The sequence below is a fragment of the Macaca mulatta genome, chromosome 3 (assembly GCF_049350105.2).
Source record: "Macaca mulatta isolate MMU2019108-1 chromosome 3, T2T-MMU8v2.0, whole genome shotgun sequence".
NCBI classification, from domain to species: Eukaryota; Metazoa; Chordata; class Mammalia; order Primates; family Cercopithecidae; genus Macaca; species Macaca mulatta.
Window position 1 is genome coordinate 183,565,368 of NC_133408.1, and position 71,917 is coordinate 183,637,284.

Genomic DNA, 71,917 nt, shown 5'->3' on the forward strand with positions numbered 1-71,917 from the left:
TTTAGAGCCAAGCCCCTATCAAGCTGGGGAAATTGTGAAGGGCCTTTTACAAAGAATCAAACAGGCTGCTTTAGAAAACTACTCCACATGCCTTCTGTTTAATGCTTGCAGTCTGATTATGTTGTAGTTGCTTGGTGCTGCGGTGTGCCCTATCCTGGCTGCATTTCTTCACTCCCTTCCCTGCTCACATAGATCCACAGCCCCAGTCGACTGTATCCATGAAAGAACTGAATGGAACAGGATGACTGACAACCCACACCAAAGGTCAAGAGATGTGAAGATAGAAGCGAGAAGTTAGAATGACGTGAGGAAGAGGTCACAAGCTCAGGAATGCAGGCAGCCACTAAAAGCTGAAAAAGGCAAGGAAATGAGTTTTCCTCTGAAGCTGCCAGAAGGAACAAGCCCAGCCAATGCCTTGACCCTAGCCCAGTAAAATTGATTTTGAACTTCTGACTTCCAGAACTGTGAGATAATAAATTTATGTTGTTTTAAGTCACAAATGGATGGCAATTCGCTATAGCAGCAATGAGAAACTAACACAGATTATAACCTCTTTTCTTACTCCCATCCCAGGTTGCCCTGGGGTTAATTCGTGATTAAAGATCCTCCAGCTTTGTTCTCTATACTTTCTCTTGTCTTCTCGAGTCTGATCTCCTTCTTGCTCTCCAAGTGCTTCCAGGTTGCATCACTGCACATCAACAGAGCAGTTAGACCTGTCTCTCTCCCCTGCTCTAACCCATGAGGAGTCAGAAGGAGTCTAGTGGGGGTCAGGCAGGGGAGGGACGTGAGGAAGCTAGGAAGGTTAGAGAAGAGAGAAGAAGCCAACATCCCCCACTTTAAGCTTTTGGGTTTGGGAGTCAGAAGAAGCTTTATCTTAAAACAAGGTTTAGAGTTTTGATTTTACCTTGGGCTGGATATTTTCAAGACTGCAATGAGAATGTTTTGGGGACTTAAAGTGAGTGAAAATGTTTTGATTTTCTGGAAGGAACGAGAACATTTATGCTAGCTGTTATGATTTAGTCCAAGGCAAGGGGAAGGACTAGCCCCATGGTGCAGGTTTGAGGGTATGGAGATGAGAAAGAACACAGCTCTTTTCTGATTACACTTTGTGAATTCATCTTGTTCAATAAACCAGCTCCCCTTAGTTTCTACAATAGATTTGAGGTCTTGTGGTCTGGGACCGGGGAATTCCATCCTGGCTGTGACATATTCCCAAGATTTTCAAATCTTTTCCAGTGTCAGATGCACTCTGTGTAGTGGAGGTTGTTTCATGTACTTAACCCACCAAGACTCCTCTGGAGGCAGCATAGCCTGGTGGCTAAAGGTATAGGTTCTAGACCCTGAATGGGCAAGTCTGAATCTTGGTTCCTACCTTGTGCATTTGCAGCAAATGGGCAAGTTAAAGTCTCTACTGCCTCAGTTTCTTCTGATGTAAAATGGAGAGGATGGTAATACCTGACTCACGGGCTTTTGTGAAGATTAAATGAGATGATCCATGCGGAGCACTTAGCACAGTGTCCAGTTCATGATAAGCCCTCAATAAATAGTAGGTATTTTTCTGTCGAAATGCTTTGAAGAGTTTAGAAGAAAGGTGCTAGTCAAGCCAATGCTAGAAACAGAGATTAATTTTTATTTCCTCACACATTTACTTCTATCCTGCTGTGCCTTGTAAACTGAACATTTTCACATTTTTCTCCTTTGCAAAATACAAACTGTTCCAACAGTTCTCTGCCTCAGACCTGAAGTGTTTTATGCCATCCTTGGGAGGTTGTGAGAGATATTTTGGAAGCACCTTTTTAGAAGCTCTGTTAGTTGAAACTGTTCCTCAAGCTTTGCAATAAATGCAGAAAGTTTCAGTGCTGTCTCACATCCTGGAAGCCGACTGTAGCCTGCAGAGGGCTACTGGGTTAAGCCCAAAGGTGACGATAGAGTCCAGTTCAGGAAGCCGTCTTCTGGCCAGGTAGGGTGGGCATGGGCACACTGGAGCCAGAGGGAGGCCAAAAGAGGGTAGTGAGTGCAGGGGCTGGAAGTGATGAGCCAAGAGTAAATTGAGGTCCGGAAGCTGTTCAGAGGCACAGGAGCTGTTTTTCATCTTGCCTTTGTTCCTGTTGATAGTGAACGTACAGCAACTGTCTTGAAGATGGAGTGGGAGAGTGAGGGGTGCTGACTGAGAAACTGCCTTACAGACCTCCTTCCTCTCTCCATCTACCTCCAAGTCAAATGGAAAGGAATCCAGTGAAATTCTCCCGGCTCCCGTCGTAAAGATGACTGTCCAGCTCTTGTCTTGCTAGGAGAGTGTTCCACTTCTCCTCTTTCCACGAAAAGAAAAATATTTATGTTTGTACAGTGCTTAATTTCAAGAAATTTCATAGATATTATTTCATTTGAGGAAGGAGAATATTGGGGCTGGGTGAGGCCACAGCAGCCCAGCCCAATTTCAAGTATTTCCCAAATGGAGCCAGAGGTCTGACTCTAAGCTTTATATATGATACTGGTTGGATTTTAGAGTTTCTTAGTTTTTCGAGTTGTGGTAGGAGAAGCACTGTAATCATTATTAATATAGCCACCATGAAACATAGATTTAAAATTCCACTCTGCTAGTTTGAGGTAGCATTAAGATCAGTAGAATGATTTTGAAGGCTCCTGCTTATTAAAGAAATGTTTGAAGAAAAAGCAGCCTGGGTGCGGTGGCTCACACCTGTGATCCCAGCACTTTGGGAGGCTGAGGCGGGTGGATCACCTGAGGTCAGGAGTTTGAGACCAGCCTGGCCAACGTGGTGAAATCCCCTCTCTACTAAAAATACAAAAATTAGCCAGGTGTGATGGTACACACTTGTAGTCCTAGCTGCTTGGGAGCCTGAAGCAGGAAGATCACTTGAATCCAGGAGGAAGAGGTTGCAGTGAGCTGAGATCATACCACTGTACCCCAGCCTGGTTGACAGAGTAGACTCCATCTCAAAAAAGAGGAAGAAGAAGAAGAAGAAGAAAGAAGAAGAAGAAGAAGGAGAAAGAAGAAGAAGAAATCTATTTCAAACATCTTTTAAAAAACCAATTTTAAGATACCTAGATTGTCTAAACATTTATTCTAAAGTTCTATCTATGAAAAACAATGTAGATTTTATAAAAGATTACTAAATCTAACCTATTATAAAAACAGTTAAGTTTATAATAAATATCAAGTTATATTTTTTAGGATCTATATGTGCTTTTTATGATTGGGACACTTGCATTAAGAATAGTACTGCTTATACAGATTTTGTTAAAGAATTAGACTTATTTCACTACTTTATTTCAAAGACTGATAATACTTTTATTTTGGTGTCTTTTTGGCCATATGGAGGATTAATTTAATGGTAATTTTTAGTCAGAAAACCAACCTTCTATCATATCGTCCTTATAGGAAAATATAGTGAACTATATCATGTTGTACTCTTTGATAATATAGTTTTCCAGGAATATTCTGGGTAAAATGGTTTAGATAATTTGGGAGTAAATTTCTTTTGCTGACGCTTTTAATTTCGACTACCCATGCAGCAAAATATTTTGCCAAAGACAAATAAGTTTCAAGTCTAACAGCGACATTAGGTAAAGCTGAAAATAGGCCTATATTTTGCGAACATAATCACATTGTGACTGAACCTCCTTAGACTTCCTTCTCTAGCCTTGTGGCCAGGATATAATTGCATCCTTCATGGGCCATAAGTCCCAGTGCAATGACAGGTAATTGATTTTGGTGTGGAGGTTGAGGGGTGGGAGAGGGAGGGCTCCTCCCTCACCACATTGCAAGCCTTCCTAAAAAAATCACCCAAATGTCTTTGATGTCCTGAAATCCCTTTCCCCATTACAGCCGACTCCTTCCCAGTAACTCAGGCTTCCTCAGTCAGATGCCCATGCATGATTCTGCTTCTGAATAGGGTCATGTGATGAGACAGGCATCTTATGGAGAGAAAGATGTGAGGGAGCACTCAGCTTCTCAGGGCTGAGGGTCTGGTATCCGACTCCCCAGCATGATATATGGTTGGTCACTAGCAGCAGAACTGTGGTGTCTTCACTGGAGCAGTCCCGCTATGTGCTGTGCATTGGTTCCTGGCTTCATCCTTGCCCAACTCCATTGCCCTCCTACAGATTCTGTGGGTCTTTCCCTAATAAATGACTTTTCTCTGTTTAAATAACTGGGAGGGGATGTAAGTTTTAAAGCTGCCACCAAAATTCTCACTGGTCTACCCTGTTAACCTCAACTTCACTTCTAAGCCAGTTCTTAGCCTTTCCAAATACTTTACTAGTCTTCCCATCTCAGAATTTCCTTATGTACAGGAAAGAGAGCCAGAGGGCAGTTCAGCAAAACAAGATCACAACCTCCTCAGCATCCCCAATTTATCCAGGGACAACAACAGTAGCAAAGATACAAGATCTTGGAGAGAAACCTGCCCAGAACCTACACAAGCAGAGGTAGAAAAGGTAGACTGGAAACCTGGTTTCTCCTTTTCCTGCTGTTCCAACCAGCAAGCCCCTTGCCCAGCCCCTACAAAATATACACCCATTTTTCTTCCAAGATGTGTCCTTTCAAGGTATGGGGCCTGCAGCGTAAAGCTAGTAATTTTTTTTGCCTAGAACAGCTCCGGGACTTCCGCACTGATCCTGCCTACCAGAAAATATCTGCCATTAATAATGCCCTACTAATAATAGCTAACAGTGCCAGGCACTGTTCTAAGCATATTTTGTATATTAGCTGTGATTATCATAACCCTGTGAGGCTGGTGCTAATGTCAACTCCAGCTTATGCACTAAAGACTCAGAGGCCCGGAGAAGTAAGAGGAACTTGTCCAAGGTCACAGTCAGGAACTTGAGGGGTCAGAATCCAGATCCAGGTAGCCTGGCTCAATACCCCTGTGCTACAGCACTGCCACTTTTCTCTGCCTCTACAGGTGCTGTGCTCCAGCAATGTTCAGGTGAAGCACTTCACTTTTCCTTTCGTGATGTGTGCTTTAATTATAATGAGACAAGATGGATTAAATTCACTTTCATGATTGTTTCCTAGAAGGCAGCAACTGCTTTAGGGAGTGGCTGAGGGCTGGAGATAACACGGACCTCCATGGTGAGTCAGTAAGACCCATCAATCAGGCGCAGCCCGGGGAGGAGGCAGACACTGCAGGGAAGATGGCCACCAGGAGCAGCTGAAGGAGCCAACTGCTGGATTAAGGGAGATTGTATGGCCTCCCCTCCCATTGTAAGATGAAGGAGGTACAATGTCAGGAGGATCATAGAAATCTTAATCTCCACTCTGTGGGACTGGTACTTCAGAAGCTCTAGGCAAATACTTAAGTCATTAATAGGCTTAATATAAAAGCTTAGCTATTACCTACAACTCAAATATCTTGGAGAAATGTTGCCCCGCAAAGGGTTACACAATATTACTTCTCTAAGTGAGCTTTAGCTTAGATGTGGGAAATGGTCTTATATGCAGAGAAATTTCATTAAAGTTTTAATAAGTATTTTTCCACATTTATTTCACCTTTTCTTTTTTCCTTCTGGATAGTGGTGTTCTGGTTCCCTCCCTACAGCCCCCTTTTAACTGTCCACTTGTCCAGTTACCCACCTTCTGTAGGAAGTATTCATTGACTGGGAACTGCAAACTCGGTGATTTAGCCACTTCCCCTCAGTTGAAAGTTGCTATGTCAAGAAAAAGAACCTGTGCAATTAGAATAATTGGAACTTTTCTTCCTTAAAGATGTTCATATACCTGGGTTCTAAGCATGGGAGATAGTAGTGGTAAGTAATGTATGAGCTTTTTGAGGAGGTAGGTGAAGGTGAGATCTGGAACTCAAGAAGGAGGGTTAAATTTAAGCAGAAGGAGGGTAACCTCTTCCACTGTGAAGGACTGGAGTAATGATTAGAGGGCAGTGGCTCTCAACCTTGACTACACCTTAGAATCACCTAAAGTGAGTTGTTGAAAACCCCAATGCCTGACTTACACCAAGACCAAGTGATACAATTAGGCTTCGTGTCCCCACCCAAATCTCATCTCGAATTTTAATCCCCCAAATCCGTATAACCTCCCCAAGGGAGAGACCAGATGGAGGTAATTGAACCATAGGGGCGGTTTCCCCCATGTTGTTCTCGTGATAGTGAGTGTGTTCTCACAAGATCTGATGGTTTCATAAGGGACTCTTTCCTCTTCTCTTGGCACTTCTTCCTGCCGCCTTATGAAGAAAGTGCCTGCTTCCCCTTCACCTTCCACCACGATTGCAAGTTTCCTGAGGCCTCTCCAGCCATGCTGGACTGTGAGTCAACTAAACCTCTTTTTTTTTTTTTTTGCATATTACCCAGTCTTGGGCAGTTGTTTATAGCAGTATGAAAATGGAATAATATACCAAGCAAATCAGAATCTCTGGTATCAGAGCAGACATTCATATTTTTAAAGGTCTCTGGGTGATTCCAGTGTGCAGCCAAGGGAGAAGCCCACTGATGTAGCAGTATAGCAGGGCAGCAGAAGATAAGGCCCATCTGAGTTTGGATCCTACAGAATTACAGTGGTCCTGTTATAAAGAGTAATGAGATTTGTCTTCAGTAGTATTAAGCACTCACAGATTTGTATTAGAGATGTCAGAAAATAGGATTGAGGTTTATAAATGTGGTGTGTAGAACACAGACAATGGAGTTGAGAGTGTTGGCTCAACTAATTAAATGTTAGTCCAAGAGATCTTGATTTTGAAGCAAAGTGAAGGAGCTTCCTTTTGGTGGCAGACAGGTGGACAGAACCTGTAGGCCAAAGGATTGAAGCTGTTGATGAAGGTGACAAGGGATGGTCTGGGAGCAAATAAATAAAAAACTCTTCTTTCAAAGGCAGCTGTTTCTGTGTCTGTCACTTTACCCTACCTGATTAAAACAAATCTGGGTACAAATCTTGAAACAGTATTAAACATTTCAGCATTTAAAATGAAAGACAATGTTATTTCCCATTCCAGCAGTTGATTACACATGATTTGAATGGGTTCTCTGTGTTCTTTCAACAGTGTATGGGGCCTTGCAGTCATTATATGATCTCTGGCTAGACAGCATTTCTGTATGTATGTTTTGTTGTTTGGTCAGTAGATCTTTGCACATGCACTGCTGAGGTTTGTACGGGTGAATTCAGTACTTTCTGGGTTGGAGTAGGCATCTTTAAAGCCATCTTTGGCTCCAGTCATACTATTCTAGAAATCATAGTATCATTTTGGCACTGTTGATTACTCCATCTTTGAAATTCCCTTTCTTGGTTTCCATGACACCACAATATGTTGGATTTTCTTCTACTTCTCTGATTGCTCTTTTAAAAAAACTCCATTGGGCATTCCTTTTCCTCTGCCTATCCTGTATTTTTATTTGAAAAGCATTTATTGAATAACTGATACATACACGTATGTAACGAACGTTTTCAATGAAAAATGTAGGTTTTTCCCACCTCTATTCCCCAGTCGCTAGACTTTTACTTTGGCAGAAATATGTGTGTCTGTATCTGTGTGTGTATATGCACACGTAGAAAACACATAGGAAATATCCAGACACATACATGTACATACAATTACACATATATGCAATATATATAATATATATGTAATATGTGTATGTATACTATATGTAATATATATGTGTATAATATATATGTAACATATATATGTGCATATATATGTTTGTTTGAGATGGAGTTTCACTCGTTTCCCAGGCTGGAGTGCAATGGCGTGATCTTGGCTCACCGCAACCTCCACCTGCCAGGTTCAAGCGATTCTCCTGCCTCAGCCTCCCAAGTAGCTGGGATTACATGCATGTGCCCCCTTTCCCGGCTAATTTCATATTTTTAGTAGAGACAGGGTTTCTCCATGTTGGTGAGGCTGGTCTTGAACTCCTGACCTCAGGTGATCAGCCCGTCTTGGCCTCCCAAAGTGCTGGGATTACAGGCGTGAGCCACCGTGCCCAGCTACAATTAAATATTTTTGCTCATAAATGCTAGCATACCATAAACCTCGATTTATTTACTCATTCATTCAACAATTTATTAAGCATCTATTCCATGCCAGACACTGATAGGAACTGGGAATACCATGGTGAGTGAAGCAGATGGTCTTTCACAGAGTTTATGTTGGAAGGAATGGGCAATAAAACAGTATAAAGGCAAGTAAGATAATTTCCAATAATGACAGATGATTAGAAATTAAAGCGTGATAATGGGAGGAGAGGGTGGAGAGGAAATATTACATGGGGTGGTCAACGAATGCCTCTTTGAGGAGTCAGTATTTAAGTTGAGACAGCATCTGAATGACAAAAAGCCAGGTTGGGAAGATCTATGGGAAGAGCATTCCAGGAGTGGAAATAACGAGGGAAAAGGTGAGATGTGCCAGAAGAAAAGAATAGAATCAAGGATGACTCCTTAATACATATAATCACATGCTTTGCTTTTTTCATTTAACAACTTATATGAGACCTGGTTCCACACCTGCCATAGATAAAACTGTTGCATTCTTTTCAGCAGCTGCATAGAATTCCATCACAGGGATAAACCAAAATGCATTTAATTGGTCATGTATTGATTGATATTTAAGAAATTACTAGATTTTTGATAATCCAAGTAATGCTGACATGAATATTTTTGAACGTTCATATTTTCCCACAAGCAAATACATTTGTAGGGTCAAATCCTGGAAATAAAATAATTGAAACAAATAATACATGCCATCTATTTTAATTAATATCGTCCACTTTCCCTGTATAGAAATTGTATAAATTTATACTCTCATTAATAACATGCAAGAGGGTCTGTTTCACCCTCCTGCTCTATGTTAGTCATCTTTCAGTGTTGTTAATTTGACAACTTCATAATTTTATTTTGCATTTCTCTTATGAATGAGATTGAAACCTTTCCACTACGGGCTATTTATATTTCCTTTCTTATAAACAGTCCGTTCATAACTTTGCCATTTTTTGGAGTTTTTTACCTTTTTCGTATTAATTGGCAAGAGCTCTTTATGTATTAATGAAATGAGCCTCTTTTATTCATTGCATGTGAATTTCCAAGTTTCTCTTTTCTCTTTTCTGTTTGCTTAAAGTGGCGTCCCATGGAGAAAGCTTTGGATTATTTTTTACGTAATAAATTTCATGTTTTGTGTTATGCTTAGAAATTCAGTTCATTTTTTTCCCCCTTTTTTTAGTGTTAATGCCCCTCAGGGTCTTATGTTGAAGCTACTCTTCTAACTGCACTTACTCATTCTGGGAGATCTTAGCCATGCAAATCTCAAATATGCTGGTGACTTCTACCAGCTATGGCAGTTTTTAACATGCTGGTGACTTCTACCAGCTATGGCAGTTTTTAACATGCTGGTGACTTCTACCAGCTATGGCAGTTTTTAACATGCTAGTGACTTCTACCAGCTATGCCAATCTCTAACATGCTGGTGACTTCTGACGGCCACGTCAGTCTCTAACATGAGCATTTCTCTACCCAGATTCTCCTGATGCACATCACATAGACTGCTGACTGTGCTACCCTTTGTCAACATGATCAACAGCGAACATATCACCTCCACCTTGTCCTTCCTTCACACTGGTTGCTTTCCTTGTGCTCTCCATCTCAGTGAGCCCAATCTGTCATCTTTTCCAGGACAGAAACCGATCTGTCATCCCTTGCAAGACTTGCAAGATCTGGTTTCCATTTGTTCCTCTAGCACAACTTCTTAATATTTGCAACACACACAACATCTCTCCCAACTTTCTGGGACTACCAATAAGAACCATCACTACCAATAAGAACCAATCATATTGACTAGTTTCCATGTTCTCTTTTGCCTTGGGGCACTTGCACATACTGTTCCCCTGCCTGGACTCTCCTCTTTCAGCTTTCTTTGTCTGGCTCTAGTTATTCCTCCTTACTTTAGATCTTACACCTTACTTATTCCATAAGCTTTTCCTGATGCTTCCACTACCCAAGTTTTGCCTAGTTTTTCCTGCATAATCTTCTATTTCCTGCCTTCATAGTACTTATTTCACAGCAATGCAATTGCCTGTTTATTTGCCTGAATCTCCTAGATTTTCAAACTCCATATAAACCTCACTTTCATTTCTTCAATAATTTGCATAGGTGCTAGGAATACAGTGGCATCTTGATCACTGTTGAATTCTTAACTGTTTAGGTCTTGGCATGGAATTCAATCAACATGTATTTATTGCAAATATGGATGAATAAATAAATTCTGGAATTTTCCTAGTGTAACTCACATTTGTACTTAAGTTTTGTGCCAATTTGTGTTCTTTGACATACTAGCATATGTTAGTGTAACATTGTTTAGAAACAGTTACGTCAAGTGAATTTATTTGCTCATTAATTTTTTACAAGACAGTGTGGATTGTTATTTTTTCTCTTAGTGTGTCTTTATTAATGACAAGGTTTCCTTCAAGCTAGTGGGGGATTAAAATACTTTGTGTAATGCTATTCTTTCTTTCTTTTTTTTTTTTTTTGAGAGGGAGTTTCGCTCTTGTTGCCTGGGCTGGAGTGTGCAGTGGCACAATCTCAGCTCACCGCAACCTCCCTCTCCTGGATTCAAGCGATCCTTGTGCCTCAGCCTCCCTGAGTAGCTGGGATTACAGGCGCCCACCACCATGCCTAGCTAATTTTTGTATTTTTAGTAGAGATGCAGTTTCATTATGTTGGTCAGGCTGGTCTCAAACTCCTGACCTCGGGCGATCCACCCACCTTGGCCTCCCAAAGTGCTGGGATTACAGGCGTGAGCCACCGTGCCTGGCCAGTGTAATGCTATTCTTATACCACATATAGCCCTCAAGCCACTCCTCTAAAGCTCGCTCTAGTTCCCCTTCACATAAGTCCAGAGCTATTGGTGAGAAGACTGTTTTCAGGAAAGTGGGATTCAGACCTGTATCCTGGTGATAAGAAGTCTCTGATTCATTGACAGGTATCCAAAGAATAATAATTTTTAAAAATATATAAAAGTAATATACTTTGAAAATAATTATGCAAAATTTGAAAAATTTGCACTAAAGAAAATAAAAATTACCCATAGTCTTATCACATAGAGATGGAAATTATAAACGTTTTGGTGCTTTTAAAAATCCAGTCTTCTATATATTTGTGTATATGTGTACATACATATACTTGTTTTTTGGGGGTCATTAGTTCTACCTCTTGAAGATTTTATTCAGCAGTACATCATGGATATTTTATCGGTGAAAAATACATCATGAGAAACCTTTTCTGCATATATTTTAAGTGTTCCATTATATTTATGTATTATCCCAATATTGAACCTGTACATTGCTTTGCATTTTTAACTAATATTAGGATACTGCAATTAATGTCCTGATATAGTTAGGCTGTGTCCCCACCCAAATCTCATCTTGCACTGTAGCTCCCATAATTCCCGTGTGTTGTGAGGGGGACCAAGTGGGAGATAATTGAATCATGGGGTCAGTTTCCCCCATACTGTTGTCATGGTAGTGAATAAGTCTCATGAGTTCTGATGGTTTTATAAGGGGTTTTCCCTTTCACTCGGCTCTCATTCTCCTTGCCTGTCGCCATGTAAGTTGTGACTTTGCTCCTCATTCACCTTCCGCCATGACTCTGAGTCCTCCCCAGCCATGCGGAACTGTGAATTAATTAAACTTCTTTCCTTTATAAATTACCCAGTCTTGGGTATGACTTTATTAGCAGCATGAGAACAGACTAATACATGCCCCTTACAAAAATATTTATTCATATCTCTGATTATTTTCTCAGTATAACCTTCAAGAAATGGAATTAGTGGATCTGAGAGGACAATACTTAGTAAGGACCATGATTTAAAAGAAGAAATGGAGCTCCTCAAAGACTGTCTTATACTGGCCATCTAAGAGTGCTCTTCACATCCTAACTTTGCTGACACTGAAAACTGTTTGAGGAATTCTTTGTAAGTTTGATAGGAACCAAATTATATTTTATTGTCTGAATTTTTTGTTACTAATGAAGTTGAAACAAAAAATATTTTATAAAGTCATCCTGTAAATTGTTTGTTCATCTCTCTTACCAATTTTTAAAATTGTGATGTTCATGTTTTTCTTTTCTTTTGTTTGGTAAGAATAATTACATTAGCCATTTTATTGTTATATTTGTTGGAATTAGATCTCTAGTTTGTCACTTGCATATATATATATATATATAATTTTTGTGTTTTTAGTAGAGATGGGGTTTCATTATTTTGGTCAGGCTGGTCTCGAACTCCTGACCTCAGGCGATCCACATATATATATATGTGTGTGTGTGTGTGTATGTGTATATATATATATATATAAGTGGACACTACAAGACCTTGATTTTTTATATATGTGTGTATATATATACACACACACACACATATACACACACACACATACACACACACACATATATATACACACACACACATACATACACACACACATCATATATCTGTTTTTTTTGGGGGGATAGGGTGTTACTATGTTGCGCAGGCCGGCCTTAAATCTTGGCCTCATGCAGTTACCTTATACAGCCTCCTGAGTAGCTGGAATTACAGGCATATGCCGTCATGTCTGGAAACACATCCTTTTTTTTTTTTTTTTTTTTTTTTTCCTGAGATGGAGTCTTGCTCTATTACCTAGGCTGGAGTGCAATGGCATGATCTTGGCTCACTGCAACCTCCAACTTCTGGGTTTAAGCAATTCTCCTGCCTCAGCCTTCCAAATAGCTGGTATTACAGGCACCCACCACCACCTCCAGCTAATTTTTGTAGTTTTAGTAGAGACTGGTTTCATAATATTGGCTAGGCTGGTCTTGAACCCCTGATCTCATGATCTTCCTGCCTCGGACTCCCAAAGTGTTGGGATTACAGGCGTCAGCCAACATGCCTGGCCAACATATACTTTTTAATAAACACAAGAATTAAATTTTTCTGCAATCAAACCCATGAGACTTTTTTTTTTTTTCTGTAACTCCTTTTGCCTTTGTGCTTAGATCATCTCTTCTCAATTCGGAGACAAGTTATATTTTTATTTTTAATATATATTTTCAAAATTTTAAAAATGGTTTTGTATTTTACATTTAAATGTTTGATGCACATGACATTTACTTTGATGCATATCTTAAGGTGAATGCTCAAGTTTATTCTAAGCCATGATTTTGTCCTTCCCACTTGGTTTGCGCTAATGTCTTCACCACATCCTGCCTCATTCCTCCTTTCCCTTCTGCATCCCAGACACATCCGGCTAAGAACCTTGCATTCTCATCTGCGGACTTTTGCCACAATTCTTTACCAGCCCCATCATCTTTACTCTGTCTTCCAGTGCTATTAGTTCACCTTCCTAGTGTATCACTCTGTTAGTATTATGCTTCTTTCCCCCAAACCAAGAGAAAGAAAGCCAAAATGCAATTCAAGGTCCCCTGCGTATCTTCCCAAAGTCACTGTCCATTAGTGTTACCATATCAGTTACCTGAGAAAAGCATCAGTCATTCTAATAGGAAGTTTATATGCTCATTACCTCTACAAAGCATCTTTCACGTCACGTCCCAAAAAAGTGGCTCCTTGTGGGAGAGAGTGTCTAGAAAAGCCTGTGGCCCAGACCTTCTACCATCTGACTTTCTGCATTCACAGACAGTAATTACCCGGAGTCAAATTAGTGAATAGGCCTTTCAGTTGACTTCCAGATGATTTAAGTCAAGGCAAATCAACCACTGTCTCCAAGTCATTTCAGATAACCTAGCCTCATCCAGCAAACCATCCCCATTAATGCCACCTGTGTCAATTCCCCATTTGACATTCCTCATGCATTCAGTTGGCACTAGATTATTGACACTTATTTCCTCTTGTACCCTTTTCAGTGATCCTATGTATCCTTGCATGTTCCATCTTAAGAGATCAGAGAGCAGGAAGGAACCTTACAGATCATGGAGTCTTCCCCTCATTTTACAGTTGAGGTCACAGGCTGGAGAGGCAAAGGAAGGAACGGCCCAAGGGCATGGACCTCAGCAACTCTCAAGTGTCCTGGAGTCTCCTTTCCTGTACTCCCTCTCCTGCTAGCCTTCCTCTGGGCTCTGGCTGGGACCTCTTTTCTTGTCCCTGTATACAATTTCCCAGGTGATATTGCCCACCTTTAAGGTCTCAGCAGCCAACTATAATTCCAAATCTATCCCCCTCTTTAATCTCTCTCCTGAGTTCTGGATGGGTGTGTCTGCCTCCTCAAGCAGCATCTTCACTGCTTTGTCTTAGCAGCATTTCAACTGGACATGTTCAAAACAGAACCCTGCCACCACCCCTTTCTCCCCACTTGCTCCTGCTCCTGTATTCTCAGCAACGGCACCACCATCCACCAAATAACTTAGATTAGAAGTGATCCTTAACTCCTCTTTCTTCCTCACCCCCATTCCAATCAAGGGCCTGTAGCGTTCACTTCCAGCACATCTCTGGACTCTTTCCATGTGGCTTGATCCCCTGTGCTGACACCCTGGTCCAGGTTCCACCACCTCTCTCGGACTATGCCAACAGTTTCCTAAACAGGTCTTCACCTCTCCGGTCCATGGGCCACCCTGCAGCCTCAGTGACCATGCAATGGAGGCAGGCCATCACAGCCCTCCCTGAATACAGATTCCTCAGCTGTTTCCAAGGTCCCTCCCAACATGCCCCAGCCCCTGAGAAGCACTTTTGCTTGGAGCATTCTGCCTCCTTCTCTCACCTGGTTAACCCCTACTTATCTTACAGTTCTCCGCATAGCTGTCTTTCTCCCTAAAATACTTCCCCTGACTCCCCTCAGCCTCAAAAAGGCTAGCAGGGGTAACGTGTCTTATGAGCCAGTCCACCCATCTCTGGTTTACTCCTCACATCTGGCCTTCTCACCTATGGGTCTAGGAGCCTCATGAGGCCAGGAGCTGTGCCATCTTTATCACCACCAGCCCCGCACCTTGCACGGGCTCCAGTACACAGGAAGAAACTCAGCAAGTATTTAGGGAGCCACTAAACCCAGGTCTCGGGCTCTAGGCCACAATGTCTTGGCAATTCAAGGGAAGAGTGGAGGATGGGGCAACAGCTGGGAGGCTGTCCTTGTGACATTTCCGAACTCTTTCCTGAATGCAGTCCTTGAGTCCCGTTGGTGACTTTCCCCATGCAGACCCCTCATGATGGAGAAAACTACAGAGCGGAGCCGCCCCCTCTGCCTGGTCCGGGCCTGTATTCAGAGCTCGCCAAGATCCCCGCTTGGGGCTTGGCCTGGCCGCTGGCGCCCCAGCACCCTGTGCAGGGCGGCGGTGATCTCGCGGTTGCGCAGGCTGTAGATGAGCGGGTACAGCAGCGGCGTGACGTTGGTGTAGACCAGCGCCAGGGTGCGGTCCAGGCGCGGGGAGTAGCTGGCTCTGGGCCGCACGTACATGAAGGTGGCGCAGCCGTAGTGCAGGAAGGTGACTGTCAGATGCGAGGCGCAGGTGGAGGCGGCCTTGCCCCGGCCTTCAGGGCAGCGCAGGCGGCGCAGGGCAGCGGCGATGGCGCCGTAGGAGGCCAGGATGAGCACCGAGGGCAGCAGCAGCAGCACCAGGCAGGCGCCCAGCAGGGGCAGCTCGTCGGCGTAGCTCCGCGTGCAGGCCAGGTGCAGCAGCGCCGTGATGTCGCAGAAGAAGTGCACCAGCAGGCGGGAGCCACAGAAAGGCAGGTGGAAGACGGCCACCGTGAGCCCCACGGACACCGCCAGTCCCCCGAGGCAGCAGGCCAGAGCCAGTCGCGCGCACAGCCCGGGGGTCACCACCGCCGCGTAGCGCAGCGGGTGGCAGATGGCCACGTAGCGGTCATAGGCCATGGCGGCCAGCAGGAAGCACTCGGCCCCGCCCAGAGCCACAAACATCTGCATCTGAAAGGCGCAGCCCAGGAAGGAGATGGGGCTGCCCCTGCGGTGGCCCGGAGGCGTGCTCAGGTCGACCAGGGAGCGGGGCACGACCACCAGCGTGTAGCAGAGCTCGATGGCTGACAGCTGGCACAGGAAGAGCAGCATGGGCTGCCGGCTGGGCATCGAGGCCACGGCCACCAGAATGAGTAGGTTCCCGCCCAGGGTGGCCAGGTGCACCCCCAGCAGCAAAAGGAAGAGCACGGGTCTCAGGTGCGGGAACTCGGAGAAGCCTTGAAGGATAAAGCCGCAGGGCACGGTGGCATTGCTGGGGCTGTCCATGCACGAGCCCGCCCACAGGCACCTGCGGGAGAGAGTCACAGGAGGGGAGAGCTTGTTGGGTACGCATGCTCTGGCCCTGCGTGTGGAGGAGGAGTCGGGTGGAAGGTAGAGGCTGGACCAGGAATGGTGGCTGCAGAGAGGTCGCAACAGTTCGTGGGTCCATTCCCAGTCCACCACTCCCACTCCTTCTCACAAGGAAGTCTTAGTGACTTGTTCAGAAAAATAGTGCAGTTTTTGCTGCCTCCTGGACAAGAATTCCTATAGCTGCTTTCTCAATGTGCTCTTTCAAAAGAAACCTGGATTTTAGCCGGACAAGAATTCCTATAGCTGCTTTCTCAACGTGCTCTTTCAAAAGAAGCCTGCATTTTAGCTCCTTTCCTTGCAATCATCACTCCTGACCTCTACTTACAAAGAATTCATGTGCCTCTATAGTCCAGTTATTATTTTGTGGGTCCTATAGGGCTGTGAGTATTGTGTCTGCTGCAGCCTGAGACATTTCCTTCCCCATGGCAGGAAATGTCTTTAGTTTCCGTTTCTGTCTCCTCCCGCCTTCCCTATTCTGTCATTTCTCAGTTGCCTTCTGTGGTGTATCATAGAATCACAAAAACATAATGCAGGTGAGGGCCTTAGGGATCGTCTCATGTAGCTTCATAATTTTAAGGAGGAAAATAAAGTTCGGGTTGGGGGGAAAGGGGATTGTTGAAGGACGGATTGCTCACAGGAAGTTAGGAACAGAATCTGCATTCTGAGGCTGAATCCAGAACTTTCTATGACCCAGGTCCTGGAAAAAGGTCACTCAGGTCAAGGCAATCCATATTTATTTAGTTTTAAGTAGAGACCCAGATCTGTGCCAGGCTCTGGGGCAGGCACTAAGGCAGCAGAACACACTTTGTGAGAAGACTTCCCTGGGTGCATCAGGAGCGACATGTCCCTAACATTTTTATTAATGCTTTGTCAACATGAGAAAAGGTGATGTGTATTTGTTCTAACTTGACTTTCAGTTAGCAGTACATTCCAAATTTGCCATCGGAACACAGTTTCATTCTAAGCATTATACGGTGACTCATTTGCAAGTAACATTTGGAAAACAGTGACAGTGTGCAGGTCAGCTGCATTTCTCATAATCTTCCGGGATGGAAGAACCAGGAGGTAGAAAGAGATTTGAGGTCATGCAAGCTGGAGGAGGAGGTTTAATTTTTCCAATAGATACTAATGAGCTATCTCTTTTATTAATTTTTAATTTTAAGTGTAAGCTCAACTATTTGCTCTTAAAATCACTGCTAATCAATGTTGGAAGTGGAATTTCTTCATAGTTGTTATATCCTAGAGTAAAAGAGCAATAAAGCTGGGTCAAAGGGCAACAGGAAAATCAGATGAAAGAACTGGAAGGAATGCAAAGAGTTGGGCTTTTGCTATCTAATACTTTTTTTCTTTCTTTTTGAGACAAAAAAACAAAAACCAGTCTCAGACTGTTGCCCAGGCTGGAGTGCAATGGCACTATGATGGTTCACTGCAGCCTTGAACCCCCGGGCTAAAGAAATCCTCCCACTCTGGTGTCCTGAGTAGCTGGGACTACAGGCACACACCACCATACCGAGCTAACATGATGGGGTTTCGCCCTGTTGCCCATACTGGTCTCAAACTACTGAGCTCAAGCAATCCATCTGCCTTGGCCTCCTAAAGTGCTGGGATTACAGATGTGAGCCACTATGCCCTGCAAAATACCTTTTTTTGAGAGGAGAATTCTAAGGGTTTTTATTTCTCTGTGTCACCCTGTGCTCTTCCTCATGGTATCTGAGGGCAGGACTTTCAAATGGATGTTTTCCATTTGAAAGAAGAAGTCTTCCACTAGAAAGAAGACTTTCTAAGGAAAGAGCAGGGTTGGGTTTTGGGTAGGTCTGAGGGAGGTGGATTCATTTCCCATCTGTTTTAGATCATTCACTTTTCCGTTTTTGGCCACCCTTCATGCTACTGAGCAAATGTAACAAACCTGTGTTACGTGCCTCCTCTTCGCCGATTGTTGTTTGCTATGAACACGAGAGAGAGGCCTGGCTGTCTTAGAGGATTCCTAAAGTGCCAACACAGCTCTCTTCTCTCCGCCTCTGCTCTGTCCTCTACTTCTTCCTCTCCATCTCCTTAGAGAAGTGTGATGGGTGCAGGGGAGTGCATAAGAAAAGAAACAGAAACATCGCAGTTCTTCCTCCATGTTCATACCACACAGAAATGTAGATGACAAGCAAGGCCCGTTGATGGCACCAATACCTAGCAGCTCAAGGTACATCATGTTTTAAAAACACTCATGTGGAAGTTAAAACAAGTTGATCTCAGAAGTAAAAAGCAGAAAAGAGGATAGTAGAGGCTGGGAATGGTAGGGGGAAGGGGGCTAGGGACAGATCCTTTGTTAAAGGATACAAAATTACTGCTAGATAGAATTTCTTATGTTCTATAGCATTGGAGGATGACTGTGATTAACAATTTTATATAGTTTCAAATAGTTGGAAGGAGGATATTGAAGGTTTGCAATGCAAAGAAATGATACATGCTTGAGATGATGGATATACAATATCACTATACATTATACGTTTCAAAACGTCACTAAGTTCTCCATAAATATGTGTAATTATTATTTGTTAGCTACACGATAAAATTTAAAAAATCAAGGTGCTGTGAAGCAAGTCAAAGTGGCTAATTAAATGGAAAAGAGACTAAGGGGTGTTTTTGCTCTTAGAGTTTTTAGGAGGAATTGTCACAAATTCTAGGAATGCATGTTCAAGAATCTTTTCTCTGGGAGAGGGAGCGAGAACAGATACTTTCAAAGCTTCAGTGATTCAAATCCAACTCTACCCTTGCAGGAGAAGCTACAGAGAGAGAAGGAAACACCACAAGGCCTGCCTAAGCCACCTTCCTCCCCCAGGGAGAGGACAGATGTTCTCACTCTTCTGAGTGACGAATAACATCAGCCATAACAGCTAACATTTAAGAGAGTGCCAGGCAATGCTCACAAGGACTTTGCAAATTTAATTTACTTATTCTTAGTGACAGCGCAATAAGGTAAGTGGACTCTCTGCATACCCACGTTATAGATGAGGAAATTGAGGCCTAAGGAAATGAAACATCATGTAGCTAATTAACGGTAGAGCCAGATTTATACCCAAGCAATCTAGTCCCCAATAGTCCATAGTCTTATCCATATATCGTCGCCCTTATTTATACTTTTTCCAAAACTTCCTTCCCTCATGAGATATATCTTACCCTTTTTTTCATATCTCCCACCTTCTGCAGAAGAGAAATTACCCACAGTCTGTAGGCATTTCTGTCCTCAGATTTCCCTTTGTTGACATTTTTCTTGAGGACATGTAGATGTGAGCAGCAATGCAGATAATCTAAGATAGCAAATCTAAAAATAATTTCTCCTTAGCTTTGACATTCATTGCTGCTATTGTTATTGTTCCGGCAGATTCACTTTTTTAATTGGATAAGACTCCATGGAGCACCCACAGAGTCATGGCTGGCTGGTTGCCCAGGACATCTGGATGTGGCTGAGAGCCTCGCTGGGCTGGAGACGCAGATCTGGGATTTGATTTTTTGCTGTATAGAATAATTAAAATGATCTGCAATCATGATGTTTTTAATCGACCATTTCAACAGTTAGTGGAAACACCCCTAATGGGTGGATGTGAGATGGGAGATGTGACACCGGTCAGTCAGCCCCTTTCAGGTTTTGAGGATTCCATAGAATGCTGAACTGGAATGGAGCTTAAAGGTCAAACATTCTAGGCCTTCATGTGAGGTCCAGAGATGTCACTAATCAGACTTGGATCTCACCATGGTCTTTTAGCAGCAAAACTGGATTAGAGCCTGGTTCTCATACTTCTGGCTGAATGGTTCTATTTCTGTAAGAATTGTCTTCCAGAGTAGACCTGAGCTTACTGATCTGGTATTGTAGTTTACAAAAGCACCAAAGGAGGGGTCACAGCAGAATTTTATCATTGTCCTATAATATTTTAGGATAAAATTGTATCATTTCCCTGATCTTGTAAGAAGTTAAACTTAGAAGATTATGAATATGCCTGGATTTCTTAGCCTCATTTAATAACTCTTCATGGGCTTCGGGTCTATGAATTTACATAAGTTATTCTGGAACCCATTTTTATCCAGTGCTTCCTTTTAGGAATAACACACTATACATTCATTTATTTATTTTTTTATTTTGTTTAGCCTTAGTCCTTAGTGAAGTAAAAGGAGTCTCCATAGTTTATATTTCTACTTTGTTGTTTATAGTTTATATTTCTGCTTTGTTGTTTTCTGAATGCTTGATTTGGGGAAGGGGCAAGGTAATAAACTCTTCCAAAGCCTCAGACTCCTCACTGATTCAATGGGGGGTAACAAAAGAGAGGCTTGATGATGATTCCATGGAAATAACATGTACACATTTCTGGTACAGACCTGATACATAGTAGGTGCACAAAAACACTGAAAGCATTTGTGCTTTTATCGTTTATTACTTGACAGGCTTAGGTCATATTTTCTCTGAGTATTCATCCTCCCACTGTGGAACTCTCTGTAAGTGTGCTGTTTCAGGGGATTTCCTAGTGACTTTTCTCTTTCTGAGGTGCAAGAAACAAAGTGAGTGTATTCTGGGTGTAGGAACCTTATGGGGAGATGAGTAGACATAGATGTAGGGAAGTCTGTCTGTCTGACTATCTGTCTGTCTATCTTCTATCTATCCCCCTATTTCTATTCTTTCCACTTTTTTATCCTCTTACACTTCCTGCTGTCTTTCTGAGACTGTACAGGCTATGGAAGAAGACATCACTAGATTAAAATCCTGGCTTAATCACTTACGTGCCACATTGAATTTCGTTGATGTACTCAATTTCCCTGATCCTCAGTCTCTATATCTAAATGGAGATAATGACGCCTAATTCACAGCATTGCTGTGAGAATCAGGCATATTATAAAGATAGCCCATTACACAGTGCCAGGCACAAAGAAGCTAACAAAGGTGGTTTCTAATCATTTCATGTGACAACTCTCACTTCTACAATGTCATGTCAGTTTTTGTGTTCCCTTTGCATAGTAGCTGACAACTGCAATTACTGTAATGCCTCCTTTCCCTACACCATACAGGCCTTTTCCTTGGTTTATGACAGATAACCTGAAAATCATTAATTTACATATATTTGCATTATATATGTTATATTCAAATTTGTTTTATAAAATAAAATATTTTGAAATAAAACTCATTTACTTTTTTTTTTTTTTTTTTGCTGTCATGCAAACTTCCACATATTTTAGTGTTTTTTTTTTCCTCATCAATTTGGTAATTCCTTTACTGAAAGGAGCTAAATGTCATCTCTGGATTTATCGATTTCTTTGTGTTGTCCCTCCCCAACCTTTTATAATCTCAGCCTCCATCCCTGGGATATGTGTTATTTGCCTGCATGGTGTTTCTGTCTTGTGAGCCAGTTCCTTTTACATGATAAAGCCGCCTACTGAATCTGTGATGACTAAATTTGGTATGAGATCTTGTCAAGGTCTTTTGAAAGTCTAAATAAAAGAGACCCTCTGTTAGTTTCTTGTTAGCTTCTTTCTCTCTCAAAAGCATTTAACAATTAACGGATTCAATAGGGAATGTTTCCCTTACACAAACATTCTTGCTTTTCCCCCTTTATGGTGTTTTCTGAAGTGTTTAGTGATTCTGCATGTTATACAAATGAGATATCCTGGGTAGTTGTGGCATCGGCCCTGGAGCCCTTCTTTAACATGATGGTTATATGGTCAGTCTTTTAGTCTGCTAGTTCTGGGTCAATATGCGACCTTTGTTTTTGCCTTTTGACCAACATGTTCCCCTCAAGCTTCCGGACAAGCCATAATTACCAGTCCCGACAATATGTGTACCTGTGTTTAGACCTCCTGAATAGTTGCCACTGTTAGTTTTCTTTTCTGCAAAGTCGATGGTGGGATCAGGGCTTGGAGGAAAGCATCATTTCAGGCTCCTTGTTCTCTTTCATTTTCATCTGGAGAAGAGCTTTGATCCAGGAAAATCTAGGAGTCCTGCTGATATTAGAGCTGACTTTGATACTTAAAAAAAAAAATTCCCTACTTCAATGAGGCAGCACCCGTTTTAACTAATGTCTGTCACTCAGGCTTCTGCCAGAGGACGAGGGATAAGCTTCAAAAATGAGGACTTTAATGTTCCACATCAAAATTATCTGGTGGAGACACTGTCCCAGTTCTGGTGCTGTGAAGGTCAACTTCATCACACACAAATGTATGATATTGTACTTTCACATTCTGAAAACGACCCTAGGGCTGAGGATTAGTTACTTTATCTACTTGAAAAATATTAGCGTTTAATAGGGAAGCCAGTTTGTTTTCAAAATTTGTTTCTAAAAATAACTATCATTTTCCATGAAGTTGGTTTTAGTCAGCTTGAACATACTTAAAACTTCTGAACATCATTTCATGCTACAAAACAGCAAGAGATCTCCCTCAAAAACCCAGCAAGACCCTCCTTCTAAAAGATGTTTTTCTGTTTCTTGCTGGCCATGGACTGAGAGCTGGAATGAAGTACCAGGGCAAGGGAGCTGCTTGGATGAGGAAACCAAGGCTATCTCAGCACTGCCAAGATGTTTTCATGATTCATCAAAATGTAAAAGAAAACACGGTTAGAGAAACACTGTTGATCTCCCAGGCAAGCCACTTTCCAGGAGTGTGGCTGATTATTTTCAAATGCTGCATCAGAAAGTTGCAGGCCCCTTGGAAAATCTGTCACCCCTGAGAGTGATGCGAGTGATTTTGTGATTTTGGCTTCGGGAGTTCTTTACAATGGGATCATTTCCCTGCCATCCAATTGCCTGCCTTAGGGTTTCCAGAATGGATCCCTGTGGTTGCTGATAAAGAGCACTAAGTGACTAAATGATTCAGGAGGCCCGAGGCTGGGCTTTGAGGGGGGCCCAGTCTCTTCAGTGGGGAGTCTTTTCAGTGGTGGACCCTGTTATTGATGTGGTCTGGGGCCTGGGGATTTTGTTCTTTGACCAAGGAATGTTGAGGTAATACATGGAGCCTTTCCTTCCTAGGCTTTGTCTGAGGTCAAATATTTGTTCTCCCATGGAGCTAAAAAATAATCAAGGATATCATCTTCTTGAATATTCTCTATTCTGCTTCTAAGAGTTGAAGAAATAATATTTTCCTCAATTCTATTTTTACAGATTATTCTATAGAAACAACACATCACTGGATGCCTCTCACCATGCAATCCTCTGTGCACTTGAGAAGACTTTCCTATTTTTAGATGGGAAAGCTGAGGCAAAACGGATGCACTTGGGCAAAATCATTTGATAAAAATGGAAGCAGAACCTCCAAGTCCTGGCATCGGTAGCTGCCTCATGTTCCTCCCACCTCACTCCACCTCAGTGTACCCGCGACTGGAGGTGCCACAGGCTGGAGCACACAAAACACTGTGCTTCGTGATTTCTGATGTGGGGTGCCAGATCCGGTGGAAGGAAGGTGGCTGCGTGGGAACAGATGCTCGTGTCACAAGGAGTTGTCTCTTGTGGGCAAAGCAAGCTGGAAAGTGTTTTGATTTCTTTATTTTCATGCTCTACTCTTGGTGCTTCCTTCTCCTCTGCCCACCAATCCCCCCAGTGCCAGGCTTCTCCTTACCTGGGTGCAGAGAGGGGAACAACTTGGAGGTGGGCGGAGAGGAGACTCAGTTCATGGTACTTGGAGGTGGGAGAGCTCCCAGGCAAAACAGAGAGGAGACTGTGGAGATGCCGTGGGCAGGTGGGGAGGAGAGGGAGAGCTTGAACAGTGAAAAACAAGAGATGGAGAGGCTGGGAGGAGGGTGAGCAGCCAAAGTGGGGATTTCCACAGTAGCTTCTGATGAGCTGTGTCTGGTCAGAACTATAACCTTAGCTTGCTTTATTTCCCTGGAGGGGTGGGGAGATAGGAAGGAGAGGAGTACACTAGTCTCTTCCAAAGGGAGGGCCAGAGCAAAAGCATCCTGTGATTAATTACTCACCACAAAATCCCTCCTCAAGGTTGGAGACCTAGGAGGGGCTTGGCACACAGACAACTCCTCTGCAGCTGTCCAAAGAAAAACAGCTCTTCCCATCTCAAGCTGCCCACCTGCCCATTGTGCTGTCTGTCCCACAGGTGACACACTTTCCCTAGAGTGCTTCTTGCTTCTCTCACAGCAATTCCCATTTTGCGTGCTGGACCAGGCGGCCCCCTCCAGATCCCATGGTGAAGTATCAGGTGCCGACAGGTCTAAGACGTCTTCATTTGTTCAATGGCTAGAGTAGGGAGCTGGCTGTTTAGATGCATGAATGCATTCCCTAACTCTCACATGTGTGCAGGAAACTGCCGTAGGAAGCCTGCACCAGTGGATTGCAGATCCCCTCAAGTTTGAGAGCTTAAGGCATGCTTTTGAGTGTGTGATTATGATCCTGCCTGTGTATATTTATGTCAGAATCATAGAACTCTAGAGGTCATCTGTTTTAATTAATTAACTCATTGATTGATTAACAAATGCTTATTGAGTACCTACTATGTGTCAGACTGTGATCTGGATACTGAGGCACAGATCAGTAAGCAAAACAGACCAAAAGCTCTGTCTTCATGAAGCTTATATTCTACAGAGAAGAGATACACCATCATCAAATTAAGTCAATTATGCAGCATATTAGAAAGTGATAAGTCCAGTGGGGAAGAATAAAGGAGGATAATGGGGAATGTGAGGGGCGGCATGCAATTTTAAATAGAATGTTTGAGGAAGGCTTTCACGGGAAAGTGGTACTTGGTGCAAAACGTGAAGGAGGTAAAGAGGTGAATTATTTGGCTATGTGGGGGATGGACATTCCAGGCGGAAGAATTAGCTAGTCGAGGCTCTGAGCAGGGAGCAGATCTGGCATGTTGCCATCCCAGCAAGGAGGCCAGTGTGGCTCTGGTGGAGGGAGTGAGGATGGAATTGCGGCAGGTGAGTCCAGAAGAGTGATAATGGACAGCCAGTTGGGGGTGCCTTCCAGGTGATTGTGGGAACTTGGCTTTATTCTGAGTGTGATGGGGAGCCACGTGAGGCTTTCAGGACACGATGGTTAAAAAAAGGATGATGCTGATTGCTGTGTTGGGAACAGACTGTATGGGACCAGTTAAAAGTGAAGCAGTCAGTCTCACAATAATTCGGGTGAAGGAAAATGTGACTTGAATCAGATTCGCTGTAGAAGTGGTGAGATCTAAGTGGATTCTGGATATAATAAAAATATAGAGCCAGCAGGATTTCCTGATGGATTAGCTAAGGAGTGTAAAGAAAGAGAGGAGTCAGAGTGACTTTTTCCCCTGAGCAACAGAAAGTAGAGAGGTATCATTTCCTGAAAGGAGGAAAGCCTCAGGTGGAGAAAGTTTTAGAGGAGGTAAGATCAGAGGTTTAGTGCAAGACATGCTAAGTTTGAAATGTCTATTAGATACCCAAATGGATCTGTCTAATGGGTATTTGGGCAGATCCACTTAGACATCTGTCTCAATGGACATGTGATCTACATGTAGTTCACAGGATAAGTCCAGTTTAGAGGCACACATTTGAAGTCATCAAATGTAGGTGGCATTTAAAGTGACAAAACTGGACTGAGTGCAGTGGCTAACACCTGTAATCCCTGCACTTTGGGAGACCAAGTCAGGTGGATCACTTGAGGTCAGGGGTTTGAGACCAGTCTGGCCAACATGGTGAAACCCTGTCTCTACTAAAAATACAAAAAATTAGCCAGGCGTGGTGGCGCATGCCTGTAATCTCAGCCTTTTGGGAGGCTGAGGCAGGAGAATTGCATGAACCCAGGAGGCAGAGGTTGCAGTGAGCAAGATCGTGCCACTGCACTCCAGCCTGGGTGACAGAGTTAGACTCTGTCTCAAAAAAAAGTAAAAATAAATAAAAATAAAAAATAAAGTTATAAAACTGGAGGAGATCACTATGAGACGGAGGATAGCTAGAGAAAGAAGGGGTCCAGGAGGTTATCCCTGCTGTGCTCCAAGGTGCTGAGTTTGGGTAGATGAGACAAAACCAGAAACAGAGACCCTGGGAGAGTCTCTGGTCTCAGTTTTTCCGCTGAGCAAACCATAGGCTTGTGTTCTGCCTATCTCCCACTTTGCACATGTACAGCATTGTAGAATATTTACATGGAAAAGGATTCTATCGTATAGTAGAGTGACGTCCCCTATTGATAATAAACAATTATGTCAGTCCCTACACAACTCTATGCTAAAGGTGATGGGGAGGGTTTATGGGCAGCTGAGGATCCTACTTTTTGCCATCTCCCCAAACCCCTAGAAGAACGTAAGGGTTGGAACAAAATTCTGGGTTGTAAAATTCTAGGGTTTTATGCGGTCTTATCTTACATTTCCTTTTTTTTGGCTACGTATACTTTCAGAAAGAATTTACCTCGCCTAAGCCTTAGATCACATGACTAAAATATAACAATAGTAATACCCGCTGTGTCTAATTGGCAGGTTGTTTTGAGATTTTAAATGAGATCTATTTATGAAAACATGTTGTTAATCCTAAAGCACCACACCAATATTACCTATTATATTGTAGAGCCATGATCAATACAATTTCCAATATAGAAGTCCCTCTCAACTTTTCCTGGGACTGAGCTTTCAGGACATAGAGTTCCTTCCCCTTCTCATTCTTTTTCTGCACATAGTCTCCCTGTAAAGTGAAAACCAGCTGAGAAAAGATTTGGTCTGGACAGGCCTCCTTGGTGATTAAGAGTCACAAATGTGATGATATCATTCACAAACAGCAGTGTAGTCATGGTTCAGAATTTTGGAAACAGTGCCAGGAGGATCTTGGACATAATTTTCAGGATGTATAAGCCCTGAACTAAAGCAAAGTTTACCAGTGCCAAGAGCTGGACGTTTTCTTCTTCATGTTTTCTTTGGCTGGAGGCTGGCTTTAGTTCAAGAGTTCTGTCAACAAATGGAATTCTCTATATGGGGCTGGGATTCTTCAGATTGGTGGTACTTCTGTCTCCTCTTGCTGTGAGTTTCCTCAAACTTAGAGTCCTGTGGGATCAGTGTTTAAACAGAGACTGGAAATACTTACATCATCTCCACATTCCTTAGCCATTTGTCACCAGACTGCAGACTGACTGGTGGGATGCCTGCCTCTAGAGAGAAGATACTGCTTTTCTCTGACTCCAGCTGAGAAGAGGTTGGTTAAATTACTAATTTGATGACTATCTATGAACCTAAGGAGGAAGAGTTAATTTCTTTTGAAGGTTTGCATAATGTTTTAAAACAAATTTATAGAAATATAGATGATGGAAAAAACCAATAGGGTAAACCTAAATTATTAAAAATTAATAATACATAAGGAAATAAACAGCATAGAAAATAAACAAAAAAGAGATTGTTACCAAAAATCATAAGTTGGTTTTTTTTTGAAAATTCTAAGAAGGTGGATAAATTTCTGGAATTTTCAATGAGCAAAAAAGTGAAAAGATACAAATGAATAAAAAATGAAAAGGTAGAAATTAAAATAGGTCTAGTAGAGATTAAAAATAATAAAAGAATATTATTCAAAAGTATTTGTGGATAAAATAGGCACATATCTGAAGATAAAAGCTGAACGGACCCCATAAAAAGCAGAAAACTTAGAATAATAATCATTAATGACATTAAATTGCTATGAAAAAGATAACATCTCTGCCCTTTTCACTACTCCCATGGAAAATAATTTTACAGGTAGATCTTACCAAAGTTTCAAGAGACACAGGATTCCCAAATATCATGTAAGTTTTTTACAGAAAATGAAAAAAAAGAGAAAACATTGACAACTAATTTGATACAATTTGCATAATTTAGAAAATGCATACACTAATCTTACAGTTAAAAACATTTAAAAATATTATCCAACCAGCTTCAACATTTTAAAAAGCAGCGTATTTTCACAATTTTCCCAGGAACAGAAAGATAGTTCAACCCCAGAAAATCTAAAACAGAGTCATCTCAATATACATGAAAAAAATGATGAAAATTATCAGAAAGCTAGAAATAGACAAATTTTATAATCTGATAAACCATATGTACAAATATTCTACAACAAATTTCATGTTTAATGGATAAATCTGAGGCACTTATTTTCAAGTCAGGAACTAGACATATATACTTTATATAAGTGATACCTATCAGCACAGTACTAACAATTTTAGTCAATACAGTGAAAAAGAAAACAATTGTTATAAATCATACATTGTAATTATTTGCTGACGATATGATCATTTGTATTTAAAATGCAAGAGAATTAATGGCAAACTAGTCACACCAATAAGAAAGTTCAGAAAAATTTTCTAGCGTAAGATCAACATATAAAAGTAAATAAGGTTTCTCTATATCAACAATATTATATTAGAAACCATAATAAAAAGAAGCAACACACTCATAAAATATATAGAAATTAATTTTTTTAATGCATAGGATTTAAAAAAAAATTACAAAGCCCTAGTAAAGCACAAGAAAGAAAGTTCAAATAAATGGAGAAATATACTATGTTCATGAATGGGGAGCCTTTGTCTTGTAAATACATCAGTTTTTCTAAGTTTGGAATATAGTTAATGCATTTCCAATAATAACTACTACAAGAATCATGGGGAAAATTCCATATTAATTTAAAATACATAGAGAAAAATAAAGGTCCTACAATAGTTAATACAGATTTTAACTTTTGAATTAAGGTGGAGAGAAGAAAGGATGACTAATCCTTCTAGATATTAACAAATACTGCAAAGCAACAATTAGTAAAATATATTCATTTTTTGTATAATAATAAGTAGATATACAGTACGAGATTGTCAGTCCAGAAACAGACTGATACCTCTACATGAACTTGGTAAATGATGGTGATGGCATCATAAACCAGTGGAAAATACCTTAAGTTTAAAATACATGTTTTATGGAAAGTAGGCTAATCATATGAGAAATAATCAGTTAAATGCTCCAGGTATACCAACAAGATATAAAATGCATAGTACTTTTCAAGAAAAATTGATGGATTTGACTACAAAAATAAATAGTTTGGCTAACACAGGACAGCGTAAGTCAGAGTAATAGTCCAGGAAATGATACTTACATCATTAATGACAAAAATTTTAGAGTTATATAAGGAAATATCACTAATTAATTTAAAAATTAGACAAAGGATGCGACTAAACTGTGCAACATGCTTCCCATTCTTGACTATTTCTATTCCTCAGCTTAGCTTATAGCAAGGAGATCGTTAAGCCCCCTGACCGATTGTCACTAACCTTCCTCTAAGATATCTCCTGGGCCGGCGCGGTGACTCACACCTGTAATCCCAGCACTTTGGGAGGCCGAGACGGGTGGATGACGAGGTCAGGAAATCGAGACCATCCTGGCTAACACGGTGAAACCCCGTGTCTACCAAAAATACAAAAAAAAAAAGAAAAAAAAAAAAAAGCTGGGCGCGGTGGCGGGCGCCTATAGTCCAAGCTTCTTGGGAGGCTGAGGCAGGAGAATGGCAGGAATCCGGGAGGCGGAGCTTGCAGTGAGCCGAGATCGCGTCACTGCACTCCAGCCTGGGCGACAGAGCGAGACTCCTCTCAAAAAAAAAAAAAAAAAAAAAAAAAAAAATTTCCTGAAACTTTTACCTATAAGCCCTTGTTTATATAGTGAGACTACCCACTTATAATTTCAGCCACTCCACTAGCCCTTCTTCTGACCAGACACTTAGCAACTTTTTCCAATACCAATGCCTGGCCAAACTTCATGTGGGTTCCTATAATTGCTTAATAATTGTCTGCTCAGTTGCTGATGAAATCTCCGTATCTCTGCCAGTCAACACTCTGCTTTTCTCAAGTCTACTCCTGCTCACTTTATTCTCAGACAGATGTTTTTTATTTATTATTGCTACTCCTCCTCCTTCTCCCTCTATCACTACCACTACAATAGCTTAAGAAAGCTCCTGGAACATACTAAACACTCAATAAATGTTCACTGCTGTTCTGACTAATGCTACTACACCACTGTTAAGTCTCCTGGGACCACCACATGGTGAACATTTATTATGTGTCAAGCCTTGTGCCAAGTATTTTACACACATCATCTCATATAATTTAATACATTTTTACTGAGAACATTGAAATCATTCAAAAAGTAATCTTTAGCTTTTTTCAAAACTAATTTCCTTAAAAGGTAATACCTTTTAATCTCACAAAAGAGGTCTGCTTACCCTGTCCAAGACCAACACTTTGATATATATTTTCATCCTCTGTCTTTTCTATCACTTCCAAGACCCTGTTTTGTTGCCTTCTGACTTCTAGATTCTTCAGTCTCTTCCACTGGCTCCTTTTATGGCCTTTCAATATGCTTAGGTCTAACTGGTCTTGAAAACCACCAGGTCTGAATGTTTTTCTGTAAAAGATTCTTTCATATTTTTCTCCTTCCTACCATTGTGCACATATTTTTCTCCTTCCTACTATTGTGCACATACACATTAGGTATGTTATCAGTCTTTGCTATGACTTCTTCTTGACTGAATTATGTGCACTTGGAATCCATTTCTATTCTTTCTGAACTAATCATTGGTAATGATTTCCTAGTTACCACAGTCTTCTTCTAACTACTTAATCTCTATAGGTTTTTCTAATGCATTTTGCCCCTTTGATCACTGTATCCTTGAATCTCTTTCTTCTTTGGCTTTTATGATAAGACAAGTTCATTTCTCTTACATGCTCCCCTGCCTCTTTAAGGCCAGACGACGTGTATCATGAGGCACCATCTGAAGGATCTTGGAAGTAACCATGCACAGAAGGTTGGGAATGGGGCAGCAGTGGAGTCAGGATTTACATTGTCAGAAAGAATCAAAAGGACACAAGAAGGCAGAGAAAAGCAGAAGATTTGTTTTCCTGGCATCAATTAATAACAAAGGTTTTAGGAGAAATATTATTAATATTAGTCAAAGAGTTGACAAAAACTTATGGATAGCTGAGATACCTGCAGTAGTTTTAGGTGAAATATTATGAAGGTCGGGGCAGAGTTGGCCAAAGAGTTTTGGCTAGTTCAAAAACTGATGGAGCTGGAGCAAGAAGGGCAGCAGATGTGCAGGTGGGCAGTTGGGTGGGCTGACAGGGAGGGAGATAGGTTGGTGGACAGAAGAACACATAGAAAACAGCAAAAAAAGGCCCGGCATGGTAGCTCACGCCTATAATCCCAGCACTTTGGGATGCTGTGGTGGGTGGATCACATGAAGTCAGGGGTTTGAGACCAGTCTGGCCAATGTGGTTAAACCCCATTTCTACTAAAGATACAAAGATTAGCTGGGACATGGAGGCGTGTGCCTGTAGTCTTAGCTACTTGGGAGGCTGAGGCACGAGAATCACTTGAATCTGGGAGGCAGACATTGCCGTGAGCCAAGATTGTACCACTGCACAGCAGCCTGGGTGACAAAGCAAGACTCTGTCTCAAAACAAAAATAACAAACAAACAAACAAACAAAAAACAAGAAAAACGATAAAGCGAAAGAGACCTAGCTCCATTTACTTACCTTCTCTTGATGGAATTTACTCCGTGGTTGTTTTTGCTCAGAGGCCTGAGGGTAGTGACAGCAGGCTGGGTGACTGTGGGATTAAATGAGGAGCTGGGTTGAGCTGACCATTGGCAGTGAAATGAGTAGAACCTCATAGGGGTACAGATCTGATGGGAAAAGCACTAAGACCATCATCATCCTCCCTGTTTAATAAGCATCAGTCACCTATGCATTTTTACAGCTTTTTATTACAGAAATTTTCAAACATACACAAACATAGTATATTGAGCTGAGCCCTTATGTATTTATTATCCAATTCAATACCTATCAACATTTTTTCAATTACGTTTAATCTGTGTTTGCTCCACCATCCTTTGTTGTTTTTGTTTTTGCTGCAAGGTTTTAAGGCAAATCCACAATATCCTATTATATCACCCACAAACAATTTAGTACCCACAATTGTTTTAAATTGAAGCACCTGTATGCACTGGTGCATTTTCTACTTTTGCAAAATTATTGATGCGACTATTCAACAATGATACTTGAGTACCGGGTAAGTTTTTTAAAGAAGCAGTAGCTGAAAGCCCAGAGGGCTCTGGAAGTGGATGGAGTAGGAACTTTGGTACTAGTGCTTTTGGTTTTCTTTAAGTTTTGCGGCTTTGAGATGCCCAAGGACTAGACCTTATTCCTTAAATTAAAGCAGGGTTTTCATTTCTTAGGCAGTCAGCTTGCTCTTTAAAACTGAAATTTTTATTTTGGGTAAAAAGGACTCTGCTATTTGAATGTCTGTGATAGGTAACCATAGAACCATTATTATAATCAATGTAAATTCTCACTCTGAGAGATAAATAAGTACTAGAGAAAAATAGACTAACCTAGTAGGAGAGATCTGAAAAGACAGAAAACAGAATTAACAATGTAGTGCTACACAGAGTGCCTCAAATCAGCAATACAAAAAATAGGTGTGCTCAATGACAGTAAGCCAATTATATAAATTGGAAATTGGGATATGTAATTTAGGAAAGGATTCCTTTTCTAATGTGCAACTTATTACAATCATTGATGGATGCACTAATAAGCTTAATTGTAATTATTTCACTTTAAATGTATATAAAATTGTCACCTTGTGCACTTTAAACATATACAATTTTTTTGTCAATTGTAACTCAATAAAAAAATTTTAAATCAAAATAAATCTCTCAAAATAAAAAGTTCATTTCATGCTATGTTTGAATCATCTTTATTAAGAAGGACAAATTACATAAAACCAGGACCATGTAGAAAACCTGGGACATGTGGTCCACACTGCAGTGCATTGAATTTGGGACACTATATCTCAGGTGGTCAGAGAAGGGTGGTGTCAAACTTAAAGGTAGGACTTAGTTCAATTTGCTCAGCAACCAATTTAAAGACAGAAAGGATTTGTATAAGGTAGTAGTGGAAACTAAGTTTAGAAAGAGACATGGAGGTGAGGAGGTGAATATCTTCAACCGTTTTTGTGGAATGTTAATGCCAAGCAAATATTCACAGTTTTCACTGAAGAAAGTGCTCTGTGGTCCAATACATTTTGAAAATGTTGGCTTAAAAACATTTCCAGTGTCTTGATCGTATATTCAGATTTTTAGTGAATGTGCATGTACATGGAGAAGTAGTGATAGCAGGTAGCATTTCTTTTTTTCCTTTTTTTTTTTTTTTTTTAAATGAAGCGTCTATTGATATTCAAGGACTCTAGTGTTTCTCAGCACATGGTTTAGGAAACAGCATGTTAAGACATTGAGAATGTATCCTAAAGGAAGTGCAGAACCACAGAAAGCTTTTCAGTGAGAGATGAAGTGGCATGTTACCAAGATTAATTTGGTGTAGTTTTCAGATGAAATGAAAAGGGAGAAAATGAACACAAGGAGAAGACTATGGTAATAGTTCAAGGGTGAAGTGATGAGGACGTGAATTGGAGCAGTGGGTATGTGACTGCAAAGAAGAAACATATGGGAGACAACACAAAGGAAGACTCTTCAGCTTCAACTGATAACAGAGTGTGATGGGTGAGGGTGAGGCAGGAGTCAAATGTTATTCTGAGGTGTTGAGTCAAGGAAACACTTGAGACCATTGATGGAAATGGACCCACACACATAGACAGCTCTAGCGAGCTAGAAAGGATGCTGAGCTTCACGTGGCTGTGCGGGTGATTATGTACAACAGCTGCTGATGTAGGTACAAAAGTTGAGGTGAGAGTCAAGGTTGGGCATATCGGCTTGGGAATTTTTATAGCTGGGCTTTGGGTGGTGGAGGGCTGGTATGAAGAGTGTGCAAACCTTATAGGCAGGTTGGAGTTTCAAAAGAATACAGTGTGTGTAGTCAGAAGACTTGATTTCTAGTTTTATCTCTGTCAGTAACTCTTTGCAGTTGTGGTCAAATTACTTATCTTGCCTGAACCTCCTTATATATTTAGGAACAATAAAAATGCCTGCCTCAAAGGATTGTTGTCAAGGTTGAATTAGGTAATGTCTGTGGAGTTGCTTTGTAAATTGTAAAGGGCTGTACCAGTTTTAGTTCTACTATGAGGGATAGGTCAATAGAGATGCAAACCTAAAATACAAATCTCAGGTTCAGAGTTTAGTCCCAGAGTAAGTAGGCAGTGAGTAAAAAAATCACTCTAGTTCATGCCAACAGACATGCCAGAATCCGTGGACCTGAACTACTATGGAGGAGGGAAGGAAGGGTCAAAGTGGTAAGTGGTTTGTAACAAGGACTTCTGAGAGCAATTATTAGGGATCTACTTTTTGGGAATCTGAGGCATGAGGCAGTGGGCCACAGGTTGCTCAAAATGAGGTAAGAAACCAAATCAGTAGGTCTGGGGTGGAAGATAAAGACATAAATTCCTGAGGCTTAGAATGCCAAGAGCAGAACAGAAACAAAAGCAAGCCTCCTGTCAAGGCCAAGCAGGTGAACACACAGCAAGAATTAGCCACAGAACTGGGAGCAGAACATACTTCAGGAAGTCCTTAATTAATAAAAACACAATTATTTTATAGTCAATGCTAGCACTTGTGTGTGTGTCAGGAATTATTTAATACAAGCTCTTCTTGCAACAACTTACAATGACTAAATCACTTAATCCTCTAACAATGCCGTTATCACTAACATTTTTCCGATGAAGAAACTGAAACCCAGAAAAGCAAAGTAATTTGCCCAAGCTTACATAACTAGTAAGCAGCAGAGCCAGGATTTGCAGGCATTGTCATTGGCCTCAGAGTCCAGCCCCTGTACCGCTGTGCTGCAGTTGCCAGCGTGGAGAGGGGGCTAGGAAAATGCAGGTCACCCATCCCACCATCCACGTTGCCATGGTTTGGGGGTGGTTATTTGTTAATCTCTGTTCTCTCTATCTCTATACTCCTGATACCCTTCTATGCCATTGATCAGTGTATTCATTATCACTGAGTGTTACTCCTAACACAAAGGATGGCTTATTTTCTTATTCTATTGGAATTAGAATTTTCCTCTATTATGGAGGCCGTATGAATGTAGGGTGTACTTTGGGTTCAGAGAAGGTTGAATTTGAGTACTGGCTCTACTCCCTCGTGGCTGTGTACCCTTGGCCTTGTTACTTCAATCCTCTAAGCCCAAGTTCTGTCATCTGTTGCGATAAGCTAGTGTTGTATGTGAGGAGTCTATGCACAGGCTTTGGAACTAGACACTTTGAGTCCTGGCTTGACCATTTTTTAGCTATGGAAGTTTGGGCAAATTTGAACTTTTCTGTTTTTCAGTATCCCCATCTATAAAATAGGATAATAGCAATTATACCTCTACCAGAGAGTTGTTATGAAGATTTAATGGAATATTGGCGCAATGCCTGAGACATGGTGAGTGCTCAACCAATCTTCTCTACAATTTATTTTTATAGGGTTATGAATTTATAACACAGTTTATATAGGGCTATAGTGAGGATGCAAAGTGGTAATTCTGTGTAGTGGTGAGTACAATGCAAGGCACAGAGCAGGTCTACACTAAACACCATGCGTTATTATTAACTTCTTCTTCTTTTTTCTTTTTTATTTTTTGAGACACGGTCTCACTTTGTTACCCAGGCTGTGCAGTGCGGTGGCCTGATCACAGCTCACTGTAGCCTCAATGTCCCAGGTTCAAGCAGTCCTCCCACCTCAGTCTCCCCAGCAGCTGGGCCCACAGGCATGTCACCATGCCCGGCTATTGTTTTATTTTTCATTTCAAGTTTTAATGAAAGCTTGTATGTAAGATTCCTTTATTCCTTTATCCAATTGTTTCTTCCTTGTATTTGCCCTTTTCCCTTCCTACTTGGTGAGATTTGGCTTTCTCTTCAATAATCTTTTTGTAGTCTTTGTCCAATTTTAGCCTAGTGCTAACCACCTACATGGTACCTACATGGTACCTACATGGACAGTTGTGCCATTAGCCTTTTCCTGCTGCCCCTGTTCAATGTAGGTGACATATTTCTTCCTGCAAACCTGGACTACTTTGCCAATTTGCTGACCTTTATAGTGCCTGTGTATAACCTGAACTTTATCATCCTTTCAGATGGTCATGGATTGAACATTGTACTTCTGTCTCAGCTCTTTGCAAAGAGAGGAAGACCTAATATTCCTGAGAATGTGGGAAAGTGCATTGAAATGCCTTTTGCGGTACTTGCTTTGATCAGAAGTCACCAAGGGATTGAACTTCACTTTGGCCACTGCCACTTTGGTGATGGCCACAAAAGGGAAGAGCTTATTTTTTATTTTTTATTTTTACGTAGAGACAAGGATCTCCCTTTGGTGCCTAGGCTGGTCTTGAACTCCTGGGCTCAAGTAATCCTCCCACCTTGACCTCCCAGAGTGTTGAGACTACAGGCGTGAGCCACCGTGCCCGGCCTATTATCTTCTTATTTATCCTGACGCACAGAGCGACAGCAGTCTGCGGTCTGCATTCTTCCCCCTGATGGCCAATCCTCTGCATCCATCCTCAGGGTTATGTCTCTTAAATTAAAACACTGCTATGTATGCTTGAATCTAAAATTCAATCTTGTTACTGATTCCAAGATACTTAGAGAAAGTTTCCTAATAGAGCTATTGGCTGCAGGGCAGCATCTGCTCATTCCTTTCTGTTTTCTCATCTGAGGAATCTTCCTGCCCTTTGCACTCCATGACGATTTCCACAGCTGACCTCATTCCGCAGGAGGAACTTGAGGAGGCACGGTTCTGTTGGACACCTCTCCTTGCTGCTAACTGGGTGATTCTTTGTAAGCCCCTCTCCTGAATATTATTACATACCCTACTTCATCCTCAAGCTCCGGGCAAGAGAATACACTTCTTTTGTAGTTTTTATCAAAATTAAAAAATAATTAGGTAAGATTGAAAAAAAGTCATCAGCCCTATCCTGCCATTCCCCACTTCTGACTTATCAATTTAACTGTCTGAGCTGTATCTCTGCCTTTTATTTAAAAACCAGTCAATCTATTACTAGTTTATTTTTTCAGTTTTATACATGTATTGTTTCTTGACGTTTTACTGTGGAAGAGGATAATTTGACTTTTTTAGACCTCTTCTCTTCAACACAAATACATACAAGATAAACACACACGTATTTCCTTTCTCCATATAATAATTACATCATAATTTTGGTATAGAGCAATATTCACTATGAACATGATTATATCTATGTTAACATTAATTATGGCTGAGTCATAGATTATTCTGCTATCACCAATTATTAAGTTTCCTTTTTTTTTTTTTTGGAGACAGAGTCTTGCTCTGTTGCCCAGGCTGGAGTACAGTGGCATGATCTTGGCTCACTGGGTTCAAATGATTCTCCTGCCTCAGCCTCCCGAGTAGCTGGAATTACAGGTACGTGCCACCGTGCCCAGTTGATTTTTGTACTTTCAGTAGAGACAGGGTTTCACCATGTTGGTCAGGCTGGTCTTGAACTCCTGACCTCATGATCCACCCGCCTTGGCCTCCCAAAATGCTGGGATTACAGGTGTGAGCCACAGCAACCGGCTATTCCTCTATGTTTTTTTTTAAGTGTGTAGTTTCTGTAGTTTTTCTTCTCTTTTTGTGTTACTCATGGGAGATATTCTATACCTCTCAACATTTTCGTTAAAATTTTCATTTCTACTCTCAAATTTCTTATTTGAAAGAACATTTTATTCTCTGATGTTCCTTTTTCTTGTATGATGTGATATTCTCTTTGTTCTTATTTTATAGGTGCAATATCTTTTCTAATTTCTCTGAGGAAATGCATTATGTGTATTTTGTAATATCTTTCTTTCCCCTGAGATTTCTTTTTGTGTGTTTATTTTTCTAATATTAGAGGTTTTTAAAATGACTGGTGCTTCTTAGCTCTTTGTTCACATTCATAAATGAATCAAGAAAAATTATTTAGAAGCAAGGCATTCACAGAGGAAGCTTTGATTGGTGGGCTTCAACATTTGGGTGGGACCTCAGCTACTTCCCTGGGCCATCTCTAAATATCAGGACTCCTAAGTCTCTTCTGCTGACGTGTCAGTATACTCAGAAAGAGAACACCTAGTCCCCAGCCTGTCAGGTGTAAGCTGGCTGCCAACGTCCCAGGAAACTCAGAGAGGATGGGGTCTGGAGGGGGGATGGGGAAGGAGTCTTAGTCAATGCCCCTGTTTTCACAGGACTCTTGGTCTTGGATACATGTGTCGTCCCTGAGTACAGAGTGCTCTAGGTCAACTTTCCCTGGTTCCCGCTGAAGATAGAGTAATGGCAGCTCATTGACTTCAGAGATCTAACTGCTTCTGTGCAGACATTTTAACCAGCCTTTATTCAGCCTTCTAATCTCGACCGTTTTTGAGTTCCTGAGGCTTTGTAATAATCTGTAGTATAAATTTGGGCATTAGGGCTACTGCACTTCCAGTTTAGGTTTCTATTTTCCTTGGTCTGCTAAGTCGGTTACCCATCCATCTGTTTTGCAAAACAGCACTTTGTTGCTGTCATCTCCATTCTCTTTTTGATTCTTGAAGGTTATGTCTTTTGCAATTTCTTAATTATCATTTTAGTGAGGCTTGGGAAGAAGCAAGTGTAAACTCACATGATAAAGCTCACAGGTAAATGGAAGTTCTTTGGGAGGTACTTCGTCTCCATTCTCTGAGGGGCATGTGTAGGTTTACCAAGCACAGAAAACAGTTCTTTTCTTCTTTACATACATTTTCCTTCCTATGAGCAGCCAGATTTTTTTTTCCAGGATTTAACTCTTTTTTTTTTTTTTTTAGCTGGATGACACTGTAACCAGGGATCCTGCTCTCTCCTATTCAGGTCCTTTTCTCTCATGCTAAAGAACCAGTTTGATTCTTTCTTCTTGAGATCTGAATCTTCAGAAGAAGTAAAAACAAGTCTGAAAATATTTGGAAGTTATCCATCTCCCATCCATGGCATCCCAACCAGATTCCTTCTTCTATTAGACCATTCCTGGTTTTCTTGCCTTCTAGACTCCAGAAACTGTCTTGGTTCCTATTGATTTTCAGTCTGATTCTTCAGGCTTCCAGTCAATTCCATTAACTTCTGATAATGTTTCAATGAATGTCTCTTTTGTTTAAGTTAGCTGTAATGATGTACAACCAAAGAACCACAATTGATGCAGGAACTCAGTAGTGTATCTGATTTTGAAACAATTTATGTTTTGTAGTTTCAAGGCTGAGAAACAACAACAGAAAAAAGCAAATTTAGGTGTTTTCTTTTTCCACCAAAGTAATGGATTACTTCATGATATGAATTCATATTTTCATGAAATAAATTTTGTGAAATAATTAGGGGACTAGGACCCCAATATTAGTAAACTATTGCTGCAAAAAGCTATTGTGACAAAAAATCACAATGTATCAGTGGCAAGTGATAAGCATTTATTTCTTGCTCATGTATCTGTGGGTGACTGAAGCGGCTCTTCTTCAAACTGCAGATTTGCAGATTGGCTGGAGCTGTTCTGTTCAATGCATTTAATTCTGGAGCCAAGCTAGAAGGGCAGAAGTTATTCAGGTTATATTCTTATTAAAATAATGGCAAAAAATGATGTAGGGAAAGCCCAACTGCATATATTAATTTCAAGCCTTTGTTCATGTCTCATCAAATATTGCATTGGCCAAAGCAAGTCACCTAGCCAAGCTCACAGTGAGAAGACAGGGAACTCTACCTACCATGAAGCCATGTGATACGTGATGTGAGAAGTGAAGGGAAGTGAAGAATTTGAACAAATACTTCTACCAGTCTTCCCTATTAATCATGATTATCCACATGCTTATATTCCCTCCATCTTCATCTAACCCTGATATCAGGTCAGAAAGTCCAGGATTTTGTGATATAAAGCAAATCTAGATGTGCTTTCCTTTGAGTCAGAGATCTATGAATAATAAAGACAATTTTACTGTTTACACTTAACGTACAATTGTGGTGTGAGGGCACAGTAACAGAAATAAACGCTTTCATTAGAAAGAGAAAGAGTGGTAGGCATATAGCTGTTACTGCTCAATAGTTGTTCCCAAAGCCTGCTGTACAAATATTTCTGGGTCGTTCTATCCTGGGGCAAGGAATGTTTCGTGATTAAGTCTTAGTTATTTTCGTTAGGAATTGCATCTTAATTTATTATTCTTCAAGCTCTTGTTTCTGCATACTGGAAGTCCCTTACTTTTCCATCCTTACCCAGCTTCTTAATTCTAGAAGACTGAAGACTCAGAGGTCATTTTATATCTCTTACAGTCTCAGCTTTTTCAGGTCCAGGCTGCTGACACTTTTGCCAATATAATTCTCTCAGAAACATTATGTGTTTTCTATGTATTTGATTCCATTTAACTCCATGTGCCAAAAACACACCACAGTTCTGGGTCTTAAAAAAATGAAATAGGCTGGGTGTGGTGGCTCATGCCTGTAATCCCAGCACTTAGGGAGGCCAAGGTGGGCAAATCTCCTTAGTTCAGGAGTTCGAGACCAGCCAGGCCAACATGGTGAAACCCTGTCTCTAGTAAAAATACAAAAATTAGCTGGGCGTGGTGGCACATACCTGCAGTCCCAACTACTTGGCAGGCTGAGACAGGAGAATTGCTTGAACCTGGGAGGTGGAGGTTGCAGTGAGCCGACATTGTGCCACTGCACTCCAGCCTGGGCAACAGAGTGAGACTCAGTCTAAAAAAAAAAAAAGATAGGCATACCATTAGAGTCTTGCTATATTTTTAGAACACATAAGAGTTCCAATGAACAGCGGTCTGTTGAGCCACAAAGACAGAGAATCATGACCCTTTACCTAATTCCCAGAAATGATTCCATCAGACCCAGATCCCTCCAGTGAAGGAGACTATGTTCCTTCAAGGATAAATACTGCTATAATAACCACAAATGAGGTACATGAATCTTCTTTCAAGCCTTTACCAAAGGGTTCTAGTACTACTTACTTGGTTTAAATAGCTGTGAAAAAATGCCCCAGACTTTCAGGAACTACTTGATGCTGGCTCTGAGGAAATACTATTTCCCGAGGAATACCAATTACCACTGCTTCCCCCTATCAGAGAAAGGGCTCCTGAGACTCAAGAAACAAATTAGATCCTGTCCAGTTTGCCTCAAAATAGGTCAAACAGTTCCTGGAACCCATATGGTTGTCATTCTCCCGGTTCTTGAATGTTTATTTGGCAATGATATTCTTAACAATTGATAGAACTCCGTTTTCTGATAATTCAGAGAAGACATTCTCTTTCTTTTAAATGCCAGCCTCAAAAGTATTTAGAGAATATCTTCATATTTTTCCTTAGACTTTGATGCCTTAGAGTTTCTGATATCACATTCTTTCCTGAGTATTCACCTTGGGCCTTTTCCTCTGGGTGAACTTGACCTGGTCAACTTGCTTGTTGAAATGGTGCCCAGAATAGCATGGATTATTTCAGAAATGATATGAAAAGGGAATATGCTTGGGGATTATTAGTTCCTGGCAAAGAAGCATTATTAATGTAGCTAACATGGAAGTTTGTGTTTAAAGATATATCACACTACTCATTTTCAACTTATGAACAACTAAAGGTACAAAGATTTTTCACTTCATTTATTAACAAGACAGAGTTTTCCTATCCCATGCTTGTAAAATTGATTTTTTAAACATTTTTTAGGATAAAAAGTAGCATATGTTCACTAAATGAAAGTTGAAAATGTGAAAAAATGAAAAAAAAACCCATCGCCCATAAAAATAGGTGTATTTTCTCAGCAATGTTTGCTCTCCATGATTTAAAAAATACAAGCATGATTATAAAATTGAACAAACTAATTCTAAAATTATTTTTTCTGATAGAAGTAATATACAATATTACTAATAGTAGAAAAAAATTGAATACGGGAAAGCATAAAGAAGATAATTTTTACCACAAATGATACTGAGTGTTTCTGCCTGTGTTTATTTACCATCTGCATGTCTTCTCTGGTGCAATGCCTAATAAAATATTTTGACCATCTTAAAAATCAAATCGTTCATTTTATGATCGAGTGTTGTTGTTGTTACATAGCCAAGTAAGATTCACTAACTCTTTCATTTGGCATGGCGAAGGTAACTCTACTGTTTACATGGAAAAATTGTTCTAACAACCAACAGAGAAGGTCTCAGGAAAGTCCCCTTTCCATGGGCGCAACAGCGCTCCTCTACCTTGTTTTCTACCCAATCTCAACTTTTCTTTAAAAGAAAATCAGAACTTATCTACAGATGTACATGTAAATAGAAATCACTTTCTGAAATACTAATTGAAAATTTAGAACTATACCCTTAGAATTTTGTGAAGACAATAGAGTGAATGAGAACGACATTGCTCTTATCACCTAAAATATAGCCAGTTTTACTTCCTAAAACTTATGGATTGACATATAGAAGGTCAGGTAATAACTCTAGAGTTTTATAATAGAACATTATTAGCATTTATAAAAGATATTTCTTTAATTATATTATCACTTGACAATGACCATACAGTGGATAAGAGAGTAATTTGAAAATGTCCTTATAGTAACTTCTCTGCCTATAAGGAGATATTAGTAAATATGAACAGCAGCCTGCCCCACAGCAAATGGTTGTTTAGCCCAAATATCTGAGCAGTAAACCGAGCTGACCTTTCTGGATAAAGGGTGGTTGAGCAGCTGAGACCACTGGGTGGTCGAAGAGAAGACCGCACATCCTGAGCTCCCCAGTCTGCATGAGCAGAGGGCAGCTGATAAGTGGACATGCAGAGTTCCCAGACGTCACTGGTCCCAAACCACTTCTGCCTGCCACTGCCACAAATACAGTGGGAATGCCATCCTCTTCACACTCAGCTTTAATCCTCAGAGTTTTATCTGATCCTTTATGCACAGATGTAACTTGAAGTTCACATGGAATGCCAAGATTTCCACAGGACTTCTTGATTTTTTCACAGTGGCCAAGATCAGAAGTATAGCCTATCAATACTGCCATCCTGTGCGGACTTTCTAATTTCAAAAGCAACTCTTCTCTCTCTGAAACCCACTCTAAGTTTTTCCTTACCATCTTGAGCCCTTCAGGAGTTACTTCTTTGAGGTCCTGATGAGGCTGTTTGTCTTTCTGTTGGCTTCAATCCACTGATGGCCAGAGTCTCCAGGAATCATTGTCAATATCATCAGCAAGAACAATTTCTTTGGGGGTTATATCAACACCAAATTTGATCATCATATCAACCAGTATACAGTTCTGGAGCAACCAAGATTTCTTCAGTATTTAAAAAAAAAAAAAAGCCTATGTAGTATGACGTGATACCCACTTCAGTTTGGCCTATGAGAAGTCCGCCAAAGCAAAATTTTGGAGCAATTAGCTGTTCCTTTGATGACTGTGGGTCGTTACTGGCATCATCCTTGAAAAACATCTCCACTTTAGGTAGGTAAAACTTATATCCTTCCTTGTCATCAGGATTTCTTTTGAGAAAAGAATCAGTTGCTATTCTTCTGCAAACCCATTCAGTTGGAATCATTTCACATGCGGGAGCAGCAAAAGCTGTCTGTCTCCCCACATTTTCTGGTGAAAGCAGTTTTGACACTTGCCTCCTGTAACAACTGAAAAATACAACTGGTAATTTTATTTGCGATTCCAGCTTTTACTTCCAGTTGATTCTTTCTAACTGCATTTCCTGCTGTTATCTGGTCCTTGGACTGCGGGAGGATTTTTTTTCTGGACTATCTAATAATTCATGGACTTTGTTTTACCCTTATTCAGTTGTTTTTTGTTTGTTTGTTTGTTTGTTTTAACCAATACTTAGTGCCTCAGCTGTTGCCAATATCCCGAGCGGGCTAAGGGTTGTGACCCCACTGGGAAGAGAGGCAGAAATCTCGGATACAGGTTCTTCATCAGAAATGCCTTTTGCAAATATTTTCTCTCAGTGTATAGATTGTCTTCTAAGGTTCTGAACAGTGTCTTACAAAGAGCAGAAGTTCTTAACTTTGATGAATCACTATCAATTTTATCTTCATGATTGAGATTAAATTTCATATCTAATAAGTCTTTGTTTAATCCAAGGTATCAATTTGTGGTCTTATGATTTCTTCTGAATTTTTATTTTTTTACACTTTATGATTCATTTTGATTTAATTTTTACATATGGTATGAGGTATGGGTCAAGATTTAAAAAGTTTTGCAAATGGATGTTAAATTTTTTCAGATCATTTGTTGAAAAAATTCTCTTTTCTGCACTGAGTTTTCTTTGTACTTTTATCAAATATTAATTGATAATTTATATGTGAGTCTTTATCTGGACTTTGTTTTGTTACAGTGGATTTATGTGTCTGTCCTTTCACCAATACTACGTTGTTTTGATTAATGTAGCTTTATACTTTAATCCTGATCTATACATCTTGATTAATGTGTCTTGAAATGAAATAATTAAGTCCTCAGGCTTTGTTCTTTTTAAAATTATGTCAGCTCTTGTACTTCCTTTGATTTTTTCCATATAAAGTTTAGAATTAGCTTGTTGATTTCTCCAAAAAGAATATTGCTGGCATTTTCTACTAAGGTTGCATGGAATCTATGGAAGGTTAATTTATGATTAACATTAATAAATTAACATAACAATGTTGAGACTTGCAAATCTTGAATAAGGAACATCTCATATTTGTTTAGATCTTTGATTTATTTCATTGGCGTTTTGAAGTTTTCAATATGCAGATCATAACACCTGTATAAACATATTTTGCTAAATTTTTACCAAAGTATTTCTTATTTTTGTTATCATTACAATAGCACTGCTTGAAATTTTTCAGTTTCTATTGATAGTATATAGAATGTAGACAGAAACGTGATTTTGTGTATTAAATTTACATTGGCCTTCTAACTATTGACCTTGCTAAATTTACTTATTAGTTCTAATACCTTTCTTGTAGATTCTTAATAATTTTCTAAATATATAATCATGTCATCTGCAAAGAGAAACATTTTTACTTCTTCCATTCCAGTCTGTCTGTCTTTTTTTTCAATTTCTTCTCTTATTGCACTTAGAATTTTCAGTGTGTCTAAAAAGAGCAGTAAGAATGGACTTCTCATCCTTATTCCTGATCTTAGAGGCAAAGCATATGGTCTTTTAGTATTAACTCTGATGTTTACTCAGCAATGTTAAATTGCTGAGGATTTTCATTATGGTTGGATTTCAAATTTTGTCCAATGATTTTCTGCATCTCTTGAGATGAGCAATGTTTTTCTTCTTTTGTCTACTGATGTGATGAACTAATTTAATTAACTTTTGAATGCTTAACTATGTTTTCATGATGAAATAAACCTCACTTGGTAATGATATGTTATCTTTTTATGTATTGTTGGATTACAATTGCTAGCATTCTATTGAATATTTTCATATCTATGCTGTGGGGGATATTTGGTCTGTAATTTTCTTGTAATGTCTTTGTTTTTAACATATGTAATGCTGAGTTTATAAAATGAGCTGGGTGTCATTCCCTCCTCTCTTATTTTGTGGAAAAAAATTGTGTATAATTATATTACATTTTTCTGAAATGTTAGGAAAAACTTGTTAGTACAGCCATCTGGACTTGAAGGTTTTTCTTTGAGAATTTTAAACCACAAATTCAATTTCTTTAATGTATAGTAGATTATTCAAGATAGCTATTTCTTCTTCAGTGAGTTTTGCTGCTGTGTCATGTATGACACATGTATGATTTATTTTTATGTTTATAAATAACTAGGATCTGAAAAAATTTTCCATCCTTCATTCCTAAAATTGTTAATTTGTGTCTTCTCTCTTTTTATCTTGGCCAATATGGCTAGTCACTATTAATTTATGAACTTTTTTCAAGGGAACAACTCTTTGGTCATTGATTCTCTCTTTGCTTCTCTTTCATTGTTTTTCCTATTCGTTGTTTTCTTCTGTTATTTTTATTTCCTGGAAATCCTGGGTGGATTCCTGAGGATCAACATTGTAGGCCATTGTTTTTTAAAAAAAACACTGTGACCTATAATAACAAATACTTTTTATATCGTATTTCGTTATGTGCTCAGAAAGCCCATTTACATACGATTAAAACAAACTTTCACAAAACAACAATCAGCCTTATTACATGCAATAAAGGTTTTTTTTTTTTTTTTTTTTTTTTCAATTCAATTATATTCTGTTCCAGCCTGGATGAATTCTCTTTTGTTAACAAAAGGCTGTTCACAACCTGCTAAACTATCTTCACAGACTAGTAATGGTTAGTGACCTGCGGTTTGAAAAGGATTGCTGAATATAATTCTGATAACAAGTCATGTGTATAACACTTGTGAGACTCTCTATTATTTCTCTTTTCCTTTTATTGATACATAGTGTTTTGCACATTTATGGGGGTACATGTGAGCATTTTTAATGTGCATCAAACGTGTAAGATCAACTCAGGGTATTTGGGGTATCCATCATATTGAGTATTTGTCATTTCTATGTGTTGGTAACATTTCAAGTTCTTTCTTCTAGCTACTTTAAAATACACAATATATTGTTGTTAACTATAATCACCCCAGTCTGCTATTGAAAATTAGAACTTATTTCCTCTATCTAACTGTAAGTTTGTGCTTCTTCACGAACCTCTTTTCATTTCTCTCCCCGCCTACCCTCACACCCTCCCAAACTCTGGTATTGGAGAGCAAGGTTTTTAGCTCCTGCACATGAGTGAGAACATGTGATATTTTGTCTTTCTGTGCCTGGACTATTTCACTTAACATAATGACCTTTATTTCCATCCATATTGCTGCAGATGACATGATTTCATTCTTTCTTATGAATGAATAGTATTTCATTGTATATCTATACCACATTTTCTTTATCCATTCATCCATTGATGAACACTTACATTGAGTCCATACCTTTGCTATTGTTAAGTATTCCCTTTTCTATACATCCTTGCCAGCATCTGTTTTTTTTTTTTTTTTGTCTTTATAGGAATAACCATTCTAATTAGGGTGAGATCATATCTCATCATGGTTTTGATTTGCATTTCTCTGATGATTAGAGATGTTGAGCATGTTTTAAAATATGCTTGTTGGCTATTTGTGTGTCTTCCTTTGAAAATTGTCTATTCATGTCATTTGCCCACTTTTTAATTGAATTTTTTTTTAATTGTTGAATTGTTTGTGTTCCTTGCATATTCTAGATATTAGTCCCTTGTTGGATGGATAGTTTGCAACTATTTCCTCCCATTCAACAGTTCATTTCTTCACTTTGTTAATTGCTTCTTTCACTGTGCAAAAACTTTTTAGTTTACTATAGTGCCATTTGTCTATTTTTGTTTCAGTTGTCTCTGCTTTTGAGGTCTCAGCCATAAAATATTTGCCTAAACCAATATCCTGGAGTGTTTTCCCTTTGTTTTCTTCTAGTGGTTTTATAGTTTCAAGTCTTACTTTTAAGTCTTTGATCCACTTTGAACTGATTTTTATGTAAGGTGGAAGATAGGGATCCAGTTGCATTCTTCTGCATGTGAATATCCCATTTTTTCAGCACTATTTATTGAAGAAGGTATCCTTTCCTCAGTGTATGTTCTGGGCACCTTTGTTGAAAGTCTGTTGGCTGTAAATATGTAGATTTATTTTTGGGTTTTCTATTCTGTTCCATTGGTTTTTGTGTCTATTTCTATATCGATACCATGCCTTTTGGTTACTATAACCTTGTAATATATTTTGAAGTCAGGTAGTGTGATGACTCCTGCTTTGTACTTTTTGCTCAGGATTGTTTTGATTATACTGGCTCTTTTTTCTATTCCATATGAATTTTAGAATTTTGTCTTCTATTTCTGTAAAAAATGACGTTGGTATTTTGATAAGGGTTTCATTGAATCTGGATATTTCTTTGGTCATTTTGACAATATTGATTCTTCTGATCCATGAGCATGGGATATCTATTTGTTTATGTCTTCTTTAATTCATTTTATCAGTGTTTTATAGTTTTTATTGTAGAGATCTTTTATCCCCTTGGTTAAATTTACTCCTAGATATTTTATTTTATTTTTTTGTAGCAATTGTAAATGGGATTGTCTTCTTGATTTTTCTTTTGGCTGTTTTATTGTTGGTGTATAGAAATGCTACTGATTTTTGTATGTTAATTTTGTATCTTGCAACTTTATTGAATTTGTTTATCAGTTTTAGGAGTTTTTGGTGGAATGATTTTTTTTTCTAAATATAAGATTATTTCATGTGCAAAGAGAGACAATTTGACTCTCTCTTTTCCAATTTGAATGCCTTTTATTTTTTACTCTTGTCTGATTGCTCTGGCTAGGGGAAATAGTATTTTTAGTGGTATTTTAAGCATTATGTTCAATAGGAGTAGTGAAAGTGAGCAACTTTGTCTTGTTCTAGTTCTTGGAGAAAAGGTTTTCAACTTTTCCCCATTCATTATGATGTTGGCTGTGGGTTTGTCATATACGGCCATTATTATTTTGAGGTATGGTGCCTCTATGCCTAGTTTGTTGAGAGTTTTTATAACGAAATGATGTTGAATTTTATTAAATCCCTTTTCTGAATCTGTTGAAATGATCATATAGTTTTTGCCCTTCATTCTGTTCATGTGATGTGAAACATTTATTGATTTGTATATGTTAAACCATCCTTGTATCCCTGGGATGAAACCTGCTTGCTCATGGAGTATTATCTTTTTGACATTCTATTAAATTCATTTTGCTAGTATTTTGTGGAGAATTTATGTGTCTATGTTCATTAGGGGTATTGGTCTGTAGTTTTCTTTTTGTGTGTGTATTCTTGTTTGGTTTGGTATCAGGGCAATGCTGACCTCCTAGAGTAAATTAGGGATAATTCCCTGTTCTTCGATTTTTTGGAATAGTTTGAAGAGGATTGATATTAGTTCTTTTTATGTTTGTTAGAATTTGAAAGTGAGTCTATCTGGTCCTGGGCTTTTCTTTGTTGGGAGACTTTTTGTTGCTAATTTAATCTCACTATTCATTATTAGTTTGTTCAAGTTTTCTATGTTTTCCTGATTCAATCTTGATAGTTTGTATGTTTCCAGGAATTTATCCATTTTATCTAGGCTTTCCAGTTTGTTAGTGTATAGTTATTCATCATAATCCCTGATGATCTTTTATGTTTCTTTGGTATCAGTTGTAATGTCTCCTTTTTTATTTCTGATTTTGTTATTTGGTCTTCTCTTATTTTCTTGGTTAGTCTAGTTACAGGTTTGTCAGTTTTGTTTATCTTTCTGAAGAACTAACTTTTTGCTTTAATGATCCTTTTCTTTTAATCTCTATTTTATTTAGTTCTCATCTTATCTTTATTGCTTCTTTTCTTCTGCTAATTTTGGGTTTAGTCTGTTCTTCCTTTTCTATAATAATTCTTTGAGGTGCATTGTTTATTTTAAAACTTTCTACTTCTTTTGATGCAGATGTTTATTGGTGTAAACTTCCCTCTTAGTACTGCGTTAGTTGTATTCCACAGATTTTGGCATCTTGTGTTTCAACTTTTATTTGTTTCAATAAATGTTTTTTTTTTTTTTTTGAGACGGAGTCTCGCTGTGTCTCCCAGGCTGGAGTGCAGTGGCATGATCTCGGCTCACTGCAAGCTCCACCTCCCGGGTTCACGCCATTCTCCCGCCTCAGCCTCCCAAGTAGCTGAGACTACAGGCGCCCGCCACCACGCCTGGCTAGTTTTTTGTATTTTTAGTAGAGACGGGGTTTCACCATGTTAGCCAGGATAGTCTCGATCTCCTGACCTCGTGATCCACCCGCCTCGGCCTCCCAAAGTGCTGGGATTACAGGCTTGAGCCACCGCGCCTGGCCTTGTTTCAATAAATGTTTTTATTTCCATTTTAAATTCTTCAGTCAGGACCATGTTGTTTTATTTTTTATGTATTTGTATAGCTTCCAAAATTGTTCTTTGTATTAATTTTTGGTTTTATTCCACTGTTGTATGGGAAAATACTTAATATAATTTCAAGTTTTAAGAATTTTTTGAGACTTCTTTTGTGGCTGAAAATATGATCTATCCTGAAAAATGCTCCACAGGCTGAGTAGAAAAAAATGTGTATTCTGCAGTTGTTGAATAAAATGTTCTGTAGGTGTCTGTTAGGTCCATTTGATCTATAGTACGTTAAATTCAATATTTTTTAGTTGATTTTACATCTAGATGATCTGTCTAATGCTTAGAGTGGGGTGTTGAAGTTCCTCACTATTGTTGTATTGGAATTTATCTTTCTCTTTAGATCTAGTAATATTTGCTTTATGAATCTGGGTACCACAGTGCTAGGTGCATAGGTATTTACAATTATTATATCCTCTTGATGAATTGATCCCTTTATCATTATATAATGACCTTCTTTGCCTTTTCTTACTATTTTTGACTTAAAGTCTCTTTTATCGGATATAAATAAATCAACTTCTGCTCACATTTGGTTTTTGTTTGCATGGTATATCTTTTTTGATCCTTTTTCTTTCAGTCTATGTATGTCTTCGCAAGTAAAATGTGTTTCTTGTAGGCAGCACATAGTTGGATCATATATACTTCTTTTAATCAATTAAGTCAGTCTATATCTTTTAAGTGGAGAATTTAATCAATTTACATTTACGGTTATTATTGATATGTGAAGTTTTTTTTTTTTTTTTTTTTTTGGACAAGAGTCTCACTCCGTTGCCCAGGCTGGAGTGAAGTAGTATGATATTGGCTCACTGCAACCTTCGCCTCCCAGGTTCAAGTGATTCTTCTGCCTCAGCCGCCCACGTAGCTGGGATTACAGGCACCTGCCACCATGCCTGGCTAATTTCTGTTTTTTTTTTTTAGTAGAGATGGGATTTCACCATGTTGGCCAGACTGGTCTCAAACTCCTGACCTCAGGTGATCTGCCTGCCTTGGCCTCCCAAAGTGCTGGGATTACAAGCGTGACCCGGCCATATGTGAAGTATTGTTTCTGTCATATTGTTCATTGTTTTCTGGTTGTTTTGTATTTTCTTCGTTCTTTTCTTTTTCTTTTAATGTTTGTCATTGCAGTTTGGTAGTTTTCTCTGGTGGTACGGTGTGAGTTCTTTCTCTTCCTCATTTGTGTGTTTGTTTTCCCAATGAGTTTTATACTTTGATGTGTTTTTGTGATGGTAAATGCTGTCTTTTTCTTTCAGGTTTGGGACTGCCTTGAGCATTTCTTGGAGGACCAGTTGAGTGGTGATGAATTTTATCAGCTTTTGCTTCTTTGGGAAAGACTTTTTTATTTCTCCTTCATTTATGAAGAATAATTTGCTGGAAGTCGATCTTTCTCTGGCAGTATTTTTTTTTTCTTAGCCCTTTGAATATATCATCTCATTCTTTCCTGGCAGAAAGGCTTCTACCGAGAAATTCACTGTTAGTCTGATGGGGGTTCCTTTAAAGGTGACTATATGTTTTCTCTCACTGTTTGCAGAATTATTTCTGTGTATTTTACTGTAGACATCTGACTGTAATGTTTCATGAAAACTTTTTTGCATTATATCTGTTTGGGGATCTCAGAGCCTCTTGTATCTAGACGCCTAAATCTCTTGCTAGACTTGGGAAGTTGTTGTATATTGTTATGTTGAATAGTTTTCTAATCCTTTTGTTCTCTCTCTGCCTTCTGAGACCCCAGTAATTCAAATATTTGGCCACTTTATGGTGTTTCATATGCTATGGAGAATTTGCTTATTCTTTTGTCTTTAGTTTTGTCAGGCTGTGTTATTTCAATAGACTTGTTTTCAAGTTCTGAGATTCTTTCTTCTGCTTGATCTAGTCTATTTTTGTTGAAGCTTTTGAATATATTTTGTATTTCATTAAATGAATTTTTCATTTTCTGAATTTCTGCTTGTTTTTTTTTTTATTATTATCTCTCTCTTTGGCAAATTACCATTCATATCCTGAATTGTTTTTCCGATTTCTTTGTAAGTTTTTCAGAAGTTTCTTGTATTCCACTGAGCTTCTTTAATATTCAGATTTTGAATTCTTCTCCCATGATTTCATTGATTTTTTATTGGAATCTGTTGTTCGAGAGTTATTGTGTTCCTTTGGAGGTGTATTATTTCCTTGCTTTTTCATGTTTCTTGTGTTCTTACATTGATATTGACATATCTGAAATAATATTAGCTTCTTCCAACTTGTTGAATTTGCTTTTGTAGAGGAAGACTTTCTTGAAGATGTATCTATGGTGTTTGTTGGGTAGAACATTTGGCTTTGATTCTGGGTGCATGCAGTAGTGTAGCTTTAAACAACATCAGTGGTATCGGTGATTTCCTTAGGGTACAGCTGGAAACTGTAGTGAAGTTCTGCTGGGGACTGGGAAGCCAAGTAGGCCAGTTTTCCAGCCCCATTGGTACCAGTGTTGGGCTGAGAATGCCTGTTCTTGGACACCGGGGGCAGTGTAAACTGGCACTAGTATTAGCGGGTCCAGGCAGGCTAACCCTTGGGCCTTCTGCTAGCTTACTCACACGCTGGTAGTGGTAATTTTGGGCAAGGTGGGTGTCAGGTTCTTGGACCTCTGGACAACCAGTATGGCGTGGGCAATGGTAGAGTCAGTGGCAGAACAATCCTCTGGGTCTTGAGAAGTATGTGCTGGTGTTGGTGGTGGCCACAATGGGCTGCGTGGGCTAGTCTTTAGACCCGCGGGCGGCACATGTAGATAAGTGCCAGTTGTGTTGTTCTCATTTTGGTGAGTAGGTCCCTGGGAGGGGTGTTTAGGTTCCGATGGTGGTGAACTGAGTTGGGAAATCCCCTGACCCCTAGACTATGTGCTCTTGTATGGGAAGGGGGTAAATCTGGGTCAGGTGGGCTTGCCCTCAGGCCTCCAATGGCGTGTGGAGGAGCCACCCATGGTACGAAGGAGTTGGGTGATCCTCAGGCCACTGGTGGAATGCTTGCATGGGGGAAGCAACAACTGTGCTGTTATCCTGCCACTGGGGAGGGTAGTGCTCTCTTCAGTGGCAACAGCCTAGGCCAAAGGATGGGGAATGTGTGCACCACTTGCACCTCAGCCCCAGCAGCACTGCACCTTAGCCCCAAGTGTGATAGCCCAGGGTCACTCACGCCTAGATCTTGGGGATGCAGCCTGTACTTCTCTTGAGCCTCAGTTCCAGCACTGCTGGACTCCAAGACAGCATACAGTTTATTGGGCCTCTACTATTTCTTGATCCATGACATTGATAAAAATTAAAAGCAAGTTGAATAGGACACGCATGGTCTAGACTCACAGCATATTCCAAGAAATTTCTCACCAGCTTCAAACAAAGTCATTAATTTCTTCATTAATTCAACAAATATTGAGCCATTACCTATGTGCCAGGTATCAATTTAGACACTGGGGATATAGCAGTGAACAGCACAGATAAAGTATTTGATCCATGAAATTTCTATTTTAGTGGGTAAAAACAGTCAATAAACAAAATATACAAATAAATTTGTCAAGAGACAATAAGTACCCTGAAGAGAAAGAAAGTAGGATAAAGAGAGACATGGGAATGCCATACTATTTTATTTGGGATGGTTAGTGACTATTTCTATGAAAAGGTCATATTTGAGCAAAGAACTGAAGGAGTGAGAAATATATGGGGAAACTATGTTCCCAACAGAGGATACAGCAAGTGCAAAGGCACTGAGGAAGGGTCATGCTTGAAATCAGAAAGGATTGCAGCCGGGGAGGGGAATGGTAGAGATGGGTTTAGAGATGTAGCAGTGTTCAGGCCACAGATTCTTCTACAAGCCATGGAAATGACAGATTTTACACTGAGAAAGAAGTGAGCTATTGGAAGTGTTCTGCAGCTGAATTATATGACTTGACTTACACTTTAAAAGAATCATTCTGACTGCTGTGGGGAGAACAGACTATGAAGGGGGGGCGGTAATATGGTAGCAGGGAGATCAATTAGGAAACTCTTGCAAAAGTCCAGGCAAATGATGATGGTGACCTGGATTAGGGAGATAACAATACAGATGTAGAGAAGATATTAAGTTCTGTACGTACTTGGAAGGTAAAGCTGACCAATGTTCCTGATAAATTGTATGGGCTACAAAAGAAGGAGAGAAGCCAACCCCTATTCTCTATCATTCCATTTTATATATTTATATAGCTTTTGTTACCATTTATAATTATATTACGTATTTTTTGCCCACTTACTGATTGTCTTCCTTAACCAGTAGAGTAGGTATTCCATGATATCAGAAACCTCACCTATCTCATTCACAACGAAATTTCAGCACCTAGAAGAGTACCTGGTACACAGCAGGTGCTCAATAAATATTTGTTTGTATGAATGAGTGAAAAGAAAGGGATTTGGCATCTGTGATGAGCCCTTAATATATTTCTACTCTTTCCCACTCTAATTCTACTTCCGGGAATCTATTTTGAAGAAATTTCACAAAGGTAGAAACTTATCCCAATAGATACTCATCAAAGCAACCTATTCTTATAGTGGAAAATTAAACACATTCTAACAGTTCAACAGGAGGAAAATTTGGGACACTTCCCAAAAGGTTCAAAGAAGCCTTCACTTCAAGATATTTCACAGTGGAGGACCCCAGTGTTTCCCTTTGTCACTTTATAGGATTAGTTTGGTCTACTGTCATTCAGCTAAAATGCCTTGTGTCTCTGGTGGGTGTGAAGTCCATAACTAATCCCACTTTTGGGACAGGATGGTCAATGGTTAGAAACAGTCAGAAACAGTCTGTTCTGCCAGGACCTAAGCACCCAGAGATCAGCAGACCCATGGGCACCGGGTTATGCCAGCTAGATGGCAGGGTTATGTTAGTTCATTTCAAACCATGCATTCTAATTACAAATTCTTAAAATCTCAAGGGTTTAATTAAAAAAGTTTTACAGCAGGCTCTGAACCAGTTCCTGGGGCCTCATTATTGTCAGCTCTCCTCACCACAGGCCTATGTGTTAGGAGTTTAGGGAAAATAGAGAGAAGACTATGGGGAAAAGAGGGGAAAGAGAAGTATATATGATTGAAGAGCCCAAAGGAAAGTGGGAGTAGAAGTTTAATTATAACCCAGTTGGGCAATTTGCATCAGTGAGTTTAACCCTGAGAAGGAAAACAGGCTTAGGAAATGCCATGTGAATGTGGGTATGCTTGCTCCCCAAAGAGCTAACATTTACAAAAGACATTGCACTGCAGCCATAGCATGTACTCAGCACCTTTCTGTGTGCAAACATGAACATATTGAAATGTACAATTTTACTAATTAAGGACCCCCTTTATTCTACTGAGTATAAAAAATAAACAAAATATAACCCCATTTTTTCTCCCCAAAGATAGAATTATTTTTTAACTTGCACAGCAATATTCTGAATTCTAGTACTCAATCTTAAGTATATTTACTCTCAAAGCAATGAATTTCTGAACTCAAAGGTACTTAAGGCACTTTGACTCTTCGTTTTTCAAATAAGGAAAATAATATTCAGAGAGTATCTCAACATAGTAAAGAAAGGAAGAAGATGCTTTATCTTTCCTGATCTCTATTTAAGCTCTCTCTTCATTATTCTGCACTATTTTCCAGTTATTTCTGGGATTGTTTATTCAACAAACACTCAGCCTTCTTGTGCAATGCACTGGTTAATCATGGGGGAAAAGTGCACACAACAATGAAATAGGAATAAATTCTATCTTCTGGAGTTGTATACTCTGGATGTAAATGTTCTTATATTCATTCTTTCTCTGTTTTCCTCTGCCTGCTTCTTAAAAGAACTTGAGGTGGTCAAGGTTTAGACCATTATATATTTAAGATGTTGAAAAGATTTCATTCAACAATGCTTTTTGCATCAATAACAATTTTATTCACTATTAGTCAGACATATTTTTTTCTTCAATTTAAGTCCTCTCCTTGACTTTCTGTAAGTACCTTAGAAATTTCCAAGTAAGTGTCATTTGCTTTGCCTATTGAAGTCAAATTATGTTATGTGTTTGAATTACAACTTGAAGGGGACTATGCTTTTAGTAACTCATTTTTTGTGTTCAAATGCAAAAATTATTGAAATTATTCTATGCTTGTAGTCTATGATTGCTTATTCTGAGTTCCATTTGCCTCTTCTTATGAAATCGTTGTTGTCTAGGACATGAAAAAAGACAGGTCATATTAGTAAATCAGTATTTATATTCAAGAAAAAGATCTAAAATATTTTTAGAAGAACTATTCTCACATAAAAATAAATCATCTCTGATAATATGTTTTCTAAAAGAGTTTGGCTTTTATGTTTATGCAAGACTGACTTCCTGCCAAGCCTTCACTTCAAGATATTTCACAGTGGAAGGCCCCAATGTTTCCTTTTGTCACTTTATAGGATTAGTTTGGTCCACTGTCATTCAGCTAAAATGCCTTGTATCTCTGGTTAGTGTAAAGTCTATAACTAAGCCCAAGTATTTGTTATTTAAACTTTATAAAGTGGCTCTTCCATTCACCCTCAGGATGTGCCATTCATCATACCTTCAATGGCTGGGGAAAACATACTGTCTCTTTATGGCCTTTTTAATGCTCTGAAAAATGATTTGTTAAAGGAAGGGTTTTGAAAGAAGTATTGTCCTTTTGGCTTAAAGTTTATAGTTTTTCAGCACTTACTGTAAAAGGAACACATTCACAACCACATTTTTTTTTTCTAAAGGTAAAGGAATGGAATGTTTAGTCTGAAAGCTTAGAAGGAAGATGAGGCACAGCATGAAAACAAAAGCAAAATCGGAAAGCTAAAACCGTAAGAAAGGAGAGAAAAATCCGAGATGAATCGTAGCAAAGTGATATGTTTATCATTATCCCAGAATATATAAATTTCTTTTTTTAACCAAAATATTAAGTCTTTTGAAATGTTCCAAAAACATGAGAATCTAAAACTGATTCTCACTCTTGATTTCAACAATTAATATTTCCTGAGTTTCTGCCTCCTCTTCGTGAATTTTTTTATACTAACATTAGTTACACATGGCACTTTTTCATAGCATGCAGCGATCACAACACAGGCACCTTTATCTTCACAATAAACAGATATTGACCTTTGAAAAATAATTTAGACCATTGTGAGCTAAGTACGACCTAATATAAAGGGGAAAATGCAAGTACTATTTGGGTTTCCAGAAATTTCAAGAATTGGGTGGCATTTTTGAAGAAAAAGCCTGTCAGGTTGTCCTGAAGATACCGCAGGTGTGTTATATTTGGTGTATCATCCAGGGTTCTTGTTGGCAATCAACAAAAAAGAAAGCCTCAGTTAACTCTGCAAGGTAGGAATTTATTAGATGTGATTTGGATTGCTCTCATAATTGGTAGAGTATGTGGAGAACCAAGCCTGAATCCACCAGGAACGAGGATCCAGATGTTCAGAAATACAATCAAAATTACACCACCAGAATTGGTTATAATGCTATTGTTGTGGCCACTGGCCACTGAATGCCACTAACATAGTTATTCCGTATACTCACACCTTCCTAGTGTCATCTGTGGAGGAGTCAATGGCCTCGTAGACTTGAACTGACTACACTCTAGCTACAAGGGTTGAGGGGAAGAAATATATGTATTTGGCATTTTAAGCTCGTGCACTGGCTAAGTGCATAAGTGATAAGAAGGGCCTATCTTCCACTATGACTGACTGTTTTAGGAGGCCCCCAAACAGAATTAGGATCCAAATGCTGAGCAGCCAAAAAAGAAAAAGAAAACTAAAAATGCCCCCTTGTCTGGTTAAAATTCAACTGAATCAAGTGAGTTGAGAGCAGATAGGCAGTTTGTATTTTTCTAGTCAAATCTGCACTTTTTCATCCGTAGAAAGTTTTGAACTATGAATTATTAATAATAAGCCTTTTAAAAATTATACTTTAAGTTCTAGGATACATGTGCACAATGTGCAGGTTTGTTACATATGTATACATGTGCCATGTTGGTGTGCTGCACCCATTAACTCGTCATTTACATTAGGTATATCTCCTAATGCTATCCCTCCCCCCTCCCCCCTCCCCACAATAGGACCCGATGTGTGATGTTCCCCTTCCTGTGTCCAAGTGATCTCATTGTTCAATTCCCACCTATGAGTGAGAACATGCGGTATTTGGTTTACTGTTCTTGCGATAGTTTGCTGAGAATGATGGTTTCCAGCTGCATCCATGTCCCTACAAAGGACATGGATTCATCCTTTTTTATGGCTGCATAGTATTCCATGGTGTATATGTGCCACATTTTCTTAACCCTGTCTGTCACTGATGGACATTTGGGTTGATTCCAAGTCTTTGCTATTGTGAATAGTGCTGCAGTAAACATACGTGTACATGTGTCTTTATAGCAGCATGACTTATAATCCTTTGGGTATATACCCAGTAATTGGATAGCTGGGTCAGATGGTATTTCTAGTTCTAGATCCTTGAGGAATTGCCACACTGTTTTCCACAATAGTTGAACTAGTTTACAGTCTCACCAACAGTGTAAAAGTGTTCCTATTTCTCCACATCCTCTCCAGCACCCCTGTTGTTTCCTGACTTTTTAATGATTGCCATTCTAACTGGTGTGAGATGGTATCTCATTGTGGTTTTGATTTGCATTTCTCTGATGGTGAGTGATGATGAGCATTTTTTCATGTGTCTGTTGGCTGTATAAATGTCTTCTTTTGAGAAGTGTCTGTTCATATCCTTTGCCCACTTTTTGATGGGGTTGTTTGTTTTTTTCTTGTAAATTTGTTTGAGTTCTTTGTAGGTTCTGGATATTAGCCCTTTGTCAGATGAGTAGATTGCAAAAATTTTCTCCCATTCTGTAGGTTGCCTGTTCACTCTGATGGTAGTTTCTTTTGCTGTGCAGAAGCTCTTTAGTTTAATGAGATCCCATTTGTCAATTTTGGCTTTTGTTGCCATTGCTTTTGGTGTTTTAGACATGAGGTCCTTGCCCATTCCTGTGTCCTGAATGGTATTACCTAGGTTTTGTTCTAGGGTTTTTATGGTTTTAGGATTTAAGTCTCTAATCCATCTTGAATTAACTTTCGTATAAGGAGTAAGGAAAGGATCCAGTTTCAGCTTTCTACTTATGGCTAACCAGTTTTCCCCACACCCTTTTAATAATAAGCCTTTTGTTAATATAGGTGCATCCCAGATACCAAAGACATATTCTGAAGTAAGGTGCCATTACTGGGGGAAAACCCCAGATATTCTGCTATTTAAAAACAACCTCAGGCTGGGTGTGGTGATTCATGCTTGTAATCCCAGCACTTCTGGAGGCCAAGGCAAGTTCATTGCTTGAGCTCAGGAGTTTGAGACCAGCCTGGGCAACATGGTGAAACCCTGTCTCTACCAAAAACAGGAAAATTCATCAGGCATGGTGGCATGTGCCTGTGGTCCCAGCTACTCAGGATGCTGAGGTAGGAGGGTTACTGAAGCCTGGGAGGTCAAGGCTGCAGACATCTGTGGTCACACCACTGCACTCCAGCCTTGGTGACAGAGCGAGACCCTGTCTCAAAACAAAACAAAAACACCAAAAAACTCTGAGCTAATCAAATTTCTTTGAAAGAAATGTATTTTTTTTTTACACATAAGTTTCTTAAAAGTCAAGCATAGAACAAACTTCAAATCCAAATGAGTTGATAGAAAATTAGTTTGCCAGGCTGACTTATGGATCATGTTCTATCCAACTGGTTTCCTTTGTAAACTACTTTATAATTTTATATAATATTAAATTTAGTTTACTTTCCCCACTTTCCAACACATAAGTCATAATCTCTCTCCCCATGCTGGATTATTTACATCAATGTAAAAATACTCTCTATTATCTCATCACCTTAAAAAATAAGCTCTTCTCTGGGTCCTTTATCCCTCCAGTTATCCCCTGATTTCTTTGCTTCCTTATCAAAAGCATTTTGAATATGAGATTTCTCAAGTTTCTCATTTCCCTGATCTCCTCGACCCACCCTAGCTGGCTTTCTAACTCATCTGCCATGTAACGTGTCAAGGTTCCCATATGGATAGATCCCAAGATTACTTTTTCATCTTTATTTACATGATTTTGCTATCAGCTTTCAACAACATATGACTGTTGACATCTTGCTCCTCTTCCCCTTAAAAAAAAATATCTTCTCTCCCACAGCTCTGTGATCCTGTAATAAACTTGGGCTTTCCTCTTATCTCATGGGGCTAGTCTTTCCAAATCTCTCTCTCTCTCTCTTTTATTTTGCCTCTAAATGTTAGTTTGCAGCATTTTCAATGTTCTTCTCTTGAGAATTCAATTTGGCCTAAAGCTTTAATATCATCTATTTTCTGATGACTTCGAAATTTATATTTGCAGACCTGACCTCTGCTCTGAAGTCTAGACTCATTATTAAACTGCCTATCTAATATCTGCCTATCTAATATCTTCTCTTCATTCTGTACCCCAAACCTCTAAAGTCTAGACTCATATCTCAAACTGTCTAGCTGATATTTTCTCTTCATCCCATACCCTCATCTTCCATTATCTCAGTTAAAGTTCTGAAAAACACTGATGGCTCAAGCCAAAAGCCTAGGTATCATACTTGATCTTTCTTTACCTGCCCCTATCACATCCAATTCGTCCACTAAGTCTATTAGATCCACCCTCAAATTATAAAGGATCATATTTTCCAAATATTATGACTTTTATTTATTTCTGTCCAGTTTGTTTATTTTTATTGTCTTAATGCACTGATAAGGACCTCTACGAGTATGTTGAAGGTAACACTGAGAGTAAACATTCTTCTTTTGTTTGTGAATTTAATGTGAATGCATCTGACTTTTTACAACTGAGTGTAATGCTTGCCGAAGGTTTCCGGTAGATACACTACTTCTTAGAGGAAGTTTTTTTCTACTTTACTGTGCTGCTAATGTTTAACCATCATCAGGACTTGGATTTTTTCAATTTATTTTTTGGCATGAGCATAAAGGTTTTTTTCTTGTAATCTGTGAATTCAGAGAACGAATAGATGTATTAGGAATACATTATCCTTGCATTCCTGAGACTTATCTGTTTCCCCCATCTGCTCCCTCTGGACTTGCAAGACCTCTTGTGGCCATTCGTGTTCTTTGCATCACTTTGTTCTGGGTGAATTCTTGGTTTTCTTTTACCATGTGATACCATCTCTCTGGATCTTCTACAGGGAGCCTGCCTTCTGTTTTTTTAATGCTGTGTTAGAGTTTTAGAAAAGATCTGTCTTTCTAGTAACGTACAGCGAAGTTGAAGAGGCTGGAGCCTGTGCTTAGGGTGCCATCTTGAGGAAAGTCAGGAAAAGACTCGAATTATATAAAGACACTTGGGAATCTTCCAATTTAGAGAAATGCCTTTGATCCAGAATGTAGTGACACAAAGCAGGACAAGGTGAGATGATAATTCAGAGAAGAGTGTCTCCAAAATTAATATTGGCTGATGTTCAAGTGAGAAGAGAGAAGAAACAGGCATGGTAAGAGGTGAAGACAAGGACCATACAATGTCAAGGGCCGAGAAATTTAATTAAAAGCTAATTATTTCCTTTGAAAGTTTTCATCATCGTCCCCCACAAAAATATTGCTAAAAATATTCCCATAAGTTCTGATTCTTGCATATATAAAAGGAGAAAATGAGATCATTGCAAAGTTTCCTCTTATTCAATCTGATGACCAGTATTACCCAAAGTTTTATAGCCTGTTACAAGACAGAAAAAAATTGGGGAGATATTAAAGTCATATTGCAACTTCTTTCTAGAATAATAAAAGGATTTCTTTGATTTCAGTAAATATCATAGGCCTCTGTAGGATATTAAACAGGGACAGGAGCTAGAAATCCTTGATCAGACTTGTAAAATTTTATTCAGTCCGTGAAAACCTATGGAAAGCTTTTGATGTGTCAGGTACTGTGACTGGTATTGCGGATACATCTCTGAGAAATATAGACATCAGTCATCATGAAACATATTGTCTGGTGGGGTGAGAGAATACCAAATAAACATTAACCGTAAATGTAATGACAAGTATTGAACGAAGCGTGGGTGGTCTGACTGCAGGAAAGCAGTGTGCATAGTCACAATACAGCTGGGTATAGAGTTTTCTTGAAGAAATTATCTTTAAATTGAGGGAGCAAAGAACCATTAGTCAGTCTTTCCAGCTGTCTTCTGAAAGCAGGAAATAAAACCTGGATTTTTTGGGTCTAACTTATGTTTCCAAAGACACCTTTAAAATTAGGAGAGTGTGTGGCCTCTGAATTTTTGCATTCTAGGGCCCCAGGCCTCGGTAACCATTGGCTGTCTTTACCATCAACAGTAAACTGGCAACTGAGTTGCATCATCACTGTCCCAACTCCTGCTGAGCTGTGGGCACCCATCATGAGTAGATGAAAGAGATATAAAACCAGGAGGGTCTGTTCCAGGGCAAATCCTCTGTGAAAAAGACAGGTGTCACATTGCTCTAAGAGCAAGCTGGAAAGGAGTTGAGGAAGGGAAAATGTTTTAGTTGGAATTTCCTGATAACAGATGATAGAAACTAAATTGAAACAGGTAGAAGCAAAAAAAAAAAAAAAAAAAAAAAAGGCTGTTTATTGATTAAGGAAACAAAAAAGTCTAGGTGTTGACCTGGAGCTTTAATCAGTACTATAGCTAGATTCTTTAACAATATCCCTAGGGGTATTGCTCTTTGCCTTTGATTTGTCATTTATGTGCATGCGTATGGTGGGGGGTGATGGTGCTTGTTGTCCACCAAGCTCTCTTGGTGTGAAGATAATATTACAAGGCAATTCCAGGCTTAAATGGTTTGTAGAAACCATGATCTCAGAAGGAAAGAAATTCTTTCTCCATTAATGCCTTTATCACACTCATCTGGACACTGACTGGCTATACTTAGGTCTTTTGAACATTCATAGTCAAGTCACGAGGTCCAGGGCGCAGAATGCTAAGACTGGCCTTCTGTAGTCACACCTACTCTGATGACGACAATGCTGGGGTCCCTTGGTGGTCAGCCCCATTTCAATCAGAGAGAAAGTAAAGGCAGCCCTCAGAATAAAGATTCATAGAACAGATGAAAAAGCAAAAAGGGCCACTAAAGAAAAGTAAATTTTTATGTTTTTTTTTTTTTTTCCACTCTAAGCATATCTTGGGATCTTGCAATTAGGAAAAGAGTAGCTATGATGCTATGTTCTCTCAGTTAAGGACACTGATTCTGGAATTTAATGATCTGTCTCACATTCTTGCTCTACCACTTACTCGTTTTTCATTTTGAAATTTAGTTTTCTTCACGTGTCACTGAGGATTAATTATGGGCTTAGTAATGGGCTTAGTAATGCCCATTCATCATGGATTTGCAGTGGCATTGATCCTTCAGCACAGAAGATCCTAGCACACGTTCCTGACCAAAAAGCAGCCATTTGTGTGGCACAAGCCAATATTTATTGCACTTTCTTGCCTTGGTCTATCTTTCTGACATTAACACCAACTTCTAGGACAGAAGACTTCTTACTCTCAGCAAGTAGTTTGTTTCTCAAAGAAAAAACATGGGGTGTTCAGTTGGCTGTGCGGCTGCTCCCATCTGTAGAGGTGAGGTGGATGTACGTAGTCTTCTATGCTGAGAGAATAATTCTAAAGAATGCTTTGAAGGTAAACATATAAATCAGTACACTCCTCCAACTCAATACCTTCATGAAATGTATCTTCATGAAGTCTGCCTTTTACATTAAAGTTTTTTTTTTTGTTTTTTTGTTTTTGTTTTTTAGACAGAATTTCGCTCTTTTTGCCCAGGCTGGAGTACAATGGTGCAATCCTGGCTCACTGCAAGCTCTGCCTCCTGGTTTCAAGTGATTCTCCTGCCTCAGTCTCCTGAGCAGCTGGGATTACAGGTACCCGCCACCACACCTGGCTTATTTTGAATTTTTAGCAGAGACGGGGTTTGTGCAAGTTGGTCAGGCAGGTCTCGAACTCCCGACCTCAGGTGATCTGCCTGCCTCACCCTCCCAAAGTGCTGGGATTACAGGTGTGAGCCACCGAGCTTGGCCTACATTAAAGCTTTAATTTCCAGGAAGACACTCCAACTTGAAGCAGAGTGATACGGTTTGGATATGTCCCCACCAAATCTAATGTTAAATTATAATCCCCAATGTTGGAAGCAGGGCCCGATGGTAGGTGTTTGGGTCATGAGGGTGGATTGCTCATGGCTTGGTGCTATCCTCACCATAGTGAGTGAGTTATCAGGAGATCTAGTCATTTATAAATATGTGTAGCAGTTTCCCTCCAATGCCGTCTTTATTGATCTTGCTCTTCCTTGTGAGATGTCTGTCTGCTCCCACTTTGACTTCTGCCATGAGTAAAACCTTCCTCAGGTCTCATCAGAGGCCGAGAAGATGCTCCCTGTACAGTCTGCAGAACCATAAGCCTATTAAACTTCTTTTCATTGTAAATTACCCAGTATCAGGTATTTCCTTCTTCCTTTCTTTTCTTTTTTTTTTTTTTGGAGGGAGTCGGCGGGGACAAGGTGCTGATTTTAAAAGATAAACAGGAGTTTTCCTGTTGTAGAAGGAAGGCAAAACCATTTCAGGAAGCTTCGTTATAGAAAGAAGGGAAAACTATTTCAGGAAGAAAGAGTAGTATTTGTAAATGCACAGAAATATGAATCATGGTGAAATGTTCGGAAAACAATCATCAGTTTGGACTTGCGGGAGAAGGGGTACAAAGGTGGGAACCTGGAACTTGAGGCAGGAGGAGAAGGCAGACCCTGATAAGGAGAAGGTTGGCAACAGGAATTTACTGAAGAATTCTACCTGAAGGCAACAGGAATTTACTGAAAGTTTTTAAGCTGAAATTTATGCTTAATTTGGCAGCATTCTGGGAGACAGCTCAGTTGGGATTGTGGCTAGGGGTAGGGAAACTAGTGAGGAGGCTACTGGAACAGTCCAGGTGAAAGGTGCTGAGGACTTGAACTTTGACCATGGGGATAAGAACAGATGATGAAGAGTTAGGGAGGTGTTTGCCTGGTGTGGACTCAAGTCTCAGAACCCAGAGTAATGGACGTCTACACAGAAGGCAGTGAAGACAGTCTGTTTCCAGGGGCTTTGAAATGAGCTTGGATGTCACACTTCTGGCTGACACTAATGATTGTCTCATGTGTGACAATTCAGACAGATTACTTACTAATAATGAAAATGGTATAGTCTGAAAGTAATCTCAGGCTCTTTGGAATTATGAAGACAGGGCAAAAGTCAAGGGACAGTGTGTTTTTGTGCCAAAGATACGGAGGTCTAATGTTGAACCTGAGTTTTAGGTCTGTCCCTTTCTAATTAATTGTAAGGTCAACTTCAAATTGTTTTTGTCTTTTAACCTCAAGGTTCTGAATCTGCCAAATGGGGGATCGAATAATTCTTCCTGTAATCTATTTCACACAGTTAGCAAGAAAATACTTGTAAGGCATACTTTACATTCCTGACTGAGTCTCTTTCCTCATGAAATAAAATCATTAAGAAATTTTTAGTAATATTTTAATTAAAAATTTAAGTATAGAAAGAAGATTGTATAGCTCTGCATTAAAAATAAATTAGTACATGACTTGGCTAATTGACACCAAAGTAGCTGGTGTCAGATTCACCCTCCCACCATAAAAAACTACACAATCTGGACAAAACATAGAAAAAAATTCTTGGCAGGTATATTAGTCTGTTCTCATGCTGCTAATAAAGACATACCCAAGACTAGGTAATTCATAAAAGAAAGCAGTTTAGTGGACTCACAGTTCCACATGGCTGGGGAGAACTCACAATCATGATAGAAGGCAAAGGAAAAGCAAAGTCACATCCTACATGGCAGACAAGAGAGAGGGCATGTGCTGGGGAGCTCCCCTTTGTAAAACCATCAGATCTCATGAGACTTATTCACTATCACAAGAACAGCACGGGAAAGACCCGCCCCCATGATTCAATTACCTCTCGCCAGGTGCTGAGCATGGTTCAGGTAGGCAAGGCTACACGTGGGAATTATGGGAGCTACAATTCAAGATGGGATCTGGGTAGGGACATGGCCAAACCATATCAGCAGGCATTGAAGAACATTGTTGTACCAAGTCAGGTATGAGATCTTTAAGGAAGGTGAGGCACATGAGGTTACTATCACATTTGCCAGGATTTCCCAGAAAGGCATCTTTCTGAACTTGGTACAGGAAAATGGGACTCAACCAAGGATTAGTGGTCTTGGTAACCAAAAGAAGCAATGAATAGAGTTGAAAGCTGCTAAGTTGGTTGGGAATTGGGGGTTAATGTACCATACGGGAGAGAGAGAGAACCATAGAAATAGGTGTGTAAATGTTATTTTGGTCCTTCTGTGACTCTTCAGCTATGTGACAGTTGGCTAAGAAGAGGAGAGACATAGGAGAAAGCAACTGCTGGCATACAGAAAGCAGAAGAGATTATCAGGACTGAAAACTTCCTGGACAGCTACTGGAGTTCAGATCCAGCCAGATGGGGAAATGTTGGTAAACAACTGAGAAACTTAGTTGGGACTCTTAAAAATTCTCTTAGGAGAGGTGCAATATCCTAGGAGTGAGGCATATGTCCTAAGAGGAAAATAAAACATCATTACCATAACACAGCTTAAAACTAGGTCTTGAGAGCAGCAAGGTGATCTACAAGTAATATAACGTCTGCCCAGAAAAACAATTCAAAATTTTTGAGTATCTCTATATCATATTATCCATAAATTCAGCACACTTTTAAAAAATTACCACATATACAAAAATGCAAGAAAAACAGACTGATAAGAAATAAATCAGTTATTAAAAACAAATTCACAGATAATCCAGATATTGGAGTTAATAGATAGGGCATCATAATATCTATGATCAATATAAAGGAAAGAAAGAAAAAATGAAAGACAAAACAGGTTGTGTGAGATTTCTTTCTGGCAGCTCTAAAATGCTCACTTTATTTTCACAGATTTCAATTTCCTAAATTATGTCTGATGTTTCAAGCAAAAATGGTGGCATTGTCTAGTGTTATTCTAAATGTATGTAAGACAATTATACTATAAATTTGAGAGGGTAAAGAGACATAAAATGACATAGGGTTGCTATACTTCACTCAAACTGGAATACAGATGACACCAATTGACTGTGATAACGTATATATAAGGGAATATCTAGAACAACCAATAAGTTATAAAATGCAACCAGAAAACTATAAAAAAAGAAGATACACCATAAACACTATGAATAACAAAACGAAATTCTAAAGCAAATGTTCAAATAACCCACAGAAAGTCATGAAAAATAAGCAGAGAAACAAGAGTTGATAGAGAAAAGAAAAAATGTCAGGCTTATGCACTAAAGTATCAGCAATTCGTTTAATTATGAATGGTCTGCCAATTGAGAGACATATAATGGAAGAGTATACTTAAAAGTATGACCCTTTCGTATAGGTTTCTTGTGTGCTGTGTACAAGAAACTCACTTGAAATTCACCAATACAGGGCAGGACAAATTAAAAGGATGAATAAAGATATATTACGCAAACATTAGTGCCTGTATGTATATCAGCTAAAGCAGAGAAAATTACCAGAAACAGAGATTACATAATGATCAAAGGTTTAATCCCTGAAGAAGACATCAATTTTAAAAGTGTATTCACCAAACAACAGAGCTTCAAAATATGTGATGTCAGGCAGGCGGATCACGAGGTCAGAGCTCGAGACCATCCTGGCTTACATGGTGAAACCCCATCTCTACTAAACACACACACACACACACACACACACACACACACACACACACACACACGCACCACAAAACAAAATATGTGATGTAAAAACTGCCAGAACTAAGGCGGGTCAGGCTGGGACCTGCGCTGCCTCAGGATGTAAAGTGTAACAAGGGGGCAGGGGGGATGAGGGGACAGCAGCATGGGCCTGTGAGGCCTGTGGGGTGCCCGTGTTCCCCAGATCCCCCCGCAGCCGGCTCCGCAGTGGTCCGCTCCGCTTGGTGGCCGCGTGCGGATTCGGATTCCAGACCCCGGCTGCGTGTTCTCCACCGCTTGTTGTGGCCAGTGTTACTGCGGAGACCCCAGAGCAGCCTCGGCGCTATGGAGGAGCCCGGCGCTACCCCTCAGCCCTATCTGGGGCTGGTCCTGGAGGAGCTACGCAGGGTTGTGGCAGCACTGCCTGAAAGTAGGAGACCATATTCGAATCCTCATGGTTTTCCATGGGAACTGGTGGTATGTGCAGCTGTCGTTGGATTTTTTGCTGTTCTCCTTTTTCTGTGGAGAGCTTTTAGATCCGTTAGGAGTCGGCTTTATGTGGGAAGAGAAAAACAACTTGCTGCAACGCTTTCTGGACTAATTGAAGAAAAATGTAAACTACTTGAAAAATTTAGCCTTATTCAAAAAGAGTACGAAGCCTATGAAGCAGAGTCATCTTTACAGGATGCCAGCTTTGAGAAGGTGGCAGCAGAAGCACGAAGTTTGGAGGCAACTTGTGAAAAGCTGAACAGGTCCAATTCTGAACTTGAGGATGAAATCCTCTGTCTAGAAAAAGAGTTCAAAGAAGAGAAATCTAAACATTCTCAACAAGATGAATTGATGGCGGATATCTCAAAAAGGATACAGGCTCTAGAAAATGAGTCAAAATCCCTGAAATCACAAATAGCAGAAGCCAAAATCATCTGCAAGATCTTTAACATGAGTGAAGAACGACGCGAGATAGCAATACAAGATGCTTTGAATGAAAATTCTCAACTTCAGGAAAGCCAGAAGCGGCTTTTGCAAGAAGCTGAAGTATGGAAAGAACAAGTGAGTGAACTTAATAAACAGAAAATAACATTTGAAGACTCCAAAGCACACACAGAACAAGTTCTGAATGATAAAGAAAATCACATTAACACTCTGACTGGACGCTTGCTAAAGATGAAAGATCGGGCTGCTGTGCTTGGAGAGGACATAACGGATGATGATAACTTGGAATTAGAAGTGAACGGTGAATCGGAAAATGGTGCTTACTTAGATGATCGTCCAACAGGAGCTTTGAAGAAACTGATTCATGCTGCTGAGTTAAATGTTTCTTTAAAAACCTTAGAAGGAGAAAGAAACCACATTGTTACTGAGTTATCTGAAGCTGATAAAACAAAGGAAGAGCTTACAGAGCATATTAAAAATCTTCAGACTCAACAAGCATCTTTACAGTCAGAAAACATGTATTTTGAAAGTGAGAATCAGAAGCTTCAACAGAAACTTAAAATAATGACTGAATTCTATCAAGAAAATGAAATGAAACTCCACAGGAAATTGACAGTAGAGGAAAATTCCCGGATACAGGAAGAAGAGAAACTTTCTAAAGTGGAAAAAAAGATCAGCCATACCACTGAAGGGCTGGAGACCTATGGAAAGCTAGCCAAAGATCTTGAAGAAGAATTGAAGAGAACTATTAATTTTTATCAAAGGCAGGTTATTTCCTACGAGAAAAAAGGACATGATAATTGGTTGGCAGCTCAGACTGCTGAAAGAAACCTCAATGATTTAAGGAAAGAAAATGCTCACAACAGACAAAAATTAACTGAAACAGAGTTTAAATTTGAACTTTTAGAAAAAGATCCTCGTGCACCTGATGTTTCAAATACAGCATTTGGCAGAGGGCATTCTCCATGTGGTCCCTCACCATTGGGTCAGCCTTCATCTGAAACGAGAGCTTTTCTGTCTCCTCAAACTGTGTTGGAAGGTCCACTCAGACCCGCACCTGTGCTTCCGGAGGGAGGAGGAAGAGGCCCAAGAGGCCCAGGGAATCCTCTGGACCATCAGATTACCAATGAAAGAGGAGAACCAGGCTGCGATACGTTAACCGATCCTCACAGGGCTCCTCCTGACACTGGGTCCCTGTCGTCTCCGTGGGAACAGGAACGTAGGATGATGTTTCCTCCACCAGGAGAATCATATCCTGATTCAGCTCCTCCTCCACAAAGGGAAGACAGATTTTATTCTAATTCTGATGGACTGTCTGGGCCAGCAGAACTCGGAAGTTCTAATACGCCTTCTTTGGATAAAATGGATGGGTCAATGCCTTCAGAAATGGAATCCAGTAGAAATGATGCCAAAGATCATCCTGGTAATTTAAATGTGCCTGATTCATCTCTCCCTGCTGAAAATGAAGCAACCGGTACCGGCTTTGTTCCTCCACCTCTGGCTCCAATCAGAGGTCCATCGTTTCCTGTGAATACAAGAGGCCCATTCATGAGAAGAGGACCTCCTTTCCCCCCACCTCCTCCAGGAACCATGTTTGGAGTGTCTCGAGGTTACTGTCCACCAAGGGATTTCCCAGGTCCACCACGTGCTCCATTTGCAGTGAGAAACATCTATCCACCGAGGGGTTTTCCTCCTTACCTTCACCCAAGACCTGGATTTTACCCCAACCCCACATTCTGAAGGTAGAAGCGAGTTCCCTTCAGGGTTGATTCTGCCTTCCAAGGAGCCTGCTACTGAACAAGCAGAACCACAGCAAGAAACCTGACAACATTTTTGCTCTCTTCAAAAGTAATTTAGACTGATCTCATTTTCAGTTTAAGTAACGGCTGTTACTTAAGTGATTATACTTTTCTCAAATTGAAGTTTAAGGAATTATAGTTCTTAGTATAGTAGTTTATAAATAAAGATGATTTAAATACAAATTTATGAGTAAATCATTTCCATTTTATTATATTCTAGATAGTATAAGTACTTTAATTTGGTGAACGAATCCACTTTTATAGAAACAATAGTGGGAGTTTTATATATGTAATCTTGCAGGTGGGGAGGTTATAAATTCTAAAGATTGTGTCTTCATGCCAAGAACTGTATTCACTGTGGTTGTAGATAAATGTGAAAGTAACTTTATGCTTAATTAAATAAATTTTTGTTGACTTTTTTAAAAAAGAAAACTGCCAGAACTGAAAGGAGATATAGATGAATCCACAATTATAGTTAGAAATTTCCTCATGCCCTTTTCAATAATTGATAGAACTAGACAGAAAATCAGCAAGGAGTATTGGCTTTGGCAGCACTTTCTAAAATTAGAATGATGTAGACAAGATTAACATGGCTCCTGCATATAGATTACACAAAATTTTGTGAAACATTTCATATTTTTACAAAGAGGAAAAACAAAAAAAAGAAAATCAACAAGAATATAAAACAACTCAAAATGCCATTAACCAAAGGAATCAATTTGGCATTTACAGAATATTCCACACAACAACAGCAGAATACACATTTTTTCTTGAGTGCTGACAAATACATGGCAAGATAGAGCTATCCGAGGCCCTAAAACTTGCCACAATCAATTTAAAAGACATAGTAATCATCCAGAGCAAGTGAAAACCACAAATCATTGTAGGGAATCCAACTGGAAATCAGCATAAGAAAGATATGAAAATCCCTAAACTTTTGGAGGTTTAAAAACACACTTCACAATAATCTATTTGTCAACAAAGAGGTCTCAAGGAAAAATTTAAAAATACATTGGACTGGATAAACATGAAACTGTGACATATCAAAGTGCTGAGAAGGAAACTTATAGCAATAAATGCATGCATTAGGAAAGAGGAAAAGTCTCGAGTGAGCAATAGATTTCCACCTCAGGAACCTAGAAAAAGAAGAGCAGAATAAACTGAAAGCAAGTAGACGGTGGGGATTAATGAAGATAAGAACAGAAAACACTTACATTTAAAAGAGAAAAACAATAGTTAAATCAATGAAACAAAGAGATAGCTCTGTTAAAAGATTAAGAAAATTTAGCAAACTCAAGCAGAAATTAAAAGGAAAAGAAAAGACATACATTTTAAATATCATAATGAAACAGGCGATATCACTACAGACACCGCACATC

General features: G+C 39.6%; 2 protein-coding genes and 3 pseudogenes across 2 annotated transcripts; 2 read left to right on the top strand and 3 right to left on the bottom strand.

The window, feature by feature from the left end:
- Positions 1–13,164: 13,164 nt before the first annotated feature.
- Positions 13,165–17,631, bottom strand: LOC704613 (olfactory receptor 10AC1). Its single transcript, XM_015135156.3, has one exon. It carries the CDS (start codon positions 16,177–16,179, stop codon positions 15,199–15,201), a length of 981 nt encoding a protein of 326 aa, XP_014990642.3. The 5' UTR covers positions 16,180–17,631; the 3' UTR covers positions 13,165–15,198.
- Positions 17,632–35,883: 18,252 nt separating this feature from the next.
- On the bottom strand, positions 35,884–37,822 carry LOC144340206 (large ribosomal subunit protein uL24 pseudogene; annotated as a pseudogene).
- A 4,906-nt stretch (positions 37,823–42,728) lies between these two features.
- Positions 42,729–60,717, bottom strand: LOC704715 (bifunctional phosphoribosylaminoimidazole carboxylase/phosphoribosylaminoimidazole succinocarboxamide synthetase pseudogene; annotated as a pseudogene).
- A 7,109-nt stretch (positions 60,718–67,826) lies between these two features.
- Positions 67,827–71,205, top strand: LOC707249 (cTAGE family member 8-like). The gene has a single exon (XM_077997886.1). It carries the CDS (start codon positions 67,957–67,959, stop codon positions 70,477–70,479), a length of 2,523 nt encoding a protein of 840 aa, XP_077854012.1. The 5' UTR covers positions 67,827–67,956; the 3' UTR covers positions 70,480–71,205.
- LOC114677184 (U6 spliceosomal RNA) lies at positions 71,081–71,179 on the top strand (annotated as a pseudogene).
- Positions 71,206–71,917: the final 712 nt, after the last annotated feature.

What these genes read in the sequence shown, in the direction of transcription:
- LOC704613 (XM_015135156.3), bottom strand. Translation starts at nt 16,179, where the DNA reads ATGGACAGCCCCAGCAATGCCACCGTGCCCTGCGGCTTTATCCTTCAA.
- LOC707249 (XM_077997886.1), top strand. Translation starts at nt 67,957, where the DNA reads ATGAGGGGACAGCAGCATGGGCCTGTGAGGCCTGTGGGGTGCCCGTGT.